Below are 72,089 nucleotides of genomic sequence, written 5' to 3'. Positions count from 1 at the left end.
TTACATGAAACTGGGCAATGAAATTCAGCTTTAAGGGAAATCCAGGCAAGATGAATTTCTCTTAGCTACTGGGCAGCTGGCTTAGCAGTCACGTTGTGTTTGTACACGTTTCTTAGCTTGAGTGGTGTTTGGGGACTTCCTCACAGTTAGCACTGTTGAGAAGACTGATAGAAGTGCTGTTACTATTGTCAGAGCTATTGCAAATATTTGAGGTGTAGAGGGATCAGACCTTCTTGTTGAAGGAATTCTTTTCATTAAAGTGTAAATGTTTTTCAACTCACGACAATATATCCTCTGAACAATACAACTGGATAACTTTTCTTCCTTTCCCTAAGCCAAATAGATATATTTTGACCTCACACCTCAAAGGGAGTGAGATGCTGCAGAATAATTTTACTTTTATTTTCCCACTAGAAAATAAAAAAATGAAAACTATAGGCTACAGTTCGGAAATTCATTAGAAGGTCATGGACTTCCAAGTGACAAAATTTGACTACAATATCCACAGGCACATGTTCCCTTGTAAAACTGGTCGTATAAAAAACACCTAAAATAACTTTTGTTTTCACATTATTTTCTTGAAAAATATTCAAATAAATCATTGTGAATGAAAACAAGAGAGATAAATAAATAAACATTTAACTATAAAAATTTATTAGGTATTTTTGGGTTTTGTCTGGTTTGGTTTGTGGATTTGGTATTTTTTAATGAAGACAAGGCACTCATTCTTTTTTGCATGCCAATTGTCTGCTCTCTATTTACTCAATCTCTGTTTGCAGTAAAAATTATAAAAAGGGGGAAAAAGCTCCTTTTTTTTTTTTTTTTTTTTTTTTTTTAAATGTCCTAACTGGACATATCCCTTTAAATAACTTTCATGTCCTTGGAAAAGACTGGAGTGTCCAAGAACAAGTTAATAGAACATTTAAGGAACCTTGTCAATCAAAATGAAGGCTAAATTTACATTGTGTCCTGGCATAACCCATTGTCTCACAGATAAACCAACAGATTTACAACTGATGCTGTGTCATGAAAGAGCTCTATTTTTAGGATAATTGTTCTAATACAATGTCACCAAGCTGATCTTTGGCTATACTAAGTGCAAAATCTGCAGACCTCTGGTCTTCATCAAAACAATTTGGTTTTGTAGCAGAATCAAAATTTTGGAAAGCAGACTGCTGATTAACATATGAATGACCTACTGCATAATAAAAAGGGAAAGAGGGTTAAGTTCAGACATACTTATAGACAGACCCTTTTCATCAGAACTTTAAAATGCTGAAATGTTGCAAATAGCTGCTTATTGCTGTGAGTCATATAGATTATTTGTTTTTAAAATCACACAAAAGCAAAAGAAGTGAATCCATATTAAAAATGTTGGGGCCGATTCTAGTCTTTGCCACAGTTAACATTTCTTCCTTGTATAAGCAAGTAAAAGAGAGAAATTACGGTATAGCAGAATACATTCTTGATAGATCACACTTTGATGATGTGTGCATTGCTCCAAAAGGGGAAAGGTAGTGAAATATGACCTTGTGTACTTAATTTCTTCCTTGATTTGCATACAGATTATATTTGGATTTGCCTCCAGGAAGAATAAAGGAAGTTTCCACTAGACTGTAAGGATATAACAAGGTCAGTCTTTCACTTGGGAGAATATCTTTCTCACCGCTCTTTCTCTACAATCCATATTTGTGTATTTGTGATGAGCTAAGGAAAGCTAAGAAAGCTAGCTATAGTAAGTTTCACTATCCTTGTGGGTTAGTTAGTTTTCTTTTCCTAGCTAAGTACTTCCAGAAGGATGAGATTTTAAGCTGATGCAACATTATGCAAATGGTCATCTACTGCTTCAGGACCCAAACTGATGCCATGATGTTTGCTTGCTTGCTTAATCTGTCAATTTGGTTTGGCACTAGTTGGAACTTTGTGATCTGTTACATCTGCAATGTAAACTCTTCCAGATTAAACTGCATATACTGTGGTAGTGTTACTTATATAAAAGTGTTTAATCTGTCCCTCTTAACCTGGAAAATAAAAACTTCTCTCTGACAGCTGTATTAGAAAAATAAAAACTGTGCGGACTACAGACCACACCCTGTTATGTAACTCTGCCACACATAGAATATGTGATCACAGAAATACCTGTAAATATCCAGAAACATTTGTAAATTGGAAGACAGGAATTCCAATCCATTTCCATTATCACTACTGAAGGAAGATGTCCCTCTTAATAGACAAGTAAATGGATTTTAAAGACACATTTAATCTCTGATATGTAGGTGGGTGCTAAGTATGAACAAAATCTCCTCATCACCATAGGCTTTTTTGTGCCTGGTTACATACACAGTATAAAATGTAATCTTAATCAGAAGTGGAGCAGGATCTATAAAGTGTCTGTAAAATATTGGTATGTGTCAAATAGCTCAGGAAACTCTTTAGAAGGGGACAGTGTGCTGTGTATATGCACCAACCCATTCTATTTGAGGCCAAGTGTTTAGGGAGCTAATGGCTGCTGACACTCATGGTGATACATGTCAGACAATATACTTTTCCACCTTCTTATGAAGCAGTATTAGAGTTCGGATACGTAGGAAAGGCTGCAGCATTAAGAAGTTTATTGGCTGTGAGGTTAAAAGTTTATACTTGCCTAATTATTGATGTGGTGGAATTGGGTCTGGTCTGTTTTCTTGTAAAAAGAGTATGATGTGAACCAATGAGCAGTCTAACTGCCAGGGATGATCTGCAAACTGTAACACAGTGGTGCATCCAATGTTTGCCCTCATAGACTGAGAGAATAAATACAAACATGAAGGAAGCAAGATGTCTCAATGAAAATTGTAAGAACTTCCACATAACAAAATCTGACCAGTCTTCTTGGAATGCTGAAAAGTCCTAGCTTTTGCTTCAGCTCACATTGTTCTCCAAGAGTTTTTGCAGGTGATAGAGCCGGATACCATCCCTTGCTGTTCTGCCACCCTTGTACAAACTGCTGCTCCATTCAGCAAAGGTCTCTTCAGCCCTAATGTAGCTGCATTCTATGACAAAGGGTCCCAGACTGCATCTGCATCCAGCTAGCCAGACATTAATCCCTGAGCTTCTGAGCACAAAGAAACTCTGTAACTCTGCTTTTACAAAGAAAGCATGAATAAAGTGCAACCTTCCTCTTGATACCAATGCACAGTGTGTGCCCAGCATGCAGATGCACTGAATGAGTGTAATTTTTTTTTCTCAACAGTCTCTTTAGACTTCATTTTTAGGAAAAGCATGGAGTTACACTTCAACACAACAATATAAGGTTTGAAAGCCTTCAGACAGTCTGCTAGACATATGAGTTGAACTTATGGAACAATGGAAAAGTTGGGGTTTCAAAAAAGAATCCTAAAGCAGTTCCTTTCACTGCCTCTCCCTGTAAGCACTTGCACTGTGGACAACAAAGCTTTTGTGTGCTTGAGATCTATGAAAAGGAGGTGTTGAGCCTCACTCTGAATCGCAGAGGGACCCCAACTGGCAAAGGTTCTTTGAGCATGTCTAAAAACACAGACAGCATCGATTTATGTGTAAAGCACAGCAACCTCCTTTCAAAACCACTTTCTACTCCTTCATTTTATTTCTGGGTTTTGTCCAATGACTCTGATAGAAAATACACAAACAGTGTTGTGAGCAGAGCTATATTCTGCTTTTGTTTTACAGAATTGAACCTTCCCATTGCAGATCACCAGTCTTACCCTTACTTTTACCTTTGCTTACTGCTTGCCTAGCCCCATATTACTTGCATTCCTCATTACACAACACCAGCTTCAAGATGTGGGAGGAGGAGAAAGAATACAGAGGAGAAGCATGCACCCCATTGTCTGTCTTCTATACCATGCCTGATGCTCAAACAATAGTGTTCAAACGCTTGCAAATGGGAGGTAAGGTTTAATGCTGAGAAATTCAACTCGTGTTTTTGTGAAGTCAACTAGGCTTTCGCAAAGAAGAGTAACTTTGCCTCAAGAACTGTGTACACCTTAATAAAGTGAATTTTTTTGCTTGATCTTAGTTAAGGATGCAGCAATCTGAAGCAGAGTCTGTGCAGTCTGGTTCCTGTTCTTTAGCTCCTGGTCTGTGCTTTGGGACTCAGATTATCCCCATGACCAGGCAGCTTCCTACTTGATCTCTCCTGTGTTCACGCTCTGTGTGCAGTCAATTTAAAGCCCAGGCAACTCAGCTATTTGAAATTGCTTCTCAGATGAACCAAATCTTTTGCCATTGATTAAATAGGTAGTCCAGTTAATTGCAGAAGGTGGTCTGTACTGCCCAGAAAGAGCTAGGTGCTGGATTCTTAGGTGTTGCAATGCCAAAACTAGCTGCCTAAAGCACATAGTCTGTGTCTTGCTGTTAAACTCTGTTGACTTTCAAGGTCTGAAATGTTTATTCTGAAGCACATTTCTGCACAGTGGGTGCTGTGATCACTGACAGACATACCGATCTACCTGCAGGCATCTTGGCATTCTAACTGTGAATAGGGAAGCCAGTCCTACTGTTTGTAGAGCTCTATAATTGAATTAGTGAACCTTATTTTATAAAAGAGAAGTGTTCCCACTGAAACATTCAAACATAAAGAGCTTACACATAAATTATTCATTCCTACACAAAGCTACAAAGCTACAAAGCTAAAGCTACCTTTCCAAGACATCTAAGTGATGTAGAATGTGTCTACAGAGAAGTGATGTAAAGAGGGACCCAAGCTGTCCCTGGAAAAGGCTGCTTCAGCAAACAGCTTAGTTGCATTAATATTCTTGTCTAGTAAGAATTGCTTTCCAGCATTTTATGGATGCTGCAGATCTGCCCATACTGCTTCCATACCTAAGCTATAGTTGCAATGTGATGTGGAACTGTTATCATGTGGAAATGACACACAGAGTCCATGCTATTATAAAGGTCAGTGCACTGTGTCCCATCATGAGATACGGACTTGGACAAATCTATTTAAGTCTTCTCCATTAGCTAAAGCCTCAGCAGAAGAGGCATTTGCCAAGGTTTGAGTTTAATCTCTCGGCACCTGAGAGTATCAAAGTTTCTGTGCCTCAAGTCCCTGGATTCAGTACATGTAATACCCTCAAAAAAGTAATTTGCAGAATGTAACTAAAGGGACATTCCCCAGTGATGACTATCAATAGGATCAAACATAAATCTATCTCAGAAATTCTGTTATCAAAGATTGTCCCACTAATGGGAAGCCCTGATTCCTTCTACAAAACTTTCAAACTTTACATGTGTCTAGAAGATTTACTTCTGTGATACTACTTGTATCTTGGAATACAGAAAAACTGAATATTGTGACACTCTTATCCTCAATTCCTATCCTGGCCACATTCAGTTAAGGTCGACACATGAATGGCCATATTCCTTTTCCTTAAACTGTAGTGTTTAAACTATATCTCAGGAAAGTGTAGATTTTATTTCTTCACCAATCAAAACACTCCAGAAAGAGGACAGACAATGGATGTCTGGCCATTATGCTCAGATACATGCCTTGGCCTACAACTTGGTAGTTCTGGAGACTTCTTTCCTGCTATCAAGATAATGAGGGTCTTTTCTGTAATGTAACAAAAGCTGAGTTCCTTATTTTTCTGTTATCTTTCTAGCTGAATAATGAACACAATGTTAAATATTTCCCTTTAGTATTTAATTTAGTATTTAATTTAATACTAAATTTAATTTAGTATTTAATTTACTGATAACTTGACTATGGAGTTATGCTTCACTAATTTCTACTGCAATATTTATGTTCTGGCTTTCACAAATTTCAAATTTAGAAAGAGGCGCTTGCATATCAGAAATGAAGGTGAAGATATCCTGCTTATGTCTAAATAAACAGTCTTAAGTATAGCAGACTGTATAGCCTGAGTCAAATGTCATTGTATGTGGCCTACCTAGTCTTGCTGAAAAGATGGCTTCAACTTTTTCTTCAAAAACTTACCCTTAACTGGCTCCCAAGTGTAAACTGAAGAGTGTTTTTTGGTCATGAAACCTTCTGTTTAAAAGCTAAGCCAATAAGTTCTTGAGGCGTACAAGTCCTCATCGCATACTGAGGATAAAAACATCACTTGGAAAAATATGCATTCTAAACTCCTACCTTTTTAGAAACTCTACTTTAGAAGATCCTGAAATAAACATTTTTAAGTTTGACAGCAAGGTGACTGGAGAGTGAGATGTAAGAGTCATTCTGCCAGATAGATGTAACCTAAAAAGTTCTTTATACATGTGGGTTCTCAAGAATTTATGGAGTTCCCATATAGCTGAATTGAGTGCCCCCAATAATACTGTGCTGTCTGCCATAAATGCTGGTGACTTTTCCTCTAATTCTAAAGGTTTTCTCCATGATTGCAAAGACATTTCAATACACCCCAATACAGACAACACTGATAGTCTAAGCATGGAAAGATAAAATCTCTTACTTGTTTTGTTCCCTGTTTGCCTTCTACAGCTTTTTGTAAAAAATTAAAATCTCATTTTGCTGTAAAATTTGATAGTCTGGTATTTTTAGGTTACCCTTTTCCTCAAAACTAGAAAGACAAACTAGGATTTAAAATTTCTAAAGTAGAAATTCCAAAATATTTATTTGATGATGTTCTGCTGTACGGTTCTGACAATGCTGAATCAACTGATTTCAATAGTTATTTCTATCTTAGAAAAGAAACATTGCTCCAATGACACGAAAAAACTGTAATTAATATAAATACTTTAAGTATCCACAATATTATATAATTTAAAATACAATCTGAAAGATGAATTCTGACTAAATAGACATAAAATAAAGTGTTCTTATCTTATTGAAACAAATTTACCTAACATTGAAATGAAACACAAAAGTGACAATATTTTTTGACAATTTTCCCCCCCCAAAAAAAAAAAAAAGAAAAAAGGAAAATCAGTATGCTTTGATGAAGATTTACATATGAATGAATATTTTAATGAATTGCATTTTTCCAAGGAAAACGTTACCCGGAAAAAATGTTTACAGACTTTTTTTTTTTAATTTCTTTTCTCCAAGTACTGTTCCTGTCAGTTACTCTGGTCTTTCAATTTGTTTTCAGTTATTTGTGGTTCAGGTGGCTCTGTATAAGTTAGCTGATTGTAAACTTATGAACCTACTGGCCTAACCTTTAAAATGTATATCTCATAATGTTGTCTTTCTGTATTTTATGTGTGGGCTGGTGCTGGAGTCTGTCTTCTGAATTCAGCAGCCAAGACTGTGACCCACAGGAAGGCCAGGAAGAAGGCAATGCTTTACTGTTAATGAGCCTGAACCTAGAGAGACCTTGCAGGAAAACCCACAGCATAGCTGACACTACTATTCCTTCTTGTTTACATTACCAGTTCTCTTGTAACATGATAATCAAATCCATGTGCTTATCCCATACAGGAGACTGACTCATGGGGCCAGATGCATATTAATATGCTCCTCTGTTAGATAAGTGACTTAATTAAAGCAACAACACCGCCATTTTTGAGTGTTTCACGATGTGTCACTGCAAGCATCCCTGATGCTGCAAGGTGATACAGCAGGAAATCTGCCAGGACCATTGTCACTGAGCATAATCATCTTGTTATACTCTTGCAATGAAATGAACTGCTAATTCTCAAACTTTAAAATATTGCATCCTATTTCTTGTCAGGTTTCTACTGTTTTAAATATATCTTTTATTTTTCGTCAATACCCTTTTTATCCTGTTTTTATCTCTTCCTTCAAAACCACTAAGAGCTTTCAAAATGACGTGTCTGTTCCAAAATAATGCTTTTGGTAACACTTCTGTTTTCTGTAAATGTTATTTTGAGACTATTGAGTGACAGAAAATAAAATTACCTCTCAAAAATCTGCAGATCAGTTTGTGGGAATAGACACTTCTCCTCTCTATTCAATGGTTTCTTACTTTGATCTCACAGCTCACCCACCTGTTCTTGTAGAATGGTTTTCCAGATCACTACATTTAATTGCTCACTTCAGAATAATTATGATAGAGAACAATTCTGAAAGAACGCATGTTCCCCTGCAGCCTGAAATTCTGTGTAGGCATTCTTATCTGAAATTAGTGGCACTGACAGTAATTTGAAATTTAAATTTAGACAAAGGCCTCTTCCAGGTTTTTCATAGATATGTGGCAGAGGGTTTTGCTTACTCAATGGAAACCTAGATAGATATGATGGAGGTTGTCAAATTGTCATAAGGTGGAGAGAATACAAAAGCAATAAATCAGAAAAGCTATGTTATGGGACTATTTAAATATGCTTATTTTAGAAATTATAATTATATTAAATTGTGTCACTGAACCCTACTCAAAAACTCCTCCATGTTTTAAACACAGTCACATAAAAAATTAGCAAATGGAATATAACTATATCTCAGTGGGATTATAGAAGGTTAAGATGACACTTTACACTGATAAATGAAGGGTAAGAGATCTGCAACTTGGAAGATATAAAAGAGTTTTCTTACATACTCAAAGTTTTTATTTAACCATTCAGTAGGGGCTACATGTCTATTGATGTCTGAGTGATAAAAGATTTATATTACAAAATGTGTGTATAAAGCATAGTCTCTAGTGAGACTGAAAAGTGAAATTATTTGTTCCTTAGCATAATTTAAATGTCATCAGTTAAGTTTAAAAGACGTATTTGCCAAATGATGTTAATTCTTACAGTCTTACCCACAACAAAAGATTAATTTTTTTGGGTGACATGTAGAGGCAAAAAGCAAAAATAAATACAACTCTTTCAAAAAAATCCAGGTTATTGAAAAAATGTGGAAGTCTCCTTTATACTGTTATGACCCTAGCTTAAAATATAGATGATGCCGACTAATGTACACTCTTTAAATAGGAAAAGACATTAATTCCAAATGTCTTCTGTAGGGATTTAGAATGCTTTTAACTTTTAACATCCTATGTCAGTTTCTAACTCTTGATTTGATTCTAGTATAACCCTAATATTAAGTTTAATCTAAATATATATTTGAATAATGACAGCTCTGCTTTCCTTTGAATCATTTAATTCCTACAATAACTACTCAGAACAGATCAAGTCTCAGATAACTGGAAAGTTTTGAAACTATTTCCAGGGTTGTTTCATCCTCTTTCTACGCCATATTTTTCATGCTAAATGCCCTACAGTGTCAATACAAAATTTTTCTACCTTTTGCACTGAGACACTAAGAACTTTGTGTCATATTTTGTACAGTTTAAATGTAGGTTCAAGTAGAAAGAAAAGCTGTATGTTTGATTTGCAGCTTGAGTAGCAACATGATTCTATGATACTAATTACTGTGACTGAATTTTCCTTGTTTCTCATTCTTCTAAATGCATTTAGTTATGTTCTGAATTAATGACTATACCACTTGTCCTATTTCCTAGAAAGTGATGCAATCTTGAAACCTTATTCTACAGTATGAGTAGCCACTTATGTCTTTTACAGAGTGTGATCACTACTCAAAGGGAGCACTTGCCATTCAAATCTAATGTGGCTCTTGTGCACACATTAACTTGCTGTAAACCAGGGCAGGAGATAACAGATTTCCAGTTTTCTTACTTAATAATCTTTACCTGTAGAACTGAATACCAACAAATTCAATTTAAATAATTAAATGGGAATATGTATATAACTATATTACAGATGTAAACTGATGATCTATGTCTTCTTTTGATATAATTTTCATTCTTGTTAATATATACACAATATTTTATGAAACAAAATCGCTTCTTTTTACCCAGAAGCACTTGCTTCCACCATATCACAATATTGATGTTTCTTATTGGGTAGAGCAGTAGTTTTATTTTTTCTAACCACACTGAAGATAACTTAATAACAAGCCACTCTTTTAAATTTGGCTCCAAGAGCAGCACAAATATTTCCTTATGGGCTTCTCTGTGGTGCTTTTTTGCACTTTTTATTATAGTCACAAAAGCAATGTCAACTGTGTTAAATACCAAATAAATCTGAGTGGATTTAGCATTCTCTATTTTGAGATTATCTTTTGAACTGATCATGTAATACAAAGACAATATCAAAGTATGTATGCAAAAAGGAACTAAAATTTTATATCTAAACCAAGTTTTAAATAAGGACATGGATGTTTTTCTTAAAATAAAAGGGATTTCAAAAATGGATCCCCATAAAATGAGTACAAGGTTTTCAAAGTTACTCAAATATCTATAGATAACTGTCATCTTATACAGAACACTTACAAAGGGAACCACACAATTTGAAAATTACCAGATATTTTTAGGTCTTCTTAGAGGTATAAAATCTCAGATGCTTAGGTCAATACCACACCTGATCCTCCAACAGATGATCCAAAGACATTATCAAATGTAAATTTTTTTTTGTATCAGATAACTTGGAATTTTGCTTGTGCTGATGAGACTCTTTAACTAAGTAAGATCTTTGTGGTTTAAGCTCAGTTTTATCTGAATACATTAACTGAAAAAATAATTAATATTTTCTTAAAACTAACAATTACTACAGCATAATATATAGGTTTTGCAGCTTCAGATTAATCAGATGAAGACTTGAATTTATCTCTGAATCTTTATTATTTTAAAAAACATTCAATATTCAATTAAAAGAGAGGCTCCATTATTAATTCTTAATTGAATGCTTCAATGAAAGACATACTTTAAGTAAGCTTTTCTAATATAGAGTTTGATTCCCAAAAGGTAGGCTTTCAATTTGCTTGACAGAAAGGGAGAATGTGTATGTGGAGAAGAACAAAGGGAAGGAAAAAGGTAAAGGATGACAAAGAAATGCAGCAATGAGAAATTCATATAGTTTTGTAAAACAGAAGCTGAATTTACAGACAGAATCCTTTACCAACTTTCTCCTTCAAGAAAGCTGAAGAATACCTCTCCCCTAAGACAACTGAGTGAAATGGAGGGGGAGGACTAAAAAAAATTGCATTTGAATTGAACGATGTGAAAAACACCTGTAAAAAACACTTTGTCTTTACTCATGCTTCATATCCCATCAGGTTACAAAGGCCATCCTCATCCATTGTTATTTCCATTACAGTCCACTGCATTGCTAATTGTTCATCAGGGCAAGAGAAGGGAAAGGGAATTTTGTTTTCAACATGCTGTGCTGAGTAATCCATATGGAGTAGTGAAATACAATTCATGTCTCACACAAACAAGTTGAGGTATATATTATTAACGAAACTCTACAGAATATGGCTGCAGTCCCACTTTCCTGTTGATAGATCACAGATGTTGGTGGATTATTTCTCTTTCTCTGAAAAAGAAAAGCATGACACATTCCTAGCAAAAATCAAGGTGGTACAAAACAGAATTTATGTTTCGCAATTTATTCATGGCACAAAATCTTGCTTTCCTCTGTTCAAGCAACTATCCCTACCACTTTAACATCTAACATCAGTCCAGATAAACTTTTTATACATTACATCTGTTTCACAAATCCATGAGAAATATTTCTATACAGAACACTCTTTATCCAACCTTTTGCTCTCGCTAATATTTTTTCTCCTGGGGACAGCAGTTTATCTGTGATGCTGAGAAGACTGAAAGACAGCTCACACCTTGATCAATGCAGAATGATTTTTTTCCTTTCAGTGTGATGAGCACTTTGCTGGAGAAGTGGGATCACCTTTGTGGCCCTCCTCTGCACTTGCATCCAAGCTGCTTTGTCAGGTAGTGCAAGCATTGCTTAGCAATAACAAAAACATTCGTGTGGTATCAATGTTGTTTTCATCACAAGTCCAAAGCATAACCCCATACGAGTTGCTGTGAAGGAAAATAACTCTATCCTAAACCAAATAACTACAGTGTTACAAAATCTTTCAATAATCTTGCTAATTATTTTACTTTAATAAGCCTATCTGGGATAAAGATAAGGAAATGTTAATTATGCCTTGCTTAGTATGCTTTTTAATGGGTGAAACAGGCTTCTGCTTTAGCTGCACACCATGATCGCATGACCTGATCTCTTCGACACACTGAATCACACCATCAAATCTGAATCACAACAATGTCTAGGTGCAGCAGGCATAGGTAGACATCTCAGCCATGAAACCTGGCTTGTTCTACCAAGCAGGAGTGACTACAGAACTTTATATATCAGAGGAAAGGCACCACTGTACTGCAGACATTGCCTGAATTTACCACGCCTGAGTAGCAGGTTCTCTGAGAAGTTTGTGCAGGCTGTACATGTACATTTAAACTAATTCCTTTTAGAACACACCAAGAGACGAAGCAGGAAAGGTAGGAATGGAAAGAAGAGGAGTTGAAAGGTCCAAGCAAACTAGAGATCATTATTCAAATAATATTTTTGAGCAATTTTTGCTTCCTTCCTCTACTCTGAGTGGAAAAGTCCCATTCAGGAGATTTCCTATTTTGATGACATCACTAGTGAGAATGAAAGGATATTACTCATAACAGGTCATCTGATGCTGTTTTTGGCACTTTTCATAGCTTCCAGCTGATGCTTCAGAAATCTGTGTGTCAGCACTGGATGTAGATGTATTAGATATCACAGGAAATATAGAAGTAGTTCCTACTTGGCTCTGTATGGGCAAATGAATCATGTCCCAAAACTCTCCTGTGCTGTTGAGAGCTCTTCCGTAGCCAGTGGAGAGAGATGGACACTTTCAGAAAATTGCTTGTTCTGGGACACAGCTATCTTACTCAAAGTGCCTTTTTTCTCCTTTGGCTATAGAGATAGCTAAAACAATTACTGTAGCCTGGACACACACACGAAAAAAAAAAAAAAAAAAGGGATTAATCCTACTCCATTTTTTTTTTTTAAGATGTGACTCTTTTTTTTAACCAAGTTGACTGCAGAACAATTACCTTCCTAGACATTTAGTTTTAGTGATGATATTTTATGTCTGGTTTGGAGGCTGAGGGGTGAGCTCATTGCTCTACAGCTTCCTGAGAGGGGAAATTTGAGAAGAAGGTAGTGACCTCTTCTCCCTCTTTTTCAGTAATAAGATGCATGGAAATGGCCCAAAGCTGCAATGGGGAGGTTTATACTGGACATTAGGAAGCATTTCTTTACCATGAGGGTGGTCAAACACTGGAATGAGCTTCATAGAGAGAAGGTCAATGCTGTCAATGTTTAAGAGGTATTTTGAAAATGCCCTTAATAACATGCTCGAATTTTTGCACCCCTGAATTGGTCTAGCAGTTGGATGAGATGATCCCTGTAAGTCCATTCCAATTGAAATAGTTCTATTCTATCTTATTATTGCCAATATGTGCAGTTATTATTAGGGATTTTTTATTATATTTTAAAGTTATATCACAATATACCCACAATTTAATTTTGTCAGTTAAGATTAAAATATATTCTTATTGGTAGTATTTTTAAATATAACAAAAATAATTGGAAAGCAATCATGAAATTTATGATATGAATGTGACAAAGTGAGTATACTTATATTTAACTCTGCATCTTAAAGATGAGAAATTCATAATTTTGTACCTTTAATTATTCATTGTTCTCACAAAAAACTTTATTTAGAGTCCTGTTTTAATTTTAGCTTATGTTATCTTCCTTTTCTTACTTAGATAAAAGATTGTACCTGCCTATATTTTTGGCATGAGTGGTAAATTCTCGTTTTCCTCACTCAGATTCTAGCTCTAGGCTTCTAAAGAACAGCCTCACTATCATTTCACTTCTAGTTATTTACAGGAAATCCTTGTTCACAAGAAGATTGCTCTCTCAGGCTTGGACAATTTTTCAGGAAGTAGTGAAAATTTTGGTCTTAGTATTTATTTATCTCAAGAAAACAGAAATAATATGCTACCCAGCTCTCATATTCCAGGTAACATCACCAGTAATGATTATTTGCTGTCTTGGGTGTATAAATTGCTTATTTAGATGTTATTTGATGCAAACCAAGTAGATAAAATTAACTTTGATCATTCAAAGGAAGACGCTTTTTAAAATATTCTTAAGTGAGATTCTGTGGGAAAATTACACTATATTGGCAAGAAGAATGAATTATCTGCAGGGTGACAATTCAGTGTCTCTACTGTATGTGTCAGATAGCTGCATGTATCACCACATTAAAAAAATTTAATCTCTCTCACTAAATTGCTTCAAAAAGACCATGAAATTCATTGGGTTACATAAGGTATACACACCAGAAGCTGAGCATATTAAAAGAGCAAATACACCAGCCAGGAAGGGAATGGTGATAAAAATGCAATTGAGGTGTAAATGAAGTGGTTGGGTCCTTCATCAAAAGGCATTCTATAGTAAAATTGTCACTTTTGAAAAAGGCACTCCTGCAGCTAACACATGCACACAAAAGCCAACCCTACCAAAACTATCTGTTGGTGACTGGGAACACAAAACCAAACTTTCAGTTAACTTATGGTGGTTGGAACATATTTGGAACCTCCTGTAATATATTTAGCTGAAGTAAAGGCTGAAGGTGTATGGGAAAAGAATAAGTAGTTGCATAGTTGTCTTATATGTGGAACTTAATTATCTTGTCTGTGGAAAACCATTCCTTTCAGCAGGGAATTATAAACTCATGTGAAGTTTTGCAATTAATGCAAACAAATAGTTTAATTACAGGCTGCTGTCATTGACAATGTGGGTAGGAATGGTTATATGCCCTGCAGGATTTGAGCAACTTGTCAGACAGTCAGAAAAACAGATTTTTGTTTTTAAGACCACTGAGACAGTAACTTTTACAGTAACTATTTACATTTTTTTTCAAGTCCAAAATATACCAAAAGATTTCAGGGTGTTTAAAATAATTTAAAATAGAAATTCAGTGTCTATCAAACATTATAGAAACTAACATGACACCTCAAGTGTCAAATGAAGAGTGAAAAACTGAAAGTCTGTTTTCAAAAATACTTCTGTGACTTTTCTGTCATGAAAGCAAAGAAGAGGAAAAAAACTCCCAACAATTCTATTCCTTCCATATAAACAGATTTCATTTCTGAAAGGTGAGGAAAATAAGCTTGTTTCATAAGCTAAGGATGTTACAGAACCTTATGCTGAGAAACTGACAAGATTAATGCAGCTGACATTGAAAATCACTGAAACCTGAAAGAGGTGTGTCTCTCTCTGCTGTTACAAAAATGGCACCCAATTAAGCAAGCAACTATGCTCCAATAGCATCTCACTTTTGGAAGGCAACCAGAACTTTCCACACCCAATTTTTATGACTCTCCATTCTCAGTTTTTCTTTTCAGCACGTAACTGGGCAGCTAAAAAGAATCCCCAAAATAACTTCAAATGAATCAACCATCTATTTCAGACTCATATTGTCATTGTGAAACAACATTTTTATCAAGCATTAAGGATGTAAAAGAGGATTTCTTGCTTATTTTTATTCAATTTCATTGATATTGAAATTTTTCTGTGGTTTATTAAGAGATTTTTTGCATATTTAGATGTCAGATTTTTGAAAAGGAGGATTAAGTAATTGTAGAAATGAGGGTAAAAATTCACTCAGGAGATATTTACTCAGGAACTGAAGGTTCTCAGCAGTAATTACATGCCTTAAGATGAGTTCTTGAATATCCATTTGAAATACCTGAGTTAAATGCTTCCTTCAGTTTTGTAAGATTCAACAGAGCACTCATTTGTATCAGAAACTCTTCCCCTGCTTCCTAAATTCTTATGGCAATCTCAGTAGTATTCCTCAAATTTCACTGTGCTGTCCTTAAAATTCCTTTGCCAAATGATGAGATGTTGGGATATAACTGTAGACTGATTTTGAAACTATATATTTAGATTTATCTTGCCTGGAGAAGAAAGCCAATGCCAAAGAAGGTTCCCTTTTACAATGAGGTGGCTGCTACACAATCTCTAGGAAGGGCAATACTGAAGCAATTGTAACTGAAATAAGAGATGCAAGGTATTTGGTTTCTTTTATCATAGTAATTTCTTATTTGTATGAAAAATGATCAAAATTTATTGTTATAATTGTTTTAAAGTCTGTCTTTTGGAGTCTGTTGACATCTGGCAAAGAACCTCACAGGGAAAACACTGATAGGCAGAATTCCTTTTTGAAGCAGTTGGAGGCAGGGTGGGACAAAACACACAATGGTGATGAAGATTTTCAGTTTTCCCATTCTTCACTTTAGAAAGAGAATTTTTTTTTCAGTTGTTAACTAATAGACACACTGTATGAGACAGACTGGGGCCTGAGGGGAGCCAAATGCACCTGTTCCAGCAATTTCTGTAATTATGAGGTTATGAGTAGTTCAGAGAATATTTCTTACTCTTTTCTGGTGTACTTATTCTGCTTTGTATGAAACACATGAAAGCCTCATCCAACCCAGAGAAAGTAGGTAAGAAAAATATTAATTTTTATGGTTAGGACCAGCCCAGGCATTACGGAGCTCACTTAAGGTGTAGCAAGACTTGTGCCTGTTGATAGATGAATATTTGGTCTCATGACTATTAAATATATGATATATGAACAGCTGAAATGTAAAGAGGGAGAAGGGTTATGGGAAGGTGCTATTGTGTTCTTGACCTTGAGTTTATAAGAGACTGCAAATACTTAGGAAAGATCACAAACCCTTTTATTCCCAAAAAGAAATCTGGATATGGTAATTTGCTGGATAAAAGAGAGGGATCAAAATTTCTACCTCTTACTAGATTAGGGAGACCTTTGCATTTTACCTCTCTCTCTCTCTCTCTCTCCATGACATACTTTTCTTGCCTCATAGAAATGTTTCACTGCTTCATGTGATTTAAACAAGTTCAACAATGGAAGAAAATGTCGTTGCCTCTTTCATCTGCACCTCACTTGATGTCTTTAATGTTTTCACATAATGGTTTCACATAATGGTTTCAGACTATTTAAATGGTTTCAGACTATTTATTTAGTGTGATCTTTAAAATGCTTCTAAGTTTGAATGCATAATTCATATATTATATTTACACCTAAACTACAAATTTATGTTTACAATTATTTTCAAAATAATATTGAGTATTTATCAGTCTATAAACTTACCCTTTAAAAAAGTGTAATTATCTGATCAGGGTACAAAAATGGAAGATGACAATTTTAGGTCAGATTTTATCACATAAGTGTATACAGGAAACCAGAAATGGTTTCAGAATTATTCATTTAAAGCAGTGGATGAAGATTTCTGCCAAGAAGTTGATGCTTTCATTCCTGTGTTTATAAAATACTTGTCATAAACTGTTTAGTTATCTCCTGAAACATAATATAACCTACTCCAGCCCTCAGATTTTCAAAGTGTTAAACTAAGCATGTATTCAACCATTCTAATATGAATTGTTTTTATTGCTATCCCTTCAAGATGTTTGATAATTTACATTCGTTAGCACATTCAAAAATTAAAATGAAGGTTTGGGATAAAATTGGGTAAAATGCAATGTAATGGGAAAAAATAGTCTGCCTAACTCAGTCCCAGTTCCTCATAATTTAGAGGGTTCAAGTAGCCTTTGAACAATGCTCTCAGGAACTTGGTGTAACTCTTGGATTTTTCTTGTGTAGGGGCAAGAGTTAGATTTCAATGACCTTTATGAGTCTCCTCTGTCTCAGAATGTTCTATGATTCTAGGATTTGTTGTTCTCTGTTTACAGATCTTGTGCATTATAAGAGATTTTCAAACTCAGCTTGAATTTTGCCATTTCTCACAATATAGTTGCATTCTCTGACCTCTGAAACATAACTTTTCTTGCTGAGTGATCAATTTTTCCAATTGTTTCAGAACCTAAGCTTATTCCTCAGATATTTTCTAGTGAAGCAGTTAATCTATTTATTCTGGAAATCTTTTCAGAATCATAGAAAATAAAGATTGGAAGAGACCTTCAAATAGCACTCCATTGCCACAGGATCAAGATAAGTTATGTTTAGACCATTCCTTGTAAATTATTTTCTATCTCCTCTTAAAACAGCTTTAGTGCAAAGTTTTGCTTTTCTCCTTTTGCGGATACAAATTTCAGTTATAATCCAGAATCACATATTAAAAGTGTTGCTTCCTTTCACCCTCCCAAGTAAGAAAAATGACACCTCAGCTTCACAGAATTCAGAAAACAGATCCAGGAGTACTTAAGCCACCTGTCATGAAATTACATAGCTTTCCAGAAATAAATATTGATTTTTATCATAAACTCACTACAGCAAAAGGAAATCAAAAGGCAAAGATATATTGGCAATTGCAAATTCTACAACAGTACTAAGGAAAACTGACATCCCCTCAACCCCCACCCCTCAAACTATAAGACAATTTTTACAGGGAAATCAGGATAATAAACTATTAAAATTAATGTTGATGTGTATGTAGGCAGCTATTCCTTTTGCTTTGATAAAACTGGTAAAATTTGGAGAGCAAATACTAACTAGGTCAGCAATATTTGTGGTTTCATTTAACAAAACATTTTCTTTCCTGGCATATGCTTCTGCTCCAGGATGTTTCCAAGGTATTTCTGAGATAACATCTGTTGTCAGGTATCTTAGAATTAGATACACAATTATTTAAATTATCACAGCAATTATTTAAATTTTTTCCAGCAACCTGTTTTTCTAGGAAAAGAACCCAAAATAGTTTCACCAGATAGTATTAAGGAGCCTTGCAAAACCTCTCTCCTCGGTTTTTCTTGATCTTTGCAATGGTATCAGCAATATTCACTGATTCCGTTATTTACTGACTATTGCCTTTTGAAATAAAGGCAATGTTAACACATTATCTTCAATAGAGTTTTCTAAACAACCGATGCTGTTGAAGAAAGTTCTAATTTCTTTCATCATTTTAATGAATGACATTACTAAGAAGTGTGTGAGGGTTTGGGGGTGGGTTTTTTTGGTATATATGTTGTTTGGTTTTTTCCTGCTTGGAACAATCATTACAGCAAATCTTTATTTCTGCAGTGGTCAGTCATCACTAACTTAACACATATAGCACTCAGAAATTCATTAGCAATTTATTTGTTCTGGATTTGCCTCAATAAGTTAATCCTCATGCAATTAGTTCATAAAAGTACAGAGTCATAATAAGATTACATTTAAAATATGTTGAAAATCTAACCCTGAAGCTGCTCACTTTTCATGCAAGTTCCTGGAATGCTGTTGCCAACAAACAACGGCCTGAGCCTATCTTGTGTACAACATATTGTGCAGTTACCTTTTCCCTAGCATACCCACTGGAACTGGGATAATCATCTGTATTTCTTTTATGATCATGGTGGTTCAACTGTGTTTAAGTATCCGTTTCAAACATATATCTTTGTACAGAAGTTACCCTAATATCCATAAAAATCTCAGAGGCTTAGTAAAGCATTATCAGGTGGTTTTCAAATCCTCATACCCTCAGGGATTTCTCCATATCTTAAGAGGCAGCTATGTGCTTCTTCCCATTCTTGATGTCCTTGGGAAGTAACACTATTATTTTTTTTTGTCATTTCATTTTGTTTTATTCAAGTTAATTTATTCAAGTTAATTAAATTCAATTTAATTTTTGAAAAACTAAGTGTGCCTGAAACAAGTGGCACATTAGAATTTTTAATACTACTTTTCCCTTCCCTTCCCTTCCCTTCCCTTCCCTTCCCTTCCCTTCCCTTCCCTTCCCTTCCCTTCCCTTCCCTTCCCTTCCCTTCCCTTCCCTTCCCTTCCCTTCCCTTCCCTTCCCTTCCCTTCCCTTCCATCCTGTCCTGTCCTATACCTTTTTCTACAGTTATTAAATACATCACAATCTGCATACTTTTTTGTTTTGTTTTCCAGTAAAGCAAACATTATTAATGTATTTTTTTATTCATCTTCCAACAGTGTTTATATCTGATTTGAAAAACCAGTTAGAACAGATTTTCTCTGGATAGAGCAAGCAGTTTTGAAGCAGAATGTGTAATATTCCATGGTCTCCCTACCATAAGGGGGTGTCAGAAGAGGGTCCTATAGTACTCAAAGGGGGCCTACAAGAAAGCTGGAGAGGGATTTCTTACCAAAATGTGCCCTATCTAGTGGTAGGGCAGGGGGAATGGCTTCAAACTGAAAGGAGGTGGATTTAGATGTTGTTAGATATTAGGAAGAAATTCTTTACTGTGAGGGTGGTGAGGAACTAGAACAGGTTGCCCAGAGTTGTTGATGGCCAGGTTGGATGGAGCACTGAGCAGCCTGGTCTAGTAAAAGGTGTCTCTGCCCACGGCAGGGGTTTTGGAACCAGGCAGGCTGTAATGACCCTTCCAACCCAAACCATTCTTTAATTCTGTGGTTCTGTGATCCACAAAATAAAACCTCAAATCAGTTTATCCTACTTCATAGAAACTACATTAAATGCCCTTATTAATTGCTTGTTTCTGATCTCTCTAATTTCCTTGTCTAACACTTGTTCTTTAAGCAGCTGCTAAGGGACATTTTTTTTAAAAAGTTGCAAACGGAGGTGAAAATTATATCTTTTCAAGATGTTTCCCTCCTTCCTCACCTGACACTGTTGGTTATGTATGTACACAAAGAGATGGATTAGCAAGCAAACATAGTTCAAAAGACTGTTTCATGTCTCAACCATCATGACTTCCATTTTGAAGCCTGCATCCCAAAGACAAAAGGCTCTGAATACTGCCAAAAAGCTAAAGCTTCATTTTGTTTTAAAGGGAGGAAGTTCATGTAGGTACGGTTAGGGAAGGAAAAAATGTGAAGACAATGCCTTCTTGATGATCAGGAAATGTTTGGGGGGTTTTGATGGGTTAGGGTATTTTATTTGAGTTTTTAATTTTTTTTTAAATTTGCTATTTTTTCATTTGGAAACAGGACTTTCCAGAAGTTGATTGTCCCTGTCATCAAAATTATTTTCTCCTGCTGTGATTGAAATGCTGTCAAAGGTTGCATTTCAAAAATGTCTTGATAAAGAAGGGAACAAACTATTTAAAAATAAATTATTGTATTTACAGTTGAGTTTTTATTAAACCTTTAAGCAAATTTAAACAAACTATTTTTGGGGGTTTTTTACAATATTAAGGACTTCTCTGAGCAAAATAAACTTATTTGGTTTAAAGATTTGACTGAAATCACCAAGTTCAGTGATCAATAATTTTGTGCTTATCATGCCATGAACGCTAAAGGTTTTGCATTTCATTAACATCAATTTATATATATTAATGGTCAAAAGATTACATAAGCATTACATATATAAAGATTAATGGTCAGATTACATAAGCCTATATCAAACTAAAGCAAATAAAAGCAAAATCTTATATGAATTTAAAAGAAAATCCATTGACTTCTGGAATTGTTCTTCTCATCCAATGTCTAATTGGTAGAATTTTGGCACTTTCAATACTCGCTTAAACTGCATGGAATCCTTGTAAAACACCTACAGATATTCACTTGCTTAAAATACTTAAATTTCCTGCAAAGTATTATGACTGCAGCTGCTCCTACAGTACTCCTGTTAAAAGTCTTGACAGTTTGGAAATCACTTGTCAAATTACCTCACAGCAGTTTGAGGTATGGTGGAACTGTAAAAGTCTTTCTCTGAAGGAAAGGTTCATAAAATAGTGCTACAGCTGATAATCTGATACTCAATGGCAGATTTGTTCTTATTTGTTTTTTTCCAAAAGAGATGTTAAAGTCTGAACTTGAACTTGTATGAAGTGTTTCTCCCAGAAAGATTTGCTTCAAGGACTAAAATAACTTCTTGTGTATCTCTAGTGATTTTTTTTCCCTCCTTGATGTAAAATTTGTTGTACTGTGAACAGTCAGGGTGGTTAGTGGGAGGTGTGTGTCAGTTTTAATATTGCAGAAATATGGTACAAAAATGAGAAGAATTTAAGACAAAAGACACAGGTGTTGAATGTTGTTGAGTGCCATGATATGTGTCCTTAAGAAATAGTTAAATCCAGAATGAATTTATGTGGTTGTATTTCACAAGATTACCTACACAAGATAATTACAGTTTAAAAGCTGAAGATTACCTACAGTTTAATGCTCTGTACTGCATTTCTGTTGCAAGGTTTTGCTATTGGGGGAGCTGCAAGGGTAGCAAGACCTGAGCAGTTGCCCACATGTCAGACACAGCCAGTTCCAGCAGGCTTCAGGAGGACTCACCACTGGCCAAAGCCAAGCCCATCACTGATGTTGGAAGTACCGCTGGGCTAAGATATTTAGGAAGAGGTAAAAAACACTTCACAAGACCACCTGAGAGAGAGGAGTGAAAATAGGTGTAAAAAAAAACCAAACTCTGCAGACATCATGGTCAGTGAAATAGGAGGTGGAAGAGGAGCTCCAGGCACTGGAATAGAGATTTGTCTGCAACCCATGTAGTGATGCAGGTTGTCCCTTTGCACCCTTTGTAGGTCCACAATGGAGCAGGTAGCCATTCTGAAGCCCATGAAGGATCCTACAAAGAAGCAGGTGGATGCCCACAAAAGGATGTGGCACATACAGGAGCAAGTTTGCTGACAGGACCCATGAACACATTAAGTCCCAGACTGGAGAAGGCCAAGAAGGACTGTTATCCTACAGGAGGGATCCGATGCTGGAGCAGGGGAAGAGCAACAGGAAGAAGGAGTAGCAGACACAACATGTTATGAATTGACCACAACCTCTACTCCCCATGCCCCTGTGCTGCTTGGAGGGGAGGACATATGAGAAGTCAGGAGTGAAGTTGACCTGGAAGAAAGAAAGGTTGGAAGAAAAGGTAGATTTGTTATTATTTCTCACTCTGATGCTCTATTTTTATTTTAATTTATAATTTGTGTTAATAATGATAAAATAATAATATTAATAATAGTAATTATAATAAGTAGTAGTAGTAGTAGCTGTTCCAAAGGTTTTTGGATCTTTGCTTGTGATTAGTATTGCTATGTGATCTCCCTGTCCTCATCTCAACTCAGGGAATTTTTCATAATATTTTCTCCCCTTTTGGTGAGACAAAGGCAGCTTGGTGGGCACATAGCATCCAAGGTCAACACACCACATATTCTTACATCAGGGAGTATGTGGCAAAGATTTGTTTCCACCAGGGAAATTTCAAAGAGCTGTTCAAGTCAGATAGGTCAAAAATGCAGCAGCTAGCTAAAGGTCATGTAATCCAAGTACTTGCTTAGAAAATGGCTTACTATCTTGTGAAAGGCACAACTGAGGGTCTAGAAAATGGCATAATGAATACATGTATCTTTCAAATAGGAACTAACAATTGGGCAAACCATAGATTTAATTTTAAATGTCAAACATGCAGAAGTACATTTAAAGTCTGAAGAACTGAAGGCAAAATGCTTCCAAATAACACAGGCAAAGCTGTGCTAAAATGTTCTGTCACAAAATGAGAGGTTTGAGTGGTTTAAAGAACCACCAGAAAAGGTATCAACAAAAGCAGGTTTAATATGAGTTTACAGAAGTGTGACAAATTTTGATGACAATGTTCACTCTACTTCTTAATACATGGATGAAATAGACACAGGAGCCTTTAATTAGAATAAATTCAGAATGATTCATGTGGAGACTACGGGGTGAGGGGAAGGCATAAACGTGTAAGAGGTAGACCATCTCTTTAATCACAAAGTTCAGAGTGAATCCCCTTGCTTTCTAAACTCCTGACAGAAGATAGCTGCAGCTGAGTCCAGTCTTAGTTCCAAATCAATGGTTTACGTATAAAGGCTTAGAACAATCCTTAATCACTAATTTACAAAATGGTAAAGAGGGCTTATTACAATTGCACTGTGCCTTAGTATAGGTTCAGAATCGTGATATTCACGCTATACATGGTATTTTATCCATTCACATATACATGCACACAGACATTATGGAGTATGTACGAAGGCATTCCTGTGAAAAGTTTTACTTGAAAGTCAGGGATATGCTCACATCTAACGCTTTGGCTGTTCTCAATGGATGAAGAGTTGAGCCTCAAGAAGTAAGGATAAAACCCCAGGTCCTGTTCATAAGTCAGTGGTGCTCTAAGTATCACAAACTCTCCAAAGAGTTCCAAGAGGCATCTCAGTCAGAGGAAAATACTGGGGCATCCCACTGTGGTCCAGAAGTGCTCAAAGGGTCTCACTTGGGACTGCTGTTTATAGTGTCTCAAGATGACTGCTTTAATCATATATAAATTTTCCAGCCTCAGGTCAGTAGTTACTGAAGTTTCCAAAACAACTGGAAATTGTTTCCAGTACCAAGTGCAATTGTTTTCAAAAACTCCAGCAACAATGATACCATGCCCCTTTGGCTATGGTTCAGGTGCAGAGCATTCCAACATTATCAGGGAATGATTGATTATCCCTGCTCTTGTTCTTCACCGTAGAAATGTGGCCAGTGCTGCCCTGGTGCAGTCAGTGCCATTCCCACCTTACCATGCCACCCAACTCATTACAGACAGCTCAGGGACTGACAGGAACTCCAAAATCATACAATAGCCTGAAAAAAAAGAAAGGAGGGATGGGATGGGATGGGATGGGATGGGATGGGATGGGATGGAATGGGATGGGATGGGATGGGATGGGATGGGATGGGATGGGATGGGATGGGTTGGGTTCAGGTGGCTGGATACATGTCGCCACATCTTCTTGGTTTTGGAATTTATCAATGATATGACACCTCCAAAGTAAGAATGGAAAAAAGGTGTATAAACCATCTCTATTATTGTTATGCTTATGACAACTTCCAAACAGTGAGGTTGTTGTATCCATAAAATGCATTATGATAAGTATTACAATAAACTTAAATATGTGACTTAAATTTGTGTTTCCATGTGGAATCAGTTTTGCAGCTCCAATAAGACTGAAATGTTTCATATTTTCATATCTTCAAACCAAATTATAATAACCCTGATTAATATTTTTGACAGAATTAATACAATCCTTTGCTTAACTGAAAATGAATTTACCCTCTTAGTAACTTTTTATAGCAATAACTTGAATTCACTTGATGAAAAGTAGTGGAAAAGACTGTGCATAAAATTTGTGTTTAACTTAAAGAAAGAATGGCAAAAAGGAGTGCAAGTGTCCTCTCGCAGATCAAGCAGAGATTTATATAGTTTCATTAAGAAAAACTTACCGCCTACCTGGCTGACAGCTGACACTGATAACAGCTGAGAATGAGCATGCCACAAATAAAACTCTTAATATACACAGGCATTTTAGAACCTTTGTAAAATACATGGTTTCATTACCTGCATGTCCAGGGATTAAGTACTGAAGTTTACCTTTTGTTGGAACATAGAATCCTTCTCTTTTGGCTAAATTGATGTAAAGCAGAGGAGTCTTGCTGAAGATAGCTGATGGTACAATGTGTGCATGTGAGGAATACAACAAATCTAGGATTGGATATAAAGCATCTTGATAGGTACAATGGCTTGATCCTTTCATACACAAGCAATGCCCCAACAGTAATTCAGATGTAACACAAACTTTTTATGAAGACTGTGATGTTTTTCAAATAATAAAAATAAAGAATATAAAAGATGTTAGTCAAATTTCTATCTCGTGTTTGGTTTAAAATTGCTACAAGTAATGCACATGGAACCAATTTTGAACTTTGATTGGGCTGGAATTTGTGGCTATGAGTTGCCTTCTAAACACAGAAGTTGAGCAAGTTGCTATCAAAATCTTTTACATTAGGTTCTTTTATGTTCCAGGGAATGAATATTCTGGGAAACTGATGGTGATTGAAGTTTATGATGCTTTGTTTATTGGAATAGCTAATAAATCAAGATGGTTTCAAAATGTCTACAAGGAAAAAAGCCTGTGGATTCCATTAGTATAAAACTAGAATAACAGAATAGTGAATTATGTCTGAGGTCTCCTTTCCTTATTTCTTTTAAGAGCTTGATAGATGGGCTTTGATTCTATCTTCTCTTCATGAGATTTATGCTTTGGAGAAAAAGATTACTGAGCTAATAAAGCCCACATCAATTGTCTGTTTCTCAATTAATTTATTATTTTCAGTTGAAACATCATATTTGTGATTATACAAATTCTATTTAATCATGGGGTATAACTCAAGCATTCAACGGTTTACCACCAAAAAGAGTATCTGGTGATTTTATTCTGAATCACTTTTAGAAACTTATGAAGAAATCTTAGCATTCCAATAAAAGTAAAAAAACCCTGATTATCTTCAGAGGAAAGTCAACCTGCCAACCAGGAAAAGCATGGTCATACAGCATTTCATTGCCTTGTCTTTCTTTTGTATACTCATGTAATTATTCTCATTCCCTTTTAAAGCATTTTTGGATTTTTCCAACACTTTTTTCCCCTCTTTATTTTCTGTTACCATTTTATGAATTATTTTTTCGTATAACAGCAGGGCTCAGAATTCGTTCAGAAAGCTAAGAACACTACTGTGTCAGATACTTTATTACTAAGTGAAAACTTTCCCATACTGTAGGTGTACTCATAGTCTAAATTATGAGTGCAATCCTACTCTTCAATATCCATAGTTTATCATTAAGCTTATTGCTTTTCAGGGCATATAATAGATCATAAAATCAATGATTCTGTATCTAAATTAAGCAGTCTGGCATCTCTGCAAGAATTTCATTGCCATTTGACTATGATTAATAATGGTTTTACAAAGGAGAAAAAAAATGTAAAGATGTGTATCTTGGAGGAAAGGAAACTTAAGTTTCTTCTTCCTTGCATTTCCAGAACAGGAGGTTAGTTCAACCACAGAGACACAGTTCCATTAGGTGTTCACTAAATTAATAAATTAGTTCCTAATTGGAATACTCTTCTCAGCTTGAAGTATTATTGTGACCACAGAACACACACACATATATATATAGATATATATAGAGATATATATATATATTTAGATAAATGGAAAATAGGGGTGTTGGAACTAGTTGATTTTAACTAGTCCTTTCCAACCTAGGCTCTTCTATGATTCTATGATTTAACATAACTTTTGAAAAGAGTCTATATTAGTCAAAGGGTAAACACACTTTTTTGTAATGGTCTTGATAATAGCATTCTGTTGATTATGCCATACATCTCTCTTTCTTTTCTTCTGCACTAAGTTCCGAGTGCCAAAAATGACAAGCTGAAGAAATTAATTCTCTCTCAGTGGCTTCTGCTCTCTCAAGCTTCACTGTCAAATGTGTTGGCAACTTTACAAATGCCTCTGGATCTCTCAGAAAGTGATCTGTTGTGCCAGTGCAGAGATGCCTGGTAGTCTTAATCACTATTTTATTTTAATTAATTTCCCTTTCACAGTATTCTACTATATGTAAGAATATTTTTAGATTGAAAGGAAATAAAGATATCTGAAAAATATATGTTCTTTTCTTGCAACTTCCTAAAACAAAGATCAACCAATCTCACACTTAGGAATTCCCCAGTTAAATCACTGGCCTAATATTTAAAAAGGAGAAACTTCTAGTAATGGCCCTTTAGAACAAAAAGTATATATTTCAGACCCCTTACAACACAAAAGTTATGCTATGATTTTGCATCTTTTAAAAGATATTGCCTCTGGTATTATGCAGGAGGAGGCCAAGAGATGTAACACACAGGAAAATGGTGGGTTGTTTTTGTTTTTATTTTATTTTATTTTATTTTATTTTACTTTATTTTATTTTATTTTACTTTATTTTATTTTATTTTACTTTATTTTATTTCACTTTATTTTACTTTATTTTACTTTATTTTACTTTATTTTACTTTATTTTATTTGCGTGTCAGTTTTGTCAGTTTTTTCTCTTTGTGCAGTTTATTTTGCCACCTCCAGCAGGCTCCTCAACAGAACTACTGCTGATCAAAGCTGAGCCCATCAGGAATGCTTGTGGTGCCTGTCTGACAAGATATCTAGGAAAGGGTAAAAATCACTGTACAGCAGCGAGATAAACAGCTCTGTAGACACAAAAATCAGTGAAGGAAGAAGGAGAGGCTGTGCTCCAGATGCAAATCAAACATTTCCCTGCAGCCCATGGAAGAGCCCCCACTGGAGCAGGTGGACATGCCCTGGAAAAAGAAGACCCCACACCACAGCAGGCTACTGGCAGGATCCTTGGGCTGCGGAGAGGAGCTCATGCAGGAGCAGCTTTTCTGGCAGGAGCTGCTGCTTGTGGGAACCTACGTTGGAACTTTTTCTGAAGGACTGTATCCCATGGAAAGGAGCCATGCTGGAGCAGTTGTTGAAGAACTCTAGCACATGGGAAGGATCCACACAGGAGGAATTTGTGAAAGACTTCATCACGTGGGAGGGACTTGACACTGAAGCAAGGGAAAAGTGAGAAGGAGGAAGGAGCAGCAGAGACAAAATGTTATGATCTAACTGTAACCTCCATTCCTAGTTCCCCTCTACTTCTTCAGGCAGGGAGGTGACAGAAGTGATAGTAAGAAAGAAGTGAAGTTGACCCTGGGAAGAAGGGGAGGGTAGAGGAAAGTTGTTTTTATTTCTGTCTTTGTTTCTCACCATCCTACACCATTTCTACTTGGCATTAATTTTTCCCCTCTCAAGCATCTTTTGCTTGTGATGGTAATTAGTGAGTGTTTTTCCTTGCTTTCTTTCTGAGAGTTTTCACCTTATTTTCTCCCCTTTTTCTGATGAGAAGAAGGAGTGAGAAAGTGGCTTAGGGGGCATCTGACAGCCAGACAAGGGTGACACACCACAGCCTTGTATGTCTGTACTCTTTGGAAATACCATAGGTCAAAATTATTCTTGCAACTTAGCTGAAGTTTTCACATCAATTTCACTGCCATAGTAGGATACGAAGATCAGAAAATGATACAATGTGATATATTTAAAGTGAATTGTGAACAAGTTTTGTTAATGATTTTGAAAGTAGATATTGTGCAGCTAATTAAAGATTAATCTCCATATGTTAATTTACCTAAGTACTACATTTACCACAGCATCATTTAATTCCTTTCAGCATGTTACAAGGATATGTAGACTTAATTTCTTTTTTTAAGATTAACTTGCTTTTCAAAATATTGTGTAATTTTTAACCTGATAAATTTCTAAAGATGATAACTAAATATGTAAGGTAGTTTTTTTTGCTTTTTTCTTTTAAAATTTTACCTAAAAAATTAAATAGAAAAACACTAACTTTTGCTCATAACCCAAAGTACTACTTTTTACTTTGCTATTGCATTTATGTCAATAGAAAAGTATAATGCTATTTAATCTGTTAACATTTTAATCTGTTCACATTTTAATATCAAAAATATTGTAACTCTTAAACTTAGATTTCTTATTGTGATTAAATTAAACACCATCAAACCCGCCTAGTTATTGCTTCATTACAAACTAGTTCTTTGTAGCAATTATGTCTTTTTGACTTAAGGAAAGATATCAGAATTCCTCTAGATATTTGAAGTTAGCTGGTTAAAATAAGTTAATTAAATATATGCACTTTTTAAATCAGTAAACCTTTTTTAAATCAATCAATATTAAAATTTATTTTTAAATCTTGTTTTGATCAATAATCCATCCTTTATGGAGCTGAAATATGACAAAACAATTTAATGTAGTGTACAGCATTAGGTATTTGCAATAGCATCAACTGAAAATGCAACCTAATTCTGTGGTACAAGGTTAACTTAAAACCAAAGATGAATAAGAATGAAAATACTATACACCAACCAGCAATTCTAATATTTGGAGGAACTACTACGTTTCTCTTACAGTATTTACAGAAAAGACAGTAAAGAGAATAAGAACCATCTATGCCAAGAAACCTCTTAGGAAAGAAATACTGGAATAAGATGGGAAAGTGTACCAGCCTTTAGCTTGTGAAGTCTGTTTTGAAAAACAGTCTCAATTTAGGCTGAATTTATAAGGCTGAACTTAGGAAAAAATGTTGTAATATTCCTAATCTTGAACAAATTACATTATTTGTTTAATTATTCATTTTTTTAATAAGTTTATATCCTGAACTTTGGTATACCATAAGCTGTTGTCTTGTAACAGCTGTTTATGTGACAGACCTTGTAATGATGTTTTGCAGTGCAGGAAGTATCTGCTGCTCAGACTGCTAACTATAATATGAAAGGCATATAGGTATCATGGCGACATAAAAATGAGAAGAGCTTCTGCATTTTTAGAACTACCCATCCTTTAGAATTCATCATAATCGCCTACAATTCTTCTTTTTTTAAAAAACAGATTTATGTCCTCCAAACATCCCCAAGCCAACAAGATCCGAAACCTTTATTTGACCCTAACGACCATGCTGCTCTAAGGTAGGATAGAGTCCTCTGACACAACCTGAAATAACCTTATGCCATGGAAACGAATCCTTATGCATATTTTGAAATACACATTCAACTTTGGCCCCTGTTCCTGAAATAGAATATGAACATCTAAGCTCAGCTGAATGTAAGTCCTACCTAGCCAATATATTATTTTTCTGGCTTGAGCTTTCATTCTGTAAGTACTATGATGTGTCCCATAAAAATCATATAACATTGTGTACCTATTTCTGTTAGAAATCAGTGTCACATTATAATGAAATCGTATCTTTGAAAAGTCAAGTTGTCATTCTGTTATAGTCTGCATAGACATCTGTATTTTCTTCTCTGGATGAGATCACTGATACAGTTTTACAACACAGAATACTTTCATATGTACTTCAGGTGATTTTAAAAAATTTACTAAGTGTATAATGAATACAAACCTCCCATATTTTCACAGTTCGTTTTGGTAGTTCCTTTTAGTGCATTTTTTTATTTGTCCACAATAAATACACCAGTTTGACATCTGATTTTGGAATCAACTTCTTGGAGGTTCGAATAAAATGTGTTTGAGTTACTTGTGATCCAGATCTAAGAATTGGCTAGTAACAACATTTCCTATGGTGAAAGCAGTAATCAGTAGTTTCTTCATAATCTTTTTTTTATACCAGAATTCATAAACTCATCTGTTTATGAATCAAAGGTAATATTTGTGTCTGTTATCTTGATAAACATTTGGAAATGCATCACATCTACTTGAACTGCCACTAGCTTATTAGGATCATAGAAGCAGAATAAAGAATTACAGTGAAATCTCTGATTTAGGACCCTGTCCTGTTCATCGAATGTAGTTTGTGTAGTTACATATGCATGTGGAAATTTTCATACACCTGACATCATAACTAGTCTGTGATCCAATATTTATGTGTGATGCCTATGGTATTATCCATTAATTGGTAGTTCAAACATTTCTGCAAGCAGATTTTCTTTCTTTCATGTGGGTGTCTTCTTTTTATACATAATTTTTTAGAAAAAAATTGGATCAATAGAATTGAAAGTGATATTTTGTCCTTAGGGTCTTGACTTAAGCTTTTTTAGCATCTCATGGTAATGTGCTCAAATTGCCTTTGGTATAAGCATGTCATTGGCAATTATGTGGACAATCTCAATATCTCCAAATGTTTCATTGATCTTTTTTTTAATACATCATGAGTTTCAATTCTTCATTTAGTTCAAAAGGCAGATGGGAAAACATATATCTGCCCCAGGGTGTACTGAAGTGTACAGTTTGGATGATTCCTCATCAAATCTGACTTGCCAAAATCTGTTTTTCAAATTTAGAAAGTAAGATAGGTTTTCAAGTTTGTCAGCCCTGTCTTAACATAATATTGCTAAAGTCTGTGGCTTCCAGTTAAATCCCAATCCTCACTGTCCCTCTGTTCAGCTGCAGGCCCACAAACCCAGAGAAAGCAGAAATTAACACCTTCTTTCCTATCTATAGTAATTCACACCTGAATTAATATACCATTCCAAAAAGACACATTAGGGCTATATGTGAGAGATATGGTCAGATAGCTGATATATTAATAGTGGTAGGCAACATTTCCCCTGGAACTCTTTTATCCTCCTAGTTATGTCACTGCAGAGTGAAATGATTTGGGACATCCCCATGTGCAATATGTCTGTTCCATATTCTTTGTTAGGTTTAGATGCCAGGTAATCCCTCGTAGGGTGAAGAACCACCAGGTGCTCCTATATCACAAAGTAGTCACAAGATGACTGTTACTGTTCGGTTTTGTTTGTTTGCTTAATTCTGCCTTGGAGTTTTTCCTGTAGATATGGGGGGTGCATTCAGATTTTGGTCATTTCACATTCAAATAAAATTTTCTTTTGGTTTCATTCTGGGACAGGAAGAATTTTTACCAGTGACACAGATGTCTCCCGTAATGCTGTGATAGAGAGCACACACTTCATGGTGTAAATAGGAAGCCATAAATCCTCCTCATCTCTGTAAGAAACCTGAACTTAGTGCCTTGAAAACACAGTTAATGACAGTCATTTTTAACTCATGTTGTTTCCAGTGTCCTCGTCTCCTCCTGTGGTCTATTGCAAAATATATTGTGGCCTATGAGCAAGAGAGTATGGACTGTAGGCCATCCAGAATTCAACGTCCATTTTATGCATGTCCATTCTTGCAAGGTGGGACTTTTAGACAGGATGACAAGACAGGATGTCTTGTAATTATTTGTTGCTGTATGTAGGAAGCATCCTCTGAATGTAAGAATACTTTCTTGAAGTAAAGAGGTGTGCATTCTGATTTTCCTCTTATGTTGGAATACAGTATACAGTACTAAAGGACACAATTCTCTCACAAAAGACATAACTCATGTTCATCCAAAAATTTGCTGGCTTTTATCCTGATTTAAATTGTCATTCTGTGTAACACTTGATCTCAAACTTCAGTCTCAAGAGGAGCTTTCTTTACTAGATAAATAGCATGTGTTAGGCAAATTTAACATGTACTACTCTTGTACAATCATTCAGTTTAAGTCTTATTGGATGTGTTTGTCTAAGTCTTCACACATTACTCTGAAGAATAGATATAATAATGATAAATACACATGCAATTTTTTTTGTTATTCTGGACATTTTTCATAACTAATCAAATAGAAAATAATTTTATAATTAAGTTCTTAAATTTATAACATTTATGTGCAGGATATTTTATTTAATATTATTTCTGTAAAACATTTGTCTTTATAAAGCTGTCATTTTCAGTGACTGAGTGACTAACTGGCATCACTTCCCAAATGAAAAGGCTTTAAAGAGAATTTTTAAGGAGAAAAGGAGGTTGTGAATATTTTCCATAATGCATGTTGATTATGAGTTTTTTAATATAAAAGCAAATAGGAGTTTAGTATAAACTTTTGAAAGGTAAGCATAATTTTTTTTTTATGTCTCAGAATTGTTTCTCTCCCCACATGTATCTTAGCATGTGGAATTATGCAAACAAACAAGGTAATGACAGTTTAAAACATGGCCTTGAGAAAGGGCATATGCTCAGTTACATCAGTCTCAGAATGCTGAAGTGTGAAAACCACTATTTACGTGTGCATATGTATTTAGATTTTGTTATAGCAGTGTATGTGTATTTAAATATTTATTCCAATGCTGAAGAAGATAAAATCTCACCATCAGTATTGATCTCATAGAAAATAACCCTTTGTAACTTCTGGAGATATCAATAGCATATAGGAAGACCAAACACTGCACAGGAATATCACAGCACTCAATTGTCCTTTCCTAAATTAAAAGGACAGCAAGGAAGAAATATGTGGAAGTTATTGAACATTGGACAGAAAAGAAAGAAAACAGTGAAAAATATGGTTCAGCTTTGAACAAGGAGCTCATATTCACAGCCAAGATACAGTAAATAATCAGTACAATTTTACAAGATATTGGTAAATTCCACGGTGGAATACTGTGCACAGTTCTGGAAAACCATGATCAAGAAGAATTCCAATCAAGAAAATGCAAAGTCAGTCTTTTAAGAAAATGAGACAACATATTTCAATTAATTAAAATAAATATAATAAAGTTTCTGACTCAATTAGTTTTGCAAAATAAAAAATTGAAATTAATACAGTTTACTCCCTTTAAATATAAAGGAGAAACATGTAACATAAACAAATATTTAAATAGATGGACTGAAGTTGGGGCAGGAAGAATATAAATGCAAATCCAGTAGAAGTGTTTTTGGCTGAAATTAAGACAAAATTTCTGCTATTAGATGAGTGAAATCTTCTGACACAAGTTTCCTAAACATACCAGCCCATGAGATCTCATCTTTTATTCTCCATGAGGTTTTTATCTCACTCCTGTTTTTCTCTTTCTTTTTTTTTCCCCCTCTGGTTCTTTCCAAAGATAAAAAATAACTAAGGATTTGGGGGATTATGAGAAAAAGTTTTTGATAACAAATGTGAAACTGGATTATTGCCATTTAAAAACAGATGGAAAATATGTCTAAATATACCCAGGAGGCTAGAAATCCAGAAGAAGCATATCCACAAATATCTCAATAATATAAAATTCTAAATAGTATTTTAATAGCTTCTTTGTAGTATGCTCACAATCTATGTAATGCTTGATAGAAATAAATAAAATTGCAGACTTTCTTCTAATTATTTATCACTTCCCTCATTTACCTTTTAACTTTATTTATCTTTTATAGGCTTTAACAATTTTGTACCTACTTTGCACAATGCTCCACATGTATCCAGATGAAAAAAACACTTTCTGGAGTAAGATTTTAATTTATCTTAGCGTATTGGGATGGGGATGTAAGGTTCTGTTAGTGGGAGGGGACTACAGTGGTGGCTTCTGTAAGGAGTCGCCAGAAGCTTCCCCCATGTCCGGCAGAGCTGAAGTCAGGTGGCTCCAAGATGGACCTATTCTGGTCAAGGCTGTGCCCATCAGTGATGGCAGTAATGCCTCTGAAATAACAGGTTTGAGAAGGAGAAATGTAATAGTGCAGAAAACTCTTTCAGAAGTGACAGAGTGCTGCAAAGCTGTTTCTGCAGCAGCTGCAGCATAATGTAGTATTAAGGCATTTCCCAGGACATGGGCTTTGATTGTCTAGTAACAGAGGGCTGCAGTTTACAACATGTAAAATATGGAATGTTGTCAGCTATATATATAGAGCATCATTTAAGTTAACTCAAAGATGCAGGCACTTATCTAACAAAGAAAAATACTGCACATATAATAACAGATTTTGATCTATTCCATACATACATGATTTCAGGCAGCTCTAGTTGACATCAATAAACTCCATTCATGTACTTGCCATTGCAGTTTCCATAGAAACTGGTATTGCAAAAGAAAATGGAGAAATAAGATGGAGAATGATGGGAAAAAACCATAATTAGAATAAATATAATTAAAATGAGCAAGTTGCAGTTTACCAACACTAGAGTCGCGACACAGTGAGCAATCTGTGTGTAGAAATCCTGTCAAAATTAATGGTGGTTGTGACAGACACAGCTGCATCAATTGCTTTGTTGCAGGTGACATTAGACTATTTAGGGTACGCTAGTCAATTCAAATGTTGGTTTAGTACAGTGTCATAACAGAGGGTTTTGCTTGCATGTTTTCCTTGGGAAGGCAGGAGAGTGATTATATCCCAGGGAACAGAAAATATCTTTGAGTTTTATACAGTCAGCACCTCTCAAATTTCTATTCTGTTTCTGAATGAATTGACTTTGCATGGAAAATATCATACTGATTTTTCTTATTTAATCTTCCATATTTTTTATACTTATAATACGCTTCATTTAAAACATTTCCTTGTTGTTTCACTTCATTTATTTGGCATAATGAAAATGAAACTTCTATTTAGTATATGTTACAATGAAGAAAAAGCTCCCAGCTCTACAATAAAACCAAAGATATTTATTATGTAATGGTAGCTCTTTGTATCACTTGAACTTGCACTAAAAATGTCAATGGTTTATTTATTAGAATCTGATATTATCAGCTCTATATTACTTGCAACTTGAAAATACTTCCAGACCCTCAACCACTTATGACCTGTAATGTGTAATAGAATAATAGAGAACTTTTGGGAGGGAAGATTTTATTTTCTTATGGCTTCACTGAACATGTTTCAGTTCTGTATGTCTTACATCCACAGTACACCAGAGACAGTTTGTCTTCAACCTGTAATAAAAAAAAAAAGAAAGTATTGATTTTAAAGTTGTGAAGAGAAACACAAAACACTTTAAAAAAAACCCAAATTATATGCTTGCCATTTCTTACTAAAATGGGATCTAACATACAAGAATCTCTCTGCAAACATTAATTATTGTATCTTCCTTAGGGATGGAACATGGGTTTTGTTTTGCAAATGCAAACTTATACCCCTGAGTTTAAGTCCCAAGTGAATTATTGAAAGATGTGCTATTTGTCAACTACAGAACCACCGAAATGCAAGTCATGGTCATTAGACCATAGTGTTCCTCACCTTATCCATAACTTAAAATTTTGACCAAATAATGGACCATACTCAATATTGTATAGTCAATGGAATTATCTCGGGAGAAATTATTTGAGGCATCTTTTTTTCTCCCAGATCTTTTAGAAGATGGCAGGTGCTGATTTATAGAGTAAAAAGGATATGGTGTAATATGAAATAAGAAAGGATTGTATAGTAGTTGTTCTATGCAGGGGTCATTGTAGAACAAAGGAAGTATATAAGACTACCTATGTAGAGTTACTCTGCAAGTATGACAGTCAGACAGATGTTATAGCTGAGAATCTCTTGAGTGAAATACTATTTTCAATGAGGCCTATATTGCACAGTCTGAATGTAAATAACTTAAAATTTATTCTAGCAGCTATAGAAAGAATATTTAGAAGCTGTTTGTCTTTTTTTTTTCCTCTCAGGACTTCAATGCATGACAATTGTCAGTTACTCTTTACTTTCCTCCTGATTAACAAACTTAAGAGACAGCCTATTTCCTGTCCTTTTTTTAACAGTTTGTTTTTCACTGGAACTGTCTTTACAGATAATGGCCTAAGAAGAGTCCAATCAACTGGCAAGTTTGTTTTGTTGTTTTTCTGGGTTTTTTTTTTTAATTTTAGAATAGTACAATTTAAATTTTGTATGTGATATCTCAAGCCACCAACATTAATGAAATATAAAAAAGTGAAAATAAAGTAAATATTTAACATGAAAATCTAATATAGAAATGTATTTAATATGCATATATTTGTATTATCCTGTAAACTTTTAAAATTTTATCACTATGATACAAATAATTAGGTTCTACTTCATGTTGCAATGTTCAATATATAGAAATGGTTTTGCTTTTGAAAATATCTCTTTTTATGTAGGAAAGAACTTCTGACCTGCCAATATAGTGGTATTCAATATTCAATACAGTAGTATTTAGTTTATATATATGTGTATCTATCTGTTCCATGTAAGATAGTGAGAGTATTAGTTCCAACTTCACAGGTAAAAAAATACCTTCATTGTTGCAGTCCAATTTATTAATCAATGTCAAGTATTAGTAAATTATAGCTACTTGCCTTAAGAACTGTATTAGATTGAAAACAAACCAGTGGGAGATCACAAGTCAGGATTAAAATTTAATAGGAAAATTAAAAATAAGAGCAATAAGACAAGGAAAAGCACTGACAAATTCAGATACAACCTGACACCCGGTTAAGGTGGTGGTAGCAGTCCAAACAAAGTAGTTCAGTGGAAACAGTAATCCTATGGAAGGTTTAGTCTCCACCTGCACGTCCAGTGGTAGCTCTTGTCCTCTGGGAACCCATAAGACAGGGCTGCCTTGGGCAGTTCCAAGGCCAGGTTATATCCAGGTGGGAATGCTTGGCTCCTCCCTCCTGGGTGGAGCATCTCACAATAGGATAAGTCCCTGAGTCATGTGGTGGGTTCTTGATGGCTCATTGTCTGTTATCAGGGGTGAGTCATAGAAGGAGATAACAGCTAATGGCCCACAGCTGCTGGTAATAGAATACTAAATACATCTATATTGTAACCTAGGACAAGAATGAACCTTTTAAAAGTAACATTATTTTCGATGGAGTTTTAGGAGGGATTTTCCTACCAGGGATTGCAACAATATTTTTATTTTAATACTATTAATAGAGTTCAAAAGTGCAACTGTAACACTGCTTGGGAAAGAGACTGTCATATTAAAGGATATATGCCTTGAAAGCCTGTCATTTACAGAAAAAATCAGTTGTCCTCCATTACCCTTATACTCATTTTTAACCCTTGTCCTGCACAGTGTACTCAAGCAGGATGAATTTATACTGAAAAACTATGATAGTGGAAAGCACAAGTCATAAATCAAAGGAAAGGCAGCTACTTAGAGGCATATGCATGCATCTCCAATGGTCAATATAGTTCTAGGTATTTCAATATTTAAAAAAAAAAATGTAATACTACTAAATTGGCCTGCATAAAGATGCAGCAAGACAACTCTGCCTGCACAGTATATGTGTAGGTAAAGACAATATGAAGGATAAAACCTTCATTATTATTTATGCTGTGCCAGAGATCTGCTTATGCAGATTTCTTTTGTTGCCAGTTTTGTTTGTCCCGCAATTACTGGAATTCTTAGTAGAAAAATTAGACTTACTATTAAAACTACTAGAATTCCTTTTTTTTTAAGCAATAAATTATATGCTAAATATACATAGCCAGAGAGTAAGTTCATCAAAATATCTGTGAAAGGTTGCTAATTTTCAAGAAAGAACATATCAGACATATCATATCAGGTGTGGTTTTTTTTCAGAAAAGTTTTGTGAATATAATCTTGATCAAGATAAACCAGCATTATTTAAAGAGAAACTGCATTAAATAACTGAATTCAGTGAGAGTCACTTGCAGAGCATACTGATGTTTGTGATGATCAATATGTTAAATATTAATTAAATTGTTGTGGAAGAACCCAAACAAAGACCAAAACAACAGATTGATAACACTGGCTATGCTAAATGAACATGCTATGACAAGGGAACAAGAAAAATGTGTTTCATTTTCAGTGTCTTATTTGGGGATTATACACTGATACACACACACACACACACACACACACACATATATATATATATATATATAAATTGTAATTTACATGTAGAAAAATGGATATGTTATTCAGTCACATCCAAGTTCAGCTGTTTAGGAACTTAAATACTATGAAAAAGTAAAAATACTATAATATATATTAATACATAAATAGGTAAATTCAACCATGTGCATCCACAGGTTCAGGCTTATACGTCTACACACACATGTCATTAGGAGCTGTATAAATGCACAGTCCCATGATCCTCTATTACTGCAAAGTTTAAACAACTGATTCAAATGTTGTTGTTGAACCATCAAATCTCGGTGAACCTTTGTTTTTCTCAGTAAAGCATCTGAAATTTGTTTTTCCATATTCATGAAGAAAAATATATTTGTAAAGTAACATAGAGGGAAACAAAAATTATTCCCAGTACTCAGATGTAGATGGAATCAGTTTTTAGACAATAGCTTGAAAAACAGTTTTTCCAAAGCACAACAATATGTATTTTTGAATGTTTGGATTCCAGCACTGAAATAGTAGGGGAAAACTATAAATTCATGTGCAAATCTTCCTAGGGAGGTGATCAAATTTCAAGGAAAAAAGGTTTAGACACTTCATCATTTATTTAGTCACCTTAGTAGAAAATAAAAAGTTAAAAAAAAACCCCAAACAAACAAACAAACAAACAAAAAAGTGAAAGTCTCTCCTAGAAACATTACAAAATAGCAATTAAGAATAGTTTGAGCGGAACATAGAACCTCAACTCTTACCCCATACATCAACAAAATGAATAAAGCTAACTGTTCCTCAGGTGTCATTTTCTCATTTTCTCTACCCAATATTTCTTAATTTCCCCTTATCACCTTGTAAAAGGACTTCTGGAACAGTACTACTTCTGCAGTACGTGTAAATGAGGCATAAGTAATTCAGAGTCTCAAGGATACAAAAATTTCCCCCCTCATAACACTTGCCACTGTTTCAAAATGTCAATGGGAATCTGCCCAGATCTGATACAGTATGCTATTGAGTCTTGAAGAATCAGGATTTGCTATTCTCTTGGGTATAATCTTGGAAATATCTGAAAGTTATAGATGTGCTTATAAAATTCCTGTGGGACTTAGTCTACTTCTCTCCATCTACTTGACACCAGTTCCTAAATCCATTCTTGTTTCCATTGCTTAACCTTTTAAGAAAATGTGTAAACATTTCCTATCACTGCTTTCTCAGCTTTTATTACCTATATCTTTTTTTCATTCTGGTCTCTGGTCTCCCTTCTCTGAAAGATTTTCTGACTCTCCTGGAATTATGTCTTCATAGTTTCTTAGTCACATTCAGGGGAAATTGGGATCTCCTTTCATGTTACATTCATTCTTTGGCTAACATCTTACACTTGTATCGCCTCCACTTGCTTGATCATCATCTCAGGTTCTTGCCTCCTGAATTTGGCAGTCTTCAAATCTGAATTCACCCCTAATCAGAAATCTCCCAGAAAAACAGCTATGTGTTCAACAAAGTGGATTGAATTTTCATAACTCACATCGTGCTTGCAAGAATAGAGAAGTCCAGTCCTAAAATGATAGAATTAAAAAAAACATATTCATTCCTGTGCTGGGGGGAGGAGAAACAAAACAAATAGAAAAAAAGAAATTAAACAAAACAAAAGTAACACTTAAGAACTATCTGTCTTTACCTCCGGTGAATAGACATTTGAAAAATCATTGGTCAATTTTCATGAACAAGGAAAAGTCGCTTGGTTTTGGTGTATATGTAAATATAGAAAAAAAGTTCAAATTACTTAATGCACATTTAATATATGTATATATGAAGAAAGCATACTTAAGATTCTATTTTGATGTGAAAACAACTCTAGGAACCCTTCATCAAATTTTAAACAGCCTACCTATGAGGTCAGAATTGAAAATGGAGCTATAAGTATGAGCAATCTCTGCTCATGGTCACACATCAAACTTCTCCTAAGAGCAATAGTCTTGGATCCTGAGTCTTAAGATATGAAGCACCAAATGACATCACAAGAAAAATTTACTGAGATTGTCAAAACAGAAGCTGGAATCAGTCAGCCTCTATAAATTATGAAAATTATTTATGGCCATGGGACAGAGAAAAATATTCTCTTTTGCCTATATGCTTCAGGCTGGCCAACGAAGACTAACAATTCAGCAAAGTACAACATTATACATTTCACACCTAAGTGAATAAAATTTCCAGATGAAAAGTCATTTATCAATAAACTTTAATCTGTTTTCAATACCTTTCAAAACTCAATGAAATTTAATTACTGTGAAAACCACTGTGAATAAACATTCTAGCTTTATGTATCCATGTATAGTGTACATTCCTATACAGTCATACCTGCATATTGAATCACAGGTACAGATGAAAAAAAACCCTCAAAAAATCACTAGTTCCATTACTTAAAGAGTCACAAATTCTATATAGAAGAGCTGCAAATTTCAGTTTTAAAATTTAAGGTGTTTAAAAGTAAAGACAAGGTAAAAAAAAGAGGTGCTAATGGCAACACTTTGGTCTGATGGCCCCATACTCAAAACTCCACAAAAAGTCTCATGTGTTATCATAATAAACAGTTCTAGATGGGGAGAGCCATGTCTCACTTCTGGTACTACTTATATATGTGTCCTTGTAAGAACCAACTCCTTTCACAAGAATAGCATATGAATATTATTGTGATTATATAACATAAGCATATGGTTCATTCAGTATAGCTCCACAGTTGTAGGAGTTCAGTGGCTTTTTATACAAAAGATGTTCCATCTAGAAACTAATTACTTGGCATTTTCACTTAAAGAATGTTTAAGTCAACATTGCTGCAAGTTCAATATCTTAAAAATAAATATATGTTTATATATGTAATATTAGTTTTCAGTCTGATTGGACCTGGGCAAAGTCAAATAAATTCAATGGAAAGATCCCTTTTGATAAATTCTAAATTAATTGACAAAAAATTATGCTTACTGCCTAATTTTAGACACTTTTTGGCATCTCTGCTGGAAAACAAATCCCCACAGATGCTATACAAGCATCTGGCCAATGTAAAGGGAAATTATAATTGTTTAAATTTCCATGTGGGTTTTTTCAGATAGGTATTTCTAAATTCAAGTATTGATGGATATTCTTAAACTATTCTAGTACTGCAATATAAAATACACTATATATATTTTCCAAAGTGACTTTCATTTATCATAGTATCCTATAGTTATCTATAGACATAGTTCATGTATTTGCCAGTCAATGGTCTGTGACTAATAATAATAATAATACCTTGTTATATTATTGCTCTATTGATGGAGCTTAGAGACAACAAGTGAACAGTTTCATGACAGATTATTTTGTTAAGAGAGCCATAGATCGCATAAAGAAGATCTGATAAAGCAGTGGTAATATAATTCAGGTTATACCATAAGGTTTTAATAGAAACTTTAGAACAAAATATCCCATAATATTAAAAATGTACTTACTATTATAAAATTTTCCTTGTGAAGGATATTGCCTTTGTCCAATTTACCCAAAAGATGAAATTTTGTGTTATTCCTGAAACATGAGGAACAAATCATAAGCTCATGTCATCCTGAAGTGTGACAATGTCTATGGGTAAAAGGATAAAAAGCCTTCAGCCAGATAGCAAGTGTTGCCTCAAGAAAGGGACCAGTTCCTTGCTTAACTGAAATCCTTGTTTTGTTTCCTTCATAAATTTCTTCACTGTCCTGTGTTTTCATTTAAGTCTAATCCTAACTGGACAATTAGTAAATTAATAATTTTTTAAACTCATTTTAAAATTTCATTACAGTTGGGAAAATGACTCATTAAACTATACCGTAAGATTACTGACCATAATACCATATACCATAAGATCTACTCCTTCTGATACTTTGCATTATATGCACCTAATTTCCTGAGGGCAACTCGTGCTGTATATTGCAGTCCTGCTTGAGACATGAATCCTGTAAGTGTTAAAGTGCTACAATTTAATAAATAAACATTTACACTGAATAACTTCTCCAAATTTACTATTTTAAAAGAAAAATTTAAAGCTAGTTTAGATATTGTTTTTTCTATCACTAGACATTTGAATCAAAACCTATTTTCAAAACACTTTTTCTGGATTGCTCTCCATTAAATGGGGAGATGCTCTGTACTTCGCCAACAAGTAAAAAGTTATTCTGAAGGATGATTAGAAAATTGCTACAAATAGAGATGCCAACTTTTGTCTGAGTTAGTAATACACACTATGTTTCTTTCTTCACAGTTTTCAAAAAGCACATTTTTCCTCTTTATAAATCTAGCTAGCACATTTTTCTTAGTTATTAAACTGTGTACTGGAACTTCCTGAAGAGCTACAGACACTATTTGCTTTCTCAAATGTGAAGTAAAAAAAATCAGAAACAACAGATATAATAAAATTCAATCTGACATAGTATAAGTAAATTTGTTCTAATTAGACTGACAATATAATTTTATTACCATTTGGGAAGAATAAGTGTTGCAAGCAGAGATTAGAAAAGACACAGAAAATTGTGAGACCATAATCTATTTTGAAGAGTGATGGTAATGTTACATTCCAATTTCAAAGAAGCAGCATTAATTAGGAATTAACTGGGAGCCTATACATTATATGGTTTTGCTTCTCACGTCCTTTTTTTTTTTACAAATGTGATGAAGATACAATTGCTTTTATTTTTTAATCAAAGCTCAACTAGTAGATATGATGTAGTCAGTATGTATCAGTAGTGTTTACCATGACATAATACTCTATTATTCTTTATTGACATAGAGTACTTAAGCATCCTTCTACACCTCATATAAAGCCTAAATGGGATCTCAGTTATTGTGTAGGGAACATAATAACTCCTGCTGAAACTTTTTTTTTTTTTCTAATAGTACCCATATTGCATTTGGAAGAAAGTGGAACTCTGTAGAACATCAGGGAGACCTCATCACAATCTACAGGTTCCTCATGAGGGAAAGAGGAGGTGCAGCACTGATCTCTCCTCTCTGATGACCAGTGACAGACCTGAGGGAATGGCCTGAAGTTGTGTCAGGGGAGGTTTAGGTTGGATATTAGAAAAAGGTTCTTCCCACAGAGGGTGGTTGAGCACTGCAACAGGCTGCCCAGGGAAGTGGTCACAGCACCAAGCCTGACAGAGTTCAAGAAGTGAATCTTGGGGATGGTGCTATGCAGGGCCAGGAGTTGAATTTGTGGGCCCCTTGTGGGCCCCTTCCAACTTGGCTTATTCTGTGGTTGGAGCTTTTATTTGGGCAAAGATATCCTAAGTTTCACTCTTTTTCTCAAGGACAAATTAATCTAAGAATCATTAATTCTTATGACCAAGTTCAAAATTTATTCATTATGGTTATATCCTCACTCACAGTTTTGGAAAAAAGGTGGGAGGAGACTTCAAATGGATATAATTTTTTCAATATTTTTGTGACACTGAAATTCTTTGAAAGACTGGATATTGAAACAAAAATGGTCTTAACTGGCAATATTTTTTTTTTGTATTTGAAGATAAGCCAAGATTTCTAGTGAAAGGACACAGAGAATTCAATATATCTGGGCACAGAACCAAAGTATACTTAAATTATATTACATTATTAAACCTTTATTTCCTGTGATTTGTGTGCTGTAAGTTTTGTCAGTGGTAAAACTTACATTGAAGTTCTGCCTTCACTTGAATTTCCTGTATAAGCTGACCACCCTGTCTATTTCTTTTAAAAGTATCATCTCCTGAGGCTATATCAGGAGCTATAATACTGTAAGATTTTATGATATATGGACACAAAGTTCCTCTGGATTCTTTTTACAAACACAATTTTGTTAACAAAAAACAGGTGTGCCACAACAAATACACCTGCCAAATGCTGGAATCATTCAGCCTTGCTTAAAATAACTGTTTAGTCCTTGAGCAATTTGGCGCGTGCATCCTGCAGTGCTCTTTTGAATTTTCAGTTTAACTTGTCTTGTTTCTGACCATATGTAATGCACTCCCTCCTTTCTGCTCAGTGTGCTGGCATGCTGCTGTGACTTCTCACAGGGAGAGGTTTGGAAGCTGCAGGACACATTTAAGCCCATGAATGAATTTTTCCAGTAATGACGTATGGGTGCCAACATTTCCTCCTGCCCTTTTTAATAAGCAGTCCTCTGTTTGGACTCACTGCTGATTTTGCTTTTAGCTGTGGATTCCCTGGTGAGCATGGGGTCGACATCCTGTTCTTTGTATTGTCTCTCTCCACAGACATGCTTTCTGCAGATTCACAGCAGTAATGATTTTATCTTTTTTCTTGCTCTGAAAGTTCAATGTAAATGAATTATGACATTCAAATATGGATCTCTGGTTTGATGAGAGAATTTCCTAGAGTATTCATCATAGATTTTATTCTAGTAGAACTCACTAAGAGAAAAAAACATCATAAGAAAAAAAGAAGTTTTCAGCCCATAGTGTTCACAATTAAATATTCAAATCTCCGGGGGAGGAAGGATGGGAGAAGATTAAGTATCTTTTACTGGTTTGATAAATTGAACAGAACAAATTTGCAGTTGTTTTAACATAGGGACATCCATTAAATCTAAATTGCCTGGAGGGAGAGATCTGGGAGGGAGAGATTGCCAGGAAATTCTGGTTTATATTTGCTGTGGGATACTCCCCTCCATGATCCTGGTACACCAGACCATGTCTGCTAGTTGAAGAATCCTCCTCTGACTCTTAAGTTCTCCTAATCCTACATAAGTGGCACTTCAATAGTGTAGCTTCATGGGCTCCCAGAACAGAGAGAACCAGTATTACCTATGTCACACAGACTCTTAATCATTAGAAGATACATGTAAATAAAATATTATTTTATTCCATTAAACCAGAAAAGAATAATATTAAATTTAATAGAAAAAATCAAAGGATAAGTAATTTCAGTTCTAGGCCATGCTTTTTGGTTTTCCTTTTCTGTTTCACTCTCTCAGCTATGTTAGCAAGCTGACACATTAGAAGGGTTTTATATAGTTAATTTAAAAAAATATAAATAAAGGGGCCAGAAACTGTTCTCTGTCACTGAGGTAAAATGGCCCTATGTCACAGCTGTGCTCATAGGGCTAGCTAGCTCTTTAAAAGGTTTATTTGGAAGAGAACTAAACAGAGAAATCCCAGAGACAAATGGAGTAAGCTATCAAGTACTGACATTGACTGCCAGTCCAGTGCTCTTGCTGACCATCCTGTATTTTACAGTTCATACATTTCCTGCGCTGAGGTTTTAGATACTTGAAGTCTTCATTAAAAATATTTTTAATGCATAAAATCATTGTCTTAGAATTCTCTTACCCAGAAGAATAAAGAGAAGATAGGATAAAGCACAATATCTGCCAGTTATCTTAATTTACAGTAAAATCACCTAATTTTTCTTGAATTCTTTCCAGTTAAGATCTTCCTTTCTGTTCATGGAAACTTTGTACTAGTGCATTGATAAACAAAAAATGTAGTCACTTTCTTTTCCCTTCCTTCATCAAATTTCTGCCACTTTACTTTCCATATTGCTTGTTTTAAAGGTTAATCTTTATATAAGCATCTCCTTAGAATTATAGGACTTAACAAGCTGCAAAATTTGTTATTAAACTCAGGCACAGTATACCAGATGGTTGAATAAAGACTTGGAATGCCTAGAATAAGTAACACAGCTCCTGTATGTGCTGTGAGTTTTAGGAAGCCCTTTTTGGATATCTCATTGAAGGTAGTTGTCATGCTATACAGACAGTATCATTTTTTTTTTAAACAGGATGGAGTGTCTAATGGCATCATTTGGTTCTTCAGCTGTGCAATGACATTTAATCAACAGTGCTTCCCATAATAATCTCATAGAACTACACATCTTAAATGTAATTACTAATTTAAAATGCACTACTGATCTAAAATATACAGGATAGTTTAATTAGTTGATGTACTGTGACCACAGATATTTGCAGCTTTCTGTTTTCTAGTTCATCTCTGCATTCATCCAATTCATGCATGGATTCTGAAATGGTTATAGATGGTTATATAGGAAGAGAAATGAGTATCATATAAAACATATTTTCTATTATCTTATTCAGAATATCATCTGAATGATTTTTACTTTGATCCAAATGGGTGCAAAGAGGAGTTAGTGAATGGATGACACTGGAAACTCACATAATTTTGTTCCTTCTAAAAATATCAGCATTTGCCTTAATATTCTAGGTTAATAAATATAAATTATAATAGTTTGTGAGAAAATTTCATAGAGCATAGACTCAGTCTAAGAGTACCTTCTTTAAAAATGGCCAACACAGTGAAAATTGCATTATCTTGCTAACTTTTACTTGCTCCCAACTTGATTTTATTCAGTGAAGATCTATGAATACATTATAGTAAAAAATGTAGCGGATTATAAGGTCCCTTATCTGCAATAAGTATACCAATAAGCTACACACACATGTCAAGGAACACTATTTCAAAGGCTTCTGTTTCCCAGGGAAATTTTATTTAAATGCAAGCCCAGGATCTACACTGATTATTTCTGTGTTGTTAACAATGTAGATGTTTATCTGCTTGCAGAGTAAGTTGGTGAGTTCTGTGTGTGGTTTTTTAATTATCATTCTAAATCAATAGAAAGAAAACAATCACTTTCTAATGCCAAGTATCATCTTACACTTTGGCAGAAGAAAAAATCTGATTTGTTATACACAGTAAAATCCATGACTAAACACTCTGGAATACATTACTGGGTTTATTGCTGAATGACTAAAATAATTCTTGGATGGATGCCTAATAGAAATAGTGATGGCTTTGAAGGAATTTCCTTTCAGATACATTAAACTATGTAACTGAAGAATTGATTTTAGGATGTGTTGATTAACAGAATTGTGCTGGCTCTGGAGGTAGGGATTGCTCTGAGGAAAGATTATTTTTTTAATGCTTTCTTGAATCACATACCAAAACTTAAATTTGTCCCTTCACATTTTGTTTCAGAATTCAGACTACTTTACAGACCTCTGAACTCTGTGGCATCTTATTCAATGAAATAATTATGAGCAATTTCACACTTCTACATAATTGAAACATTGAAATTTATGCTTTGATTTGAAATGATCAGCTATCTGTGGTGAAATATTCTGAATGGCAGAAAATGTAGAGGTATTCTCTCCAGCTTTTAATTGTAAGGTTAATGAAATAAGTATCCATGAAAAACATTTTGTAGCTATTAGTTAGTTTGGTTACTATTGCATTGAATAAATATTGGTAAACCTGAGACTTTCAAGGCAATGCACCTTCTGTGAAAATTAGGCTTAATATTCCTTCTATAAATGTCACAGTTCTGATATACAAAAGAATAGGAGGCAGTGGCTAAATAATCAACCCTTATCACTCCAATTGGTTGTTAAATCCAACTTTCAAAAAAGAGTTAATCATAAGATATAAACTGTTAAGAACTACAAATAAAAAACTACAATATAAACAAAAGCCAGCAACACCCAAGCTGTGTGGTGCAGTTGATATGCTGGAGGGGGAGTGGCTTCAAACTGATAGCCAGTTAGTTTGGATTTGATATAATACAGAAATTCTTTACTGTGAGGCTGGTGGGGCATGGGAGCAGGTTGCCCAGAGGAGTTGTGGGTGGCCCATCCCTGGGGGTGTTCAAGTCCAGGCTGGGTGGGTCTTTGAGCAGCCCAATCTAGTGGAAAGTGTACCTACCCATGGCAGCGAGGTTGAAATTAAATGATCTATAAGGTCTCTTTCAACCCAAACCTTTCTGCAGTTGTATGAATTAGGTTTTTCATATGTTTGAAGCAAGCATGACTGGAAAATATTTATAGAGCATGTAAAGTCTAGTTCAAAACATTCCTTATGGGAACAAACCTGGGGGAAGAAGGATAATTTTTCAACTGTCTGCAGCAAAAAGTTGTTTACTAGATAGGTAAACACAGAAAATGCTTCCTAACTGAGTAGCTATGGTACCATGAATTACGAAGATGACTTGTCTTGGATTTAAGAATAAAACAGAGTTGTCTAGACAGTCCAAATATTTTACAAAGTGCAGTTTGCCTTTAATAATCATAATGTTCTGTCAAAAAAAAAATAAAAGACACCAAAAAGTCTTAAATGCTGACTTCTTTCTTCTGGAAAAAGAAACAGATAGTCAGCTGTATGAGAAAAAAAGAGCTTTCATATGTATCCTCAGTTTATTTTTTTCTTTTATTTTTAAATATATCTTTATTTTAGATGTCAGAAAAAACAGTTACTTTTCTACTTAACTGGGCATATGTAAAGAATGACTTTTTTTTTTTTTTTTGTAGTGTACTAAACATTTATATGTTCTGGCTATCTGGGACACTACAAAAGAGCTGAAGCTCTCAGCACATCTTCATTTTCATCTGTTGATGAATGAGTTGACTGGGTCTACCATTTAGCTGTATGGCTCAAGAGAAGGTTGCACTTACAGGGCCAAGGGAAGAAGAAAATGTTTTCCAGGGACTATGAGAGCTATGAGTGAATCTCTGTTGTAAAATAAGGAATGAAGAATAAAAACTTAAAGCTTGAGGAGTGCAGTAGAGACATGTTATTAGACACGTAGAATTTGTTCCTTGAAGATATTCATAATGTAAGAGTGAATCTTTACTGAAATGAAACACTCTCTGTGTTTCAGTTCTACTTCTCGTTAAGACATAAGGTAAAGTTGCAAAGAATGTTGTATAAAAGTAAACTGAAATCAAATGGCTTCAAGATTTTTACATGCAGTGTTTTGTTCATTTTTTTTTACTTAAGATATATGAATGTTATTATAATATGAATGTTATTATAATGAGCAATTATAGTATTTTTAGTGTCATCTACAAAAATATGTAAGGAAAATGCTGCAAATGTCAGTATGGCTTTTAGTAGAAGATAATTTGATTTTCTTTTTTTTTTTAAATGGAGACTTGGCACAGAGACAGAAATGCTATATAACTTAGAATCATTAGATCTTTCCTCCTGGTTGTTCCACACTTCTCCACATTTCAATTTTATAGAGCAGAGTTATTAAAGATAACACCAATAAAAAGTTGGGGGGGGATAATTTTTTAAAAATTTTTGTTTGTTTGTTTTAATTTTCACTAACTGACTGTATATTGACATCTAATACCATCATAAAAGGGCATATATAAAATATTAACTAAATGTCTTTGAATTATTGAGGGCAGTGAAACAGTCATTTCAGATTTGTTGTGCTCTTTATACACTTCAGAGTCAGGTATCTGTAACTTTTTGGGAAGATGGATTTCACGGATTGTTAATTATGCAATGTGGTTTGAACAACTGATGCAGTAAGGATGGATGGAACTCCTTTTCTGCAAAAATCTAAACACCCTTGGGGTGTTCTGTGGAATTAATTTCAAATTGAATCTTGGAAGTAAATGAGATAAGTTCCCTACTTCTCTAGGTTATCAGAAAACTATTAACAAACTTTAGTTTTGTTAAAAGATATAATAATGGAGCTCCATTTCCACAACATTAATTTTTCAAATCTGGTTATGTCATCGAATTATAAGAGCATGTAGAATTTCTTCACCTGCCCCATTCAGAACTCATCACAATGGTACACTTTAAAACAAGAAACCTGTGGGAATAAGCTTTTATGTTGTTGTGATTGGATAAGGAATTAGAAATTCGTCTTTGAAGCTTTGTATTTAAAGTCACTGTAGTCGATCTATAGCAAGTAAGTGTTGGCATCGGTCGGCTGAACACTGTGGAGACATGCTACAACTGAAGATCTCACTCTGCAGACAGAAAATTTTGCCTCTAAAATCTAATATTTTTTGCTGAATAAGTGTACATTAATGTTTTCACATTCTCTGACTAGCTGTATGGTTAATATTATTTTACTTAAAGAATACAATTTATTTGCTTATGTTCTTGTGGTTTCCCTTGTCACCAGTATAAATTAATTGCAAAGCATTTTGTTGCTATCTTACAATAAATACCAGAGAGACAAATGCATATTACCTTTCTGCTTTTTTTCAAGTATTGTCTATAAAAAGGGAAGTACCTTATTTAAGATAGGTAAAGACTTTGACTGTAGAGGACCTGTCTATCCTACAGCATCTAAGCTCAAAATCCTTTGCATAAGTGTACATACACAGTGAGTTCAGAGGTTAGGGCAAAAAGAGCCTCAACTAAGCTTTAAATTCATGGGGTTTAGGTCTGTGTTCCTTAATATGGCCTTCCTAAGCTCATATCAAAACATTTATATGATCAGGGAGTGGAAGTAAATGTCTTTAATTACGGGTTAGTGGATAATTAGTCCGCTCCTGAGAGTACTAAAACTCTGCATAGCCATATCTGAAAGCCTATGAAAGTTTTTGAACGAGGCTGACTACTGTAATGCAGATTTAGGCTAGACTGAGTTAATTCCTGCAATGTTAAATAATATATTCTTAGAGAATTTAAAATATTTTAACATCAAACATTTACAATTTTCAGGTGCCACTACAAACATCTGAGTTCTGAAATATAAGATCTGATAATCCAGCATTCACAGCTCCACTTGCTGTACACGTAAGCAAGCCTCTCAGTAAAATGAACCCTGCCTGCACAGCAGGATGAGATTAGGTTATTGCAACCGAGGGAAAACAAACATCCAAGCAGGTGTTCCTGTCTGTGAATGTTATTAATATTTTATGTAATATCTCCATTTAAATATTAAAGATAGACTCTGGCACTTGTGGAATTTTAGATATGGGTTTCTTAGAACAGTTTATCTTTCTTTCCAACATTTGAATATAATGAATCAACAATGGTAGTCTGAGCTGCATGCTCTTTGCAGCTTCAACAAAAGTATTAACTAAAAATATGGTTTGTATAGTTAAACTAAGAGTTCATGTCATAGTGCAGTGCTAGAAAAGATTTCATAAATGAGATAATTTTGCTTTTAAAAAAAAGGTGGAGTAAACAGCTAAAATATGTTCAGATTCTATTTCTCCTTGTAGCAAGACATCCTGTGTTTGTCCTCTTAAGTATTACTGAAAGTGAAATCAGACCAGAAACATCTGAAAGAAACATGGCAGAGTTAATATATATTAGTCTTATGCCTTAAGATCTATGGTTAAAATCTTGCTGCTTTTCAAAGATGTTTTTGATATTTAAATAAAAATTTATCATACTACCTCTTCCTTATTAATAAAAAATAATAAAATAACTTTAGAATTTGTGAACATTTTAAAAAACCTTCAGAAATATTTATGCAAGAAAACAAGAAATGGTGCCACCTGTGAAATTTTTGCCCTTGGTAGTTAGGAATTAAAAAATATTGTCTTTCTGTAACCTCAAATAAAAACTGGGGGAAAAAAATATTAGAGATATGAGAACTTCTAGTTTTACATATCTGGAACTTCACCATGCATTTTAATAAGTTGTAAGAGTATGTTCTCTACATTCGTAAATCTGAACACATCTGTACCTTTGCAGAAGAAAAAAACACCAGGGCTTTAGGTAAAGACCTTGTTCATGGCAGCAGTGTGCACTTCTTTTCTGCACTTTTTTCCTCAGTTTCTATCGTGCTGACTCTTCAGCATCACTAGCACTACCAACAAAAATATTACAGAATTTTTGGTGTTCTTTGCAGAACCCAGATTCTTTGTTTTCCTTATATTTGGGTAAAGGTAAAAGGAAAATAAACTATTCTATCTAAATATATTTTTGAGGTGGAATCGAATCCTGCTGCTCAGAAAGTTTTGAGTTCCTTGGCTTCTACAGATTCAGTTGGAGCTGAATATGCTGAGCATCTTTCAGAAGGCATTCAAGACAGAAAGTGAATAAGCTACTTTTAGATGCTCACAATGCAGACGTCTGTGCTTGTCATCATAGGTTCCTTCCCTACTGTAGATGGAGAAAGACAAAGACCTTTAAAGAGCAATTAATATGATAAACCATGGGTCTCCACTTTAGGGTTACATGGGTAATGCCCCAAGGTGCTTATTTCTCCCTGTTGAGAAAAATAGTGTTGAATTATTCATTCAGGCATATTTCATCAGTTTGATCCTGTATCTAGTATCTAAATGAAGAATTGGAAAACAGGAAAAGCACAAAAGCCAAGGGCAATAAACTACAGTAAAATTCTGGCACTTTAAATCTGTCAGCTATTTGACATATTAGTCTCACCATTGCAATTTGAATAGGTTCTGTTTTTAAACACAGGTATCTCTCAATCCCAGGAATACCCAAAGGAATAAAAAAGCACTCATGACATATAATTGCACACTACTCAGTCTATGTTATTTGGAAAAGTATAATGTGAAATCAGTGGAGTACTGCTCAATGGAACATATTTATGCCTGACATGGGTCTGTCTTCATGGGATGGACTGCAGTCACTTCAGAAGGAATTGAGACACTCAATCTGATAAACATTTGTTTGAGTCAATTACATTTGTTCAACCAATCAATGACTTGGATTTATATTAAAACACATTAGGGAGCTAGGAAATAAACAAACTTGATGGACAAGCACCACTTTAAAGTATCGATGATTTCCATGTAAATTAAAATTATATAGCTGAAAGGGAAATAACTACTCTGGAGAAATATTTGGCAGTCTGCCTGTTTATTTCAGCTATTCAGACAGCAAACAAGGGTGTCAAGGCTATTTAGAATTACATCTGTAACTTTTCTTTGATGCTGAATATTTGGGAATTAGTAAATACTGCTTAAGGGTTGGTCTCATGACTTTGAGATGAAGCTGAAACCAATGAAGTTTGGTGGCACTGAAGCTAGGAATGTGGAAAAGCTTGAACTTTCCAATTTAATTTTATGAAGAATGTGATAGGATTTATTTCACAGCAATTCTTCTAGCTGACTTACATGGCCCTCAGGACTAGTTATTTTCCTTATCCCATTAGTCAGACTATGAAAAACATAACTTTAACTGTTTTGTTGATGGTAGAAGCAAGAGACTAAGATGAAAAATTTCAATTATTTTGACTTTTTAAATCATAATAAAACACTGCCCGTGTTGTAAGTGTAAGAAAAGAGAGAAATGCAAATTAGTATTAAGTTAATAACCTGTAAACAGGGTACCATCTTGTGATCAAGGACACCAGTTCAGATAAGTAAAAAATTCTATTTTAAAAATGGAACCATAGAAGGGTACTGAGATGCTCCAATTTCAGTGTTTTATTTTCTTTTCCTTTTTTTCTTCATTTTTTAATTTTTTTTAAATGACTAGCATGGAGAGTGTAGAACTTAGTAGAATAAAACAAAACAACCATAGAAAGCACAAACAAAGCTATGTTAACATCCCCAAACTATCAGACTCAATTTGATCTGTGTGTAACTTGTCTTTGTAAAAGTGAGCAGACTAGACACAACAAGCACAAAACTTTTATAGGGCAGGTCTTTTCCTCAAGGACTGGTCAATTCAACAACTTCCAACAAGTTTCTTGGTTGCAACAAACTCTTTTCAGGTATTTACATGTTTCTAGGAAAATATTTTTCCATAATTTTTGAAGACATTTTTTCTCAGACTTTCCTGTTCTGTAAGATCCTTAGTGTATCATTGTCTTCTGATTTGATTTTCCCATCTTAAATTCACTGTAGTTTTTTTTCTCTAGATGAACACATTCACCTGCTTTTAAGTCAGGAACTCTCTCCCCTCCCTTTACTCCATGAAGAGTGCAGGGGTTGGGACAAGGGAAACAGCGCAGCATGAATTGAATCCTGATGCTCGCTTGTGGCCTGTTAACAAAACAAAAAACACAGTTCATGAAAAGCTGTAGATGAAACAGTAGGTACCACTTTAGAGTAATCCCCAAAGTAGGGGAAATATCTTGACTAGTGACTGACAAAAGCTCTTATCCGCATTTTGAGGTCAAGATGCAAAACTGGCACTAGGCAGATATGCAGAGGTCTGTTTCAGCATGTGGACACCTCTTGAACTTTATCTTTAGGGATTAGTATAAGACTGAAAGAATTAAGTCTGAACTGTGTTCAAAAAATTGATTTTAGCATTAACTTTTGTCATTCTATTTACCACAGGCATCCATCTATAAGGTGGTATCTTTTTTCCCACTTACGGAATGTACAGCCCCAGAAAAATCCTGTAAAAAACAAGTTCTGAACTACAATTATTCATTGTCGGGTAAAAGGGGTTCCTTGCACCTGTTTGGAAGTAATTTAATGTAATTAATTGCTCCTTTCTTTGCATGGCATTAATAAAGAAGATTCTTAAAGGGAAAAAAATTCCCAGTTACTTTTTTCTGCAGCATTTATTATTTCATGTAAGTCTATAATACACATTTTTGGTATTTCTTTGCCAAAAAAAATCTCTCCTTCCATGTTCCTTATGTGAGAATACCCTTATATCCCAATGCTTTTGTTTTACAGCTCTCATTGTGTACTAGTTTATTTATGTCATATTTAATTTTTCCAATTACTTCCTCCTTTTTTCTCTATATATTGAATTGTACAGCCAAAATGAAAGGGATTTGGCACCAAAACCACCCCTTAAACATAAGTGTGTCATTAGAATAACATGTGTAATTACATAACTTTATTCTGAATGCTTTTTAATGTTTATTTTAACTTTTTCCTCTGTTAAATACTTAAACAATCATTTCCAGAAGCAGAAAGATAAGCCTGCTGATGACTAACAAGACCTTCCTGAATTATTGTGGAATATATAAAAAAAATTAGAACATTCTAAAAAATATCCACATGATCTATAAAGAAGCAAAGTGAGATGCACCAGAAGTGCCATAAAAACTGCAATGAATATAAATAGAATGATAGATGTTGAGGCATAGTTTTATTGTCATGTTTTTAATGTCTGCTGCTTGAAGCAACAACATTTATTGCAATGTGTCATTCACAGTTGACCAAGTACTGAAAAGGTGTTGTCAAAAATCATAATACTGGAAAAAATGCATATTGTGCAAAGTGGTCAGTGGCTTATAAAAATGTTTCAGGGGAAATATCTTCATCAGGTAGAAGAAAAAGGTTAGTAATATTGCAAACAAGTTTAATAATATTTATATTGATCAATAATTTTTTACAGATGATTCATAAAAGTAGTTATCATACCTATGGCCCAAGATTTTATTCTCAGTGATGCAAAGTGTAAAATTTCTATTGAATTCAAAGAGTCTTATTTATCCCTGAATTCCAGCTATTTATTTTAACATTGTCACATTCATTGACAAAACTTGTGAAATAACAGTTTAGATGGGAAACTAACAGAAACATTTAGGTTTGAGTAACACTCTAAGATACTACTTCCATCTAAAAACTTTAGACAGGACAATTAATAACCAGGGTGCAAAATAACCACCTCTTTTATTTTGCCATCACTTTCCCTCATTTAGTGGCTATGTGTATTTGCTTTTACAAAAGTGTTATACTTTCTGGTTTACCTTTGAGTTTGATTTTTTTTCTCCCTTCTTCATTCTGTTGCATTCAAAAAAAAAAAAGAAATGAAATGTGGTTAGAAACAGAATGCCCCAGTTTCCTTTTTATTGCTTAGTCTTCTGGAATCTGCTTCCATGTAATTTTTTCTAAGATTATCCTTTGCATATTTAAAGATTTTTAGTGCAGTACATTTTGGCCACACGTTTTTTATTGAAACTGATGTACATTTACTCTTGCAAACACAACCTAATTTTCTGGAGAACTAGTGAGCATTCAAGGGTAATTATTGTTACACTTAGTCTGCTTGTTACAACTTTTCTGAAACAAATTCACATTACAAACTACCTTTATTTTTCCAGTTTTTCATGTAAAAGATTATAGATAGCAATCATGCATTCATGGATTTTCACCCTGTGTTCCAGATAGTCTAATTCTGAAAATTATCAGAAGATACTTAGGTGTTTTTTGTCATTGTTGTCACAATTATGTTCTGATATCTGTCATTTCGTCAGATGTTTGATACATTCCAGTCAAAAATATTACTGAAAGAGCTAGGAGAAAAAGCCAGAAAAGAAATATCTAGATATTCTATTCAAAAATTTAGTTCTTATTTCTTTGTGATTTTACCCAAATCCAGGATTAAAATTAAATCTTGACTGCCCAAGTGAAGGCAAACTCTTGCAAGAGCTGAGAAACAATTATTAACTCTTTGTGATGTGAGGACAAGACTTCTTTAGATTGCCTTCTAAGTGACCTATTTTTACTTGTGCATTGCATATGTATTCACTATATTCTTGGAATACATTGAAATTCACTTTTAGTGTCAAATATATGAAAGAAGTATAACTGCAGTCTCTTCCCATCCATGGCCCATCTCATCTTGTTATTTCAAAGCATTAAATTCTTTTCTTTAATTCTAATGCCCAAATTAACACAATTAACACTTTAAAATATAAAAAGTGGATATGGAAAGTGTAAGTGAGATATTGATTGCTAGAGGGAAAAAAAAGGTAGAAAAAGCAAAGTATAAAACCATCAACCATTTTTCCAGAATGTATTTTGAGAGCAGTGATTGTTCTGTCAAGTTGAACTATTTTTAGATATATTTTAAATGACTAAAAGGCTATTTTTTTGTATATCAGGCCTCAAACATAGTAGTCTTTTCTTTAAAAAAAAAGAAATTAAAAATTTATCTGATTTTATCTGCATCTTGAAGGTCAGCTGACAGGAAACTATTTATGGACATATGAAAGAAGAGCATTTTCTGAAGTGTCTAAATCTGTGTGTCAGCATGAGCACACTAAGAAGCCTGGTGCAATAGATTTAAATTCACAAAGACCACTTTCAGGTTGTGTTTGTCTCTTTTTCAAGTATGATTCTGTCACTGAGGCAGTATCTCACATAATTTAATTTTCTAAACATTGGCATGACTACAAAACTAAGACAGCTTATGGATGTTCAAACTTCTGCATAAAATCTGTTCTGCATCAAACTTCAAGTGAATGGAAATTGTCTGCAATGTTGTATATTGTACACATTGTTAGAGATATTTTAAGCAATGCTAATCCTTATGCTGCTCTGTACTGAACTGGATTTTATCACTGTGCCAAGAACACAACTGGAATTAGGAGGTATATGGAGAATAAGTAGTTCTCATGTAAAGGCTCCATTCTGGATATTTTTAAAAAAATCATAATTTTTATATTATAGAGACATAAGAGGTAATAAGACAGCATCACATGAAGCAGCCAGTAGATACTGTTAATTTCTATTTTTTAACAATAGATGATGAGAGGTTTTTTTGTTCTTTCATACCAGTTTTTATTTCTCCAGATTACTTTCCTGTTCTTACAGTTAGAATAGTTAGTGGCAGACAGCAATTTCTTTCTGGGGATATTTTCAACTTTTCCCAGACTACTTTTCACCTTTTTAGGTGATAAGTTACCATTAAACCTCCATGCTTTCACTCTTATTGATATTATCTCAAGATGCCTCCAGTTTCTAGGTACCCAGCTGTGCTTCAAATATGCCAGTTGTTCCATGTAGCAGTCTTGTCAGATATCTACACATAAGCCATTTCCTCTGTTAAGAACCCTTTCCCAGCTCCTGAGTCCATAACTTAGCTTGGATATTTCTCATCTCCATATGATGTACCATAGACAACCTTTATGCTATTGTGTCCTGTATTCAGTGAGAAAGAGAATTTAGTCTTTTTCCAGGAAGCACTGAGTCAAATCACATTCCTGTGTGGTGTTGAAACCTTAGAAAATACCAGGGAAGAATAATATTTTCCATTTTAAGTAACACCATGAAGCACCTGAAAATAGACCTAAAATCTGCTTAGCAGTGATAGATTGTAAAGTACTGTAAAAGAAGGTGGAAATTAAAAATTAGACCTTGAAATATGGACAAATGTATCACAAAATGTGATCATAATCCAGGCAGTAATCTCTGCATGCTAGAATAATATCCATATAAAATAGTAATGAGGGCTATATATATATAAATGCTATTAAAAATCTCCTCACATTTCTTTTGATAAAGATAGGGAAAGAGGTTTGGTATTTCTTTTATTTTATTGTAATAAATAACCTTAAGTATATGCCAGACTTGAACGAAAAAGTATTAAATTTCTCCTGTGGGCAGCATTGTTCAATAATCATCTGCTAAAGAGCTTCTTTTTCTATCTTAGTCTCTGTCAAAGTTAAGATATTTGGCTAGATAAACTACTGGTCTGATCCATTATTGCAATTCCTATGTTCCTATGGCTTTTTATTTCCTCTGTAACAATTACTGTGAACTGGATAATACAATTTAATGCCCACTTCCCCTGTTATTTGGAATGAATAATACTCAGTATAATAGGAAAGCCTTGCAAAGAGCTTTTACTTCTGAGTAGTGAAATGATGCACTGACATTTTCAATAGTGAATAGATTTCACAACTGACACATTAATAGCCTTTAAATGGAGAAAGGTCTGGTTGTACATCTTCAAAAAGCTTCTGAACTTGAGATAAGTCTTTCCAGTAGGAAGTCTCATTTCTTTTTAAGATTATATATTGTTAAAATTTAAAAATCAGGTCCAGGTTTTGTCATGTTTGTTGTTTTTTTTTAATTTAAAAACCTCTGTGTCAAAGTTGATACTTAGACATAAATAATTAAGTTGATATTTTAAAAGTACTATGAAGCTGAGTCTACCACTAAAAGTTCAAAATCTTAACTGTCTCACAAGGCATAGGCATTTGTGAGTTTTGAAAGAATATTAGCACATAACATGCAAGATCTTATGGATAATATTTGAGTCATGGTCCTATCTGTTTCTGAAAGGTATTAATTAGTTCTGCTTTTGTAAATAGTGACATCACAGTATTTCTGAACCATAGAACATGGTATCTTTTGTTATGAGGATATTGTGCCTAAAAATTAAAAGTCCCACATTTAAATAATTTTCTCCTGCAGACCTCCTGTGCAGTCTTGTTGGACTAATTATTTAAGGGACTAAGACTAGGTAATACAAACAAGATTACCAAAAATTATTATTTTTTCCCTAATTTGCCCTTGTATCATCTGTGGATAAAATCAATAGACTTGCTTTTGATGGATTATTGAAGAAGACAGCATTTCTACAGAGCTAAGAATGGTGGAAACACTGAGATGAGACACTGTATATGGTGTCCTCTTAAGTCTCATGCTGTTACCAGTCTAAACAAATTTACCTCTTGAACTCTGTGTGCAAGTTTCATATTTAGGTTTCAAATGTTTATTTTAGATATTGTATACCTCAGTTCTTCACCAGTAATGGGTATGAGTTCTTAGGTAATGTGTGTGGTAAGAAAAAAAAATCTGAAAAATTTAATTTTCACAGGGACCTGTATCACTGTCTTTACTAAGGATTAAAATTTTTATTTCAGATAGGTCATCAAATTACATAAAAATATTAGCTTCCATCTGTCTGTGATAGGAGACACATTTAAATTCAGAAATGTAGAATGTATAGCTAATATTAATCCCCAAAACTATTCAGTATCACCAAATTAAATTAAATCTTTCCAGAAGCAGAGTAATTAAATCAAAACCCATATGTCATGCCATTGTAACATAACTTGCTTCTTAACAGAATATCTTTGATAAGACATTTGGGAATTATTTTTTTTAAAGAATCAGTAAGTATAGATCATAGATACTATTATTCACGCATGTAAAGTATGATGTGCTAGCTTTACAAAAGCAACTGTGGTAAAATAAACAAATCTGCAGCCCAGCTGTAATACAACAAACAAATCATACCAGTATCAGGAAGAATACACAGGAAAACACACAAAATGAAATATATAGACTGAACATAAACAAACAGGAATGAATCTCTATTCTTAAGTACAGTCTCCTTTATAAAAGATAATTTTATAAAAGGAATCGGTATACTTGTAAATGGATAATTAATGAATAAAAGTAAGTATGTTACACATGATTGCACAGATTTAAAATTCTTCCAGGCAGTAAAACTGGGAAACCAAAACAAAATTTTGTAATATCATCCCAAGTATTCCTTAACTAATTATAATTAACTTGAATTATTTAACTCTAGGTATTAAGGACAACCTTTGGTGTCAAATAGATCTGCCTGAAATGTTAACATTACTTGAGTCATTATTTGTGTCCAAAAGGCCTACTATTTGAGGCAATGAAGATTAAAACAAATTTATGGGTTTTTTTTTCATTTACATTATAAGAAGTTTAATTTTTTTAAAAATATTTAAATGCACGCAGTTGAAAAGACTGTATAATTAAATGACACTTCTACAGGGACCTGAACTAATAGCTTCAATGTGAAAAGCAACTTGATCTATAACACTTATTATGTTCCAAACTGTCCTTTCATGCATGACCAACTCTGTTCAATAAAGATATTATTTAGATATTTAAAAAAAAATTGTCATACAGGTATTTCTGGTATTTAAATTCTAAAAACATTTTAAAATATTTTAAAAATTTCTTAATATGGCTAATATAGCTAAAAGATGCAAAAACAGGATTGGATTTTTATGCTGTTAAACCAAATAAGAAAAAAGCTTTTTATATATTTTGAAATTACCATCTAAATTATTCCTAATATTTGCTACCTTTTCCTCCCCACCTAGAGAGAATGAACTATTTTCCATTAAAAATCTATGAAAACATGGCTTGATACTCTCATATTAATACAACTATCAAACTGCAGTTCTTATGTGGTGGATGACATTTCTGATGCCCTTTTTTGGTAGATAAAATAAGAGATTGTGTGAATGTCTGAATCTTATTTAAATGTTTGTTTTTCTTCTGAATCGTCTCAGAAATACAATTCAAACAGAATGATAAGGGAAAACTTATTTTGTTCCAAAGATCAGGTTTTATTAATTTAGAAATCAAACCCAAAGTTAAACAATCCATTTAATCCCTTCTTTCTAAGACTGACTGTTTCCATACTTGTTAGATATGCTTTTGGGAAAAATATTCGTTGCTAACTACATTTAAATATTGAATTTTGATTTTAGGTATCACATTCATTTAACCATATTTTCAATTAAAGCCATATATTTTCATGGTTTTTAAATATTTTGAATATTTCAGAATCTTCTGTGATCCTTTACTTTTTTCTCTATTTTATAGGATTTATATTTCAAAAAAAGACAGTTGGATTTTGAGCAAAAAATCTTATTTCAAATTGATGCTCAGAGTGTTTGCAATGAAATATTTCGTTTCACTGAAATATGTATGGATTTTGAAAACATATATGTAAACAAGCAAACACAACTCTACCTCAAAACAGAATGGAGTATAATAAAATGGCTGAAGTATACAAAAATACATTGGCTATCTCTTGGCTACATTGGCTGGCTACATTGGCTAGAAGTATGTTGTATTAAGTAACATTTTGTTTGTTAGGCACAAGATGTTCTAGTTCCTGAATATTTTATTGTTTTTTTTCTGTGTCTTTGACCAAACAATTGTGGAGACATAATAAAAGGAGATAGTATTCTAAAGACAAAAAGGATTTAGCAAACAGATTCTGAGAGGAACTGGTATTAATATAAATATATTTTGTAAGAAAATGGTTACTTGTTGTAGAAAACTATTTAAGGGACAAGGTAATCAGAACATGGTGCAGGAGTACTTTTTCAGTACTGTTTTACAGGACAAAAAAGGTCAAAGAATACTTTAATCAGTGCAATGCCATGCAAGCTTTGTATATGCTGTGCAGATGACACTGGAGAAAGGAAAAGAAGAATTTCAAATATACTTAAAAATTGTTTAATGCTAAGGCATTAATTTTGCTTTAAATTTAGATATTTTCTTAGTCATAGTCCTGATCAATGGCAAGGCTAAAGTCAATAAGTGAGGAGTTGTCTCTTGATGGCATTGTAGCCCTGATAAATACTCCTAAGGTAGACATAGAAGACATTTTCAACAGTGCATATATATATATATATATATATATATGTATATACACACACATATATATATCTATATATATACATATTAGTATATTTGCCACGGCCGGACCTAACTATATATAGAATTCAAATTTCACAATGTTATGAACAATTTCTCAGTGGTAAATAAGTTTTTATATTTCTAACGTAATGATGTACTGATATCCTAAATACCTGAGCAATGCACCTAACACCCTCAGAAGTGTATTCTAGGCTTCAACACAGAGTTTTGCACATTCTATACCTTGCTTGCCGTCTATTAATATGCCAATAAATAAGGTGTTTTTCACTCCTGAGCTAAATACAACATTATTACTGAAGAGAAGGAAAAAAAACAATATACTATTTTTTCCTTAAGATTAGAATATATTTTATTGTAACATGGCAATGCATCAAAAGACACAGAGAAAAACACTTTTTCTCTGATCAATAAACTCAACATATGTGGCCCTTTTGTAATGAAATTCATGTGTGCTTGACCTTCCCTAGCTTATATTCCTTTAATCAAGTTTTAAGAAGCACTTTTAATACATAATTCAGCCATATAAGAAAAGTGTGAAGCAAACTAAAAAACAATAAAGAAAATTGGTACTGACAAAAAAAAATCATGGCACTAATAAAACTAAGATTCAGATATAAAAAATCACTACATGCAGCTTCATCTGGAGCTGCTGCAACTTACAACATGGCCTTCATTAATATTAAAATAGCAAACAGCTCATTAACCTTTCCTCAGTCCCAGAGCAGTGCCACTGAACAGCTGCTAGTGCTCTGGTCCTGGTGTATGGTCCATGATAACAAACAACAGTGGGTTTACTTTGTGAGGATATCCTAAAAAGGATCCCTACCTGTGGCTGTAGAAACATTATTAATGTCATGCACAGTGATATTTTCACTCACCTTAAAATTATCAAAAATGTGAAAAGGGAAGGGAAGGGAAGGAAAGGGAAGGGAAGGGAAGGGAAGGGAAGGGAAGGGAAGGGAAGGGAAGGGAAGGGAAGGGATATATCTGACATTTTCTTTTTAAGCCAGATATAGTCTTATTGTCATATTTTTCTAGTGATCCTACTATTATAGACCATAATGGACCCATTTGCACGACAATACAGGTGATAAGCATAATGGTAATGATAACTACAGTGATTTCTAACAACAGCAATATTCCTTGACTTTTAAATGTCTTTTAAGACCAAAAAAAAAAAAAAAAAGGATATTATCATGATCTGTATAACACAGGCTGTTTAATTTCTCAGTCAATAACTTCTACAGCAAGTCCAAGTGACTTGAAATGCTAAAGCCTGTTATATAGAGGTCAGAGTATATGTATAGAAGACCGAGAATTCCTTCTAGCTTAAAATCTGTTAGTTTATGAACCTGTGGTTGAACTCATGAGGATCTGTGAAAAACGTAAAACAAAACTAAGAAAAATAATGTTGAGAAAGTGTACCATCAGCTTCTCCATAAAGGGTAGGTTTCAGGGATGACACCTGAACTTTATTCACCCAAAAATACTTCTTCAAACATTGGAGCATATCTGAGTTCCAAAAATATGCTGAAAATTTAAGAATTTTAAGAAAGCAGACTCATTGACCAAAACTGTGAATGTAAATATAGCAGAGACATTTTCTATTCTTTCCATCCATTTAACTGACAGTTTTAGTATTTATAAACTTTTAAATTAGTCAATTGAGACAGTATATTTGAATTTTACTCACTAGCTTTTAATCTACACATTTGCAAATGCAAACAAAACCCCTTTTCTTTGATTTAATAAAGCATTTTTTGTCACAGGGATTACTCTTAGCAGTAATTAGACTACCAAAAGAGAAGAAAACAGTGTTAAGATATATGTTTAACATTAAAGACAAAACATAGTACCTCTGAAAGCCACCTACTTTTAAAGATGAGATAAATTCTTTACCAGTTTATAAAATCTATACCACTTCAAGAATGTATACATGCTATGCAACATATTGAGAGACTGTAGAATGAACTTTTGGGATAGTCTTATTACTATAAAAATCTCAAGGTTTTGTCAAGCTTGTGTATCTGATTAATGTTGCCTGCATGAGGTTATAGACAGCCTGAAGTCACAAACTATTTTAACCTTTGAGTAAACCAAATCGATAGGCTACAGTGAACAATGAAAACAAAAGATAAAAATGCTCAGTGGGACTTTTTTCTAAGGTTTGTTTTTCTGCCTCCTAAATACAAAACCTTTAGGCTGTATTTTAAAAAAACCCACTTTTTAGAAGGTATTCACTCTCACACACAGCATTGTGCAATATAACTTTGCAATATAGAATTCAGTGACAATTCCATATCAAGTAATGTTACATCTAGAGCACCTTTGGAAGTCAAATGATCTAATCAAACAGTTATTCTTGAAAGAAGAAAGATTGTTGATTTGAAAAGGATATACAGAGAACTATTTTGCCTCCTAGAAAATAGAACTCCTAGAATAGAACTCCTAGAAAGTCCTATTCAAAATGTGGGAACAAATAGGTGTATCTTCTTCTCACTCAGGAAAACTAACCAAATAATATGTTATTTTATATTAGGAAAAAAAAAAAATGGAAGATGAAAACAATAAGATAATGCAGATTTTATTGTTAGATTTGGAAGAGCTCCAGGGCTGAAATGAAAATTCAGAGAGATTAAATATCTGGAACTTAAGTAACGGATCCCTGGTGTAATTCAGAGACACATATTTACAAACCGCATTCACCAGAGTTCCTCAGCTATGCAAGCAAATAAGATGAGCTTAGGGGATTTACAGCTTTCTAATGTCCTTATCAAAACTCCTTAATCAAAAGCCCTTAAGTAATTTATCTCTACCTTCCACGCTGAGTGCTCTAGACACACAGTAGAAAAGTGGATTAATGAAAGACACTGATTGTTTTTGATTTCTGACATAAAATTATTGAAAGTTCTCTTCTGAAAAAATACTTTTCAGTGTCTGTTAGTAGTTATTTATCACCTACAGTTTGCTCTGGTTTAGAAAAAAATAAACAAAAAGAGTCCTTTTCCTAGGACACTTCAAACCCAAAGCCCCAGTGCTACAAATAAACATTTTACAATTGATTCATAAACTTGTCTAAACACAAGCTTAAACTAAGCAAAAATATTAAATAATCTGAATCCCTCACACCTTGCAATCCTGTCTGCATGTAAGACTGTGGCCTACTGAGAAAATCTTCATTACAAATTGGAAATAAAGATAACTAAAATATTTCAAACTTTTAAATATTTTGCACAATCCCGACAAAAAAAAAAAAAAAAACAAACCAAAAAACAACCAAACAAACAAAACAGCCCAAATACCTCCCATTTTGTGATATTTACGGAAGAGTGTTCAGCTGACACTTTAGCAAGAGTCTGTTAGTTGTTTAGTAACAGTTTAACTCCCATTTTCCTGTCCCCATAATTTTAGAAATAGATATCAATATGAGAATTTCATATAAGATTTTTTCCCAATATTTTTAACAGCTATTTTGCAACACTTGATGACTACATGCCTGAAATGTTCCATGTGTGCTTTGTCTGAGGCCTAATACTCTGCAACAAGCAGTCCTTAATTCATATTGGAAGTATTTTGCTTAGTAGGAAAAGATGAAAGATCATAAAGGTGAAAAAATGAAAGTGTCATAAAGTCTTTGATAGTGAGGCCACAGTATTTCTTGTTCTTCTTCCCTCCTCTTGCTCTTTCTCTTCCCTTTTCTTTTCCTTCTTCCCTTTTCCTTTTCCTTTTCCTTTTCCCTTTTCCCTTTTCCCGTTTTTTCCCTTTTCCCGTTTTTTCCCTTTTCCCTTTTCCCGTTTTTTCCCTTTTCCCTTTTCCCTTTTTTTCCCCTTTTCCCTTTTCCCCTTTTCCTTCCATCCCTAATTCCTTCCTTTTGTGTCTTGCTCACTCAGTTTTTTTTCTTTCCTCCACCATTCCCTCTCTTACAGTTTAAGTGAAATCACAATGTACAGTGGAGTGGTTATGTTTATTATATATGGAACAAATATTTTAAGCTAACAACAAACATCAAAGAGTAGTTCATGCCTAAATTTCTATTTTTTTTTTCTACCTCTTCTAACTTAGAGGAGCTGTTATGAACCTCTGTTGTGGTGTTTTGCTATTTTTATTTACTTGTTTTTCAAAATGAATTTTAGTCTGTTACAGAATCATTTTCTTGCAGAATTTAAATGGATGAGACATGGAAGGCTCAAATTTCAATGTTTTTGGTTTTTTCACTTTAAAGGAAATTCTAAAGTAAGAATTCATCTGGATTAAATAAAATGTTTGCAACCAGAGGTGAAAGATTTAGTGAATTTAGCAAAGTTCAGTATAATACTCCTTCACAGCTGAACAGAACATGAATTGTAATCATCAGCAGGTTGAGTTATCTGAAGGGATCAAAACATAAAATTCTTAAAGTCTGTTAGGTAAGTTGAAAAAAATAGTCTGACTGTATTTTGAGACCAAATAAACTGAGTGTGAAGGCTAGCTATCAGCCAGAGACAGGTTTTCTACTGAGTTGTTCTAGACATAAATGTTGAAAATTTGTACCATAGAGGATATTTTAAAGTCGTGCATAAATGTCTTAAAAATCAGGAAATTAATTTCCAGCGTGCGTATATTCACTAAATGCATATTTATGCAATTAACTTTTATTGGTTCCCAGAAGAACCAGTTCAGTGATTCTTTGAGTAAGATACTTGCACACTTTGGTCTGAAATAAAAGCCTTGAAAAATTCACTGGGATAAGACTCAGAGATAATAATTTATGACATCTAGGAAATCTCTCCTGAGGTGATATATTCATTACAACTTTCCAAAGGATCACTTTTACTAATTTGTGTATATTTTCAGAACAGCAAATGTGATTTTATTGAAAGGACACTGCATAGAAGTTAAATTAGAAACAGCCCAAAACTAGACTTTTACATAGAAACAATGTCCAAAAGATGTTTTCAATATACAGAAAGTCCTGTAATTTTCCCCTCTGTTCTAGAAAATAGCAAACCATTTTTATTGCTATTTGCAAGAAATTATTTGAATATATCTTGATGATAGATTAATTTTCCTCAAAAGTCAAATATTTCCAAAATCATGATCAGTAGAAATCTATCTTATAATGATAAATGATTATTATATTAATCGTGAAGTTACATTGAGCCAACTGACATGTCTTTTACAAGAACACATTCAGAATAATCACATAAAATTATTAAGACAATATTACAATTACTGCAGGAGCAATCAAGAAGTGAGGTTAATATTCTTTTAGTATCAAAGTAGCTGGCTTTCATAAACAACTCAGAGTCTCAGAACCCCAGAATCACAGAATCCCAGAACATGCTGAGTTGGAAGAGACCCTCAAGGGTCAGTGGGTCCAGCTCCTGGCCCTGCATAACACCATGCTCAAGAGTCACAGCATGTGCCTGAGAGCATTGCCCAAACACTTGAACTCTGTCAGGCTTGGTGCTTTGGCCCCTTCCCTGGGGAGCCTGTGCCAGTGCCCAACCACCCTCTGGGTGAAGAACATTTTTCTAATATGCAACCTAACCCTCCCCTGACACAACTTCAGGCCATTCCCTCAGGTCTTGCCACCGGTCACCAGAGACGAGATCAGTGCTGCCCCTCCTCTTCTCCCCTTGAGAAAGTTGTAGACTACAGTGAGGTCTCCCCTCAGTCTACTCCTCTGCAAGCTGAACAGGTCAAATGACCTCATCCGCTTCTCATACAGCTTCGCCTCAAGGCCTTTCACCATCTTCATTGTCCTCATTTGGACATTCTCTGATAGTTTAATGTCTTATATTGTCCAACGAGCTCAAACAAAAATACAGAAAATGCCACTTGAGAATAAGAAAAATCTTTTCTACTGTGAGAGCTCTCAAACTCTGAAACAGAATGCCCAGACAGTCTGTGAGGTTTCTGTTCTTTCAGTACTCAAAACAAAACTGGCAACACCCTGAACAGTCTTCTTTAGCTAGCTCTGCTCCATGATGGAAGTTGGAATACACAATCTCCAGAGACCCTTTCTGTTCTCATTCTCAGCAATTCTCAGATTCTCTGAAGGGTTTCCAGTGCTTTTTTACTTCTGTAGTTTTAATGCTGGAAGAACTTCACCCCTGAAATCAATTAGCATGATGCTTTGTGATAAAACTAGGTAGCCTATATGATTTCTTTACTGACTTACTACTTTTTTCAATGTGCTTTTGTTCTGTCTGAGTTGACACTGTAACTATCATGTGTTTGCCATGCATTGTTCTATGGATGTCTGTAATACTGAAAAATGTTTTACTGGGTTTTTGTAAGTGCTTTGTTACATGACACCATTTCACACAGATTTCACTAAGTATAGTTCATTGGACTCATTAGCTATACTGACTAACCAATTTTCCCCTTTTCGTTATTGCAATAAAAAGGATTTTAAAAGCAGTTATTTTGAGAAACCCCTATAGAGAAGCTGTTTCTGCATTTCCTTAAAAAAATGTCATTTGTCTTCACATATATGACCAAATATTAACCTGTGTGTGGTTTCCTTTGTTATTCTCCTCTTTTACTGAACAGTAGCTTGGAATTTGATTCTGGAAAGGATTCTTTTGAGATCTGATGCATTGATAAACCACAGCAACTTGAAGACTCAGAGGCACACACCTAGAACCTCACAGTAATATCAGAATAAGAGGTTTTTTTCTTATGTATGTCTATACATCCATGGTCCCATGATGAATTTAAAAGGTGTCCTACAAAAAAAAGTGCCAAGTGGAAGCATTCTTAGATTTGTGCAATGCTTTTTTTACAAGTTCTCTATTCCATTGTGTTTAATGAAAACCTCTTATTAAACTTCTTGCTTTTGTATCTAATACTAAAGTTTTCATATAGATGTAGAAATACAGTTATTCAATTCTTCATAAGACTTTTGAGTAAAAATAAAGTTAGTGGTGGTTTGCATTTTTTAGCATTACAATTTATTTGTAATATTATGCTTATCTAATGAATGTAAGATCACATATTTTTGATTTCACACTCTTGTGGCACAGCTGAAAGGACCTGCCCTTCCTCATGACTTTATTGATCACTTTTAACCTAATATTTTATTTTCTTGCTGTCATGTCTTGGATGAATCAGGAAGACAAAATGAGATCAACAATACATAGATATATACAAGACACTCTATGACAGATTCCTCTTTACTCCAAGAGATGAAATGAACAACTGGAAAAAAATAAAGGGATGGCTAAAACAAAAGAGTTGGTCCTTGCAATAACAACTTATAACACATAATGTATTTCCCGCAAGCGAAAAGTGCCACAAGAGCATCTCTCATGTTGATACAAAAGAGTTGACCAGGTAACATCTCATGGAAAGATTTTCCCTGGCCACCTTCCAGAATGAGTCCCTAAAGACTGAAGAGCTTTTATTTTACCAAATATAAAGCCATTTTACAAGGGTAACACATAAGCGATGTCTTTTTTTCATTGTATTGGCAGCTCTGGAAGAAGTAAGCAACAAATTAAGATCCTTATTGTCTTGCTATTTGTGACTTTGCGAAGTAAAAGTCAAAGCTGAATTAAAGTCTTGCTTTTGGAAATCTGAAGTCTGAAAGATAATAAAATCTACCATTTAATAAGGGGACAGTGAAGAATATTAATAACATTTGGTTTTGAAAAATATCATTAAAATAATTAAATATACACCTATGATAGATAAATCATAGAGATTTAAAAAAAAAAAAATCAAGCCTTGTTATCTATATTCTAGACTTCTGAAAGTTGGAAAATTAAAGAAAGGAAATATAGCTTTTAGGTTTGCTTCTTCTATTTCCATATTTTTCTCTCCCTTTTGGGGCCTGCATATAAATAGTGATTTCAATGCTTTTGTTAATTTATTTTTTATGGCTATATATATTAACTATTTCTTTCTTAGCTATTTTGAAATATATGCTCTTGAAGTGAGGTGACAAAATGATCTAATATCTGAATTCTGTATTTTTTTTATGACAGAGCACAATGAAGCCTGAAAGCATTTAAGTGATATTTCTTTGTCAAAATTCCAAACATGGACAAGTGATTTAACTGCAACCAAATCATGACTTGGAACAAGAAGCAGAAATACAGCAAAATAGTTGAAGGATGTTGATGATTTTTTGTGACTTTTAGCTGATTACAGCTGTTTTGAATTACAGGAGACATCCACAACTTTTGATGAGTCTCTATGTTAGGGGTACCACTGACTTCATATTGGAACGAAGAGGGAAACAATGCAAATAATGGTGATTCTGTCATAAGTCATTGTTCTCCCTAACAAGCAAGAAACATACAATCACTCCACAAATTTTTCAAGAGGTCTTCAGATACCATATGCATTGTAGTAATTCAGACACATGGACAATACCAAGATAAGAGCTGAATCTATTATTTCAGCAGACAATAAGTTTGTATATGGATTTGGGTCAGAGGACATAGTACTTCTCACATCTGAAGTGAAAAATCTGTGTTTCCCTTGATGACTGCTATTTAGACATAGAATAAATTACATATACTTCTCCAACCTTCTTTCTGGAAACCATTTTAATTATCTTATGCTCAGATCCTCCACATTCTTCAAAACATTCTGTTAAATAAATGAGAAAACTCATGTAATTGTGGTCTCTTGTTTTTCTTTTAGTCTGGTTTTGGTTTGGTTTGGTTTGGTTTTGATTTTGGTTTTTTTTTTTTGGAGGGAAATGCATAGATGTGGTCCTCAAAATTATAAAACTTACAATAGCCTTTTAAAATTGACAGAATACTGTGCAACTGTCATTCCAAACTTTAGTTGTGTGCCACACATATTTTATACACAGGTATACTAAAACCAAGAGAACGATAAGCACTCTTAATCATGACATTATATAGGAATACATAATGATAGCTTGCTGGATTATTTTTGTTATTCTGTAACATTTTTTCAGACTTTATTTGCATAAATGAATTGGTACGTGTCATCTATCTATGACTAAAAAAAAAGCATGTAGTGTACTAAATCCAGTTATTCAGTACATAGAATTTGTCTGATTCTGAAGCAGATTTGTACACAAATATCTGCATAAGTTTAAATGTACATGTTTCTTCACAATGTATATTGATGTTTCTCACTGTGGGGGGACGGCAGGAGGCAGCAGCCTCACAAAACGAGGTCTCCCCGGTGCGTATCTCCACCAAGTCCGGGCCGGGTGGGCTCCAGCGTGCGCTTAGTGTGGCGTGAGTCTCCAGCCACAGAAATTCTAGCAGGAAACATGGTAAGACAAAAGGACATACTGGACCCCATCGCCGTTCTGCCAGGGAAGTTTATTTAGGGTCTTTGGGGGGGGGTTGAAGGGAAGTGAAGAGGGAGAGGAAAGCAGGGGAAGGTCAGAGAAGCTGACAGCTCGGAGGTGGAGACCACGAGCTCATGCAGGCATCGGCTTATTAGGGAAGGGAAGGGGGGAGGGACTGACTCTCCTGGAGCCAGTCCCAGGAGGTCTGAAGGAAAGA

This window comes from Lichenostomus cassidix, chromosome 3, assembly GCF_008360975.1.
Source record: "Lichenostomus cassidix isolate B80296 chromosome 3, HeHo_3.0, whole genome shotgun sequence".
In the NCBI taxonomy this organism is placed as follows: Eukaryota; Metazoa; Chordata; class Aves; order Passeriformes; family Meliphagidae; genus Lichenostomus; species Lichenostomus cassidix.
This window is presented reverse-complemented; position numbering follows the sequence as displayed.